Source organism: Spermophilus citellus (assembly GCF_964194105.1).
Source record: "Spermophilus citellus genome assembly, chromosome: 4".
Taxonomy (NCBI): Eukaryota; Metazoa; Chordata; class Mammalia; order Rodentia; family Sciuridae; genus Spermophilus; species Spermophilus citellus.
This window is the reverse complement of record NC_138185.1, coordinates 19239570-19311658: the sequence shown is the minus strand read 5'-3', so window position 1 is coordinate 19311658 and position 72089 is coordinate 19239570.

The following is a 72089-nucleotide window of genomic DNA, read 5'->3' as shown; positions in this document are numbered from 1 at the left end:
GCATTCATCTTTCAGGAAAATTATATGTGCTCTTTGTGTCTTCTCTCTCCTCCTTCCTTTTATTCATTTTAGAAATATTTTAGGGGGCATCCACTAAGGGTAAGGTGCCTTTCTGAGCGCTGCAGATTCAGTCATGAATAGGGTGGATCTGGCATCCACGCTCATGCTGCTTACGAACCCTGAGACACTAAACAGTCCCACTCTAGGGTCCCCATGCCTTTGGCAATGGTTGGCTTTGGAAGAAGAGAAAGGACCTCCTAATTTTGATGCTATATTTCTGCCTTCATACTCCAAAATTCTTTATTCCTTTACCTCTCTAGTTTTAAATTATTGCTAGCCTTTCTAATAGAATCCACTGGCTTGTGTGTGAGCAATGTCGATTAAATTAGGTGTTGTCACAATATTCAATAACTATAACTGCACAAACTTTCTGTTTCAGTGCTCACTTACTAGGTGGAATGTTCTCCTCAAGTCCCCCTTTTCTGTTTTGTTTTTTTGTTTTTGCATTATGCTTTGGAAGTCACTAAAGTTTTGCTGTCCAATATGGTAGGCACTAACCATATGAGGCTACTGAGCCATATTGGCCACACTTAAAATGTGGCCAATCCAAATTGAGAGGTATTTAAGTGGGAACTATGCACAAGGTTTCAAGAATTTTGAACAAAAAGGAATGCACAATATTTTATTAATGTCTTTATTTTGATGGCATATTTAAATAAAAATTTGTTGGACATACTTTGTGCAAAAAACATTATTCAAGTTCATTATACCTGTGTCTTTTTACTTCTTAAAAGGTAGCTGCCAGATAAATTTAAATTACATAATGGATCTCATTACATTTTCTTAGGCCAGCACTATACTTCTTCCTCATCACTCTCCAAGTTCATTAACACTTAAGGGGTCATTGTCAAGAATTTTGGCTAGTAATTCACTCCACTCTCTCCCTGGTAACTTTCAGATCCCAGACATGGTGATAGGTGCTGGGAACACAATAGCAAATTAAAACAAAACACACATGCCCGCTGCTCTTACCTGGCTTCTGTTCTACAAGAAACCTTAGAGGCATCCTGGTGATCATCCCTGACGCTGAACCCAACCCCAGCAGTGACTGGACTGCAGCATTTGAGACATATGCAACATGTTCACTGAACCACACTATTTATAGTCCAACCTGATCATATTATTTGTGATCCGAGTGTCTCCAACCAACATAATGCTTGGCAAAGTTTTTCAGAATCTGTGCTGCTTTGGAAATTAATGGATATTCTGAAAATAAGCAAGAAACTCATCTGTGGGGAACTCTAGGTTAAATCAAACACAGCATGCCTCTTTATGGCAGAGCTTGACAAAGGTTTTGCTCTTCTAATGCAGCTTTGTGAACCTTTCATCCTGTGATACCATGAAGTTTTGCTGAACATATTTAACCAAGGATTCTGATTCTGGTGGATTTTATTACTGTGGATAAAATTGTGCATGATAAGCTTTTGGAGATAATGTTCAGTTCATTTCTTTATTCTCTCTCATTTCAATTTGCCTTCCCCGCTGACTATTCAGACCCACCCTTGTGTTATTTATATCACCTAAGCAGGTGGCTATAAACCAAACATCTGCTTCACCACTTGGCTTCATCTAGATCTCACCAGTAGGGGGAGCTCGAGGGAGACTGGAAGAAGCTGCACAGGCTCCTTCCTGTTTCTTTCTGCTTCCTGTTCTCCCTGCTCCATCCTAAGTGATGCTTCCTTAGACTGACTACAATTGTTCTTTCCAGACTCAGCAACTGAATCCAGCTGGTAGCATTTTTCTATGACACTTGTAGAACCAGTGTCATAACTACCCTCGTATAGCCCTGGCCATCTCAAAGTATTCCTCCTCTAAGCATCCACATGTTCATCACTGAGATCTTGTTCCTTGGTTCCACAGCCCTAGGGATGATGGTTATTTCCTGCAGGTACAACTCTGGGTACCACAAGGTGTTTTATTTCTCTTCCCAGTTCTTCACACATAGTTCTTTTTTAAAAAAATATATTATTTTTTTTAATTTATATATGACAGTGGAATGCATTACAATTATTACATATATAGAGCACAATTTTTCATATCTCTGGTTGTATACAAAGTATATTCACACCAATTCATATCTTCATACATGTACTTTGGATAACAATGTCCATCACAATTCACCATCATTTCTAACCCCATGCCCCCTCCCATCCCTCTGACCTATCTAGAGTTTGTCTATTCATCCCATGGTCACCCTCCCTATCCCACTATGAATCAGCCTCCTTATATCAGAGAAAACATTTGGCATTTGGTTTGGGGGGATTGGCTAACTTCCCTTTAGATTATCTTCTCCATCCATTTACCTGCAAATGCCATGATTTTATTCTCTTTTATTTCTGAGTAATATTCCATTGTGTATATATGCTACATTTTTCTTTATCCATTCATCTACTGAAGGGCATCTAGGTTGGTTCCACAGTTATTGTTAATTGTGCTTCTATAAACATTGATGTGTCCCTGTAGTATGCTGTTTTTAATTTCTTTGGGTATAGACCAAGGAGAGGGATATCTGGGCCAAATAGTGGATCCATTCCCAGTTTTCCAAGGAATCTCCATACTGCTTTCTATATTGGCTGCACCAATTTGCAGTCCCACCAGCAGTGTATGAGTGTACCTTTCCCTCCACATCACATAGTTCTTTACATTAAATTTTCTGTTGATTATCTATTTATTTATATATGAATATATATGAATTTTTAAAATTTATATTGAGTGATTTCTGACTTCTGATTGGACTTCCTTCATCTTTCCTAATCCCTGGACCAACAACCTGAGGGTGAGTCAGAACGTGATTTCAAGGAAATCACACCAAGTAGTTCCAACATCAGCCCAGCCAGTTTCTGCTCCCAGCCCCCCAGGGGAACTCATCTCACTCCTCACATAGTTCCAGCCTAAGAGCATAAGCTTCCATGGAAACTGTCTATGCTTGAGCTGTGCCTTCCTCATCTGAGTGGCCATGAACCAATGATCTGAATTTGCTGCATTTGTTCTTCTCACTTGGAACCCTGGATCTACTGGCTTTGAAAATCATGGGGAGAGGCCTTGAGTATATGTCTATTTTCTGAATGTCCTTCTGAAGATAGAGCTGTGATTGTCCCTGGCTGGTTACCAGAAGAGCTAAATCCATCTGAAGCACTGAATTCTGCAAAGGTGAAGACAGTTTTATTCTCACAAACTGATTTGGGTTTTTTAATTTGTGTTTTTCTGCATTGGCATTTTTGTATTTGTGTGCATGTTCATGTGTGTAGCTCTATCTATGTCTATGTTTTCATGTGCACACACATTTCACTGTGTAGGTATCTGGGTATGTGTGTGATGTGCTTAAACTACCTGGGCCCAGGCCCACTATTTTCATCACTGTAGCCTGATACCTAGCAAAGGGTCTTTGGTAATGGGTGTTCACATGCATGTGTTGAATGAATGAACAGGTGCATGAAAGAATATTTGCTAGTGCTAACACATTAACATTAAACGAAAGAGAATGAGATCTGTTAAGTTCTTTATTGAAGGTAGATTCTCCCAGATCATCTCTGTTTCATAGAAAAATAATGCAAGCCAGCTATGTAAAATATAGAAAAATTAATTATAAGTATTTTTATTGAAACAATATATACAAAATATCATTGTTTCAATATAATCAATAGATTCATCATTAATATGGTCAATAGAAAACAATTACTAAGGCAATATTTACATTTTACTAAGTCTTTGAAATCCAGTGTATATTTTATACTCAGCATGTCTCAGGAGTGGCCACATTTCAAAGGCTCAATAGGTCCCTTGAAATCTGAATCTGATCCCATCCTAGAAACTTGTATCTTTTTCAGAAACTGGCTTCAACCATCCCTTTCCTAATACATTTCTTCAAGCCAGGGCATAAAGAAATAATAATACATAATAACAATAAATGAAAAACACACACACGTCATAAGAAAATAACAGGAAAGCGTGTGTTGCCCCTTCTTCTCTTTTATGCACCACAGTTTCAACCTCTGTATCTTACCTGCCATCATGTATTGTATATAGAAAAGTCAGAATTTTCTCCCCATTTTTTCTGGAGCCAGAGATACCCTGGGTTCACAATGCCTTCACCGCCCCCCATATCCATTGGTGGAGATCCATATAGCATTGGTGAAAAGTCTCACAGCTTTTCCTTCTCCCCTTGTCTTTTCTGTTATTAGGGAAAATGAAATTTCAGAGATGGCTCTGTTGGCTTTACACCATCTACCCATTATATATTCAGTGTCTTTTTAAATTCTCTAAACTAGAGTGATTCTTAGCAAACTGGGGAACCGATTGGGGAAAACTTTACATATTTTTCATTAACGTATACTGTTAATTATGCCAGTAAATTATGGATAATTTAATTTAATTTGGACTTAATGGCAACATTTTTCCTCACTAATGAAATGGTTATTTGTTATTAGGAAAATATTTATTGAAGTGGAATTGCGTGATCTCTCACATCACTATTAAACCTTGTTAAACCATTTTTAATTTCAATTTGGGTTTAATTAAGATTCATTAAGCATTTTATTAAATCTAAATTAAATTCTAATGGAAATGGGATTTTCCAAGGAAAAACAGTTGTGCCCTTTCTTCACTCTCCATTCTCTCAAAGTGACACAGTTACTGAAGGACCTGGAGTGACGTGAGATTACATTATTATGGGAATGAAAATGTTAACCTTGGTTCCAATTCCAGAACTGCCACCCACTCTTCATGAGACCCTGAACAAGTCATATCATTTTTGAGACCATCCGCTTATTTTTTTAACATAAGGATTGCAATATTAGAGTGATTGTAGAAACAGAAGAGTATGGATTAGTTACCAAATGCAACATATATTTACATCTCCTTTTGTTGTCTTGGGTATCTGAAACTCCATAGAAAATGGAATTAATTAATTCCTTGAAGAAAAAGAAGGGGAAAAAAAGGAAACTGTGACTTTAAAAAATGGCCACATACATGGTGTTGCCAATCTGAAGCCTGGATTCAAAAGAAGTAAGTGGGGGAATGACAGAGAATTCAATTCGAACTTCATGAACCTGACCTTGGCAAATACTGGGTCAAGAATACAGGAACTGAAGGTGCATCCAGGTTGCATATGATTAGATGGCCTCCTCTTGAGTTTGGAAGTAAGCTCACTGCGTGGACCTACTGGGACAGTTGGTGAGAGTCCCCGTGCTGTGTGGATAGAGCTTTCCTGACCCAACTCAGTGGAACTCAGAGGCCAACCCTGGTCCTATATAAAGTGCTTCAGATGGAAACTTCAGTATTCACTTGTCTCTTAAGGATCGCCTGTGTGCCCTGTCCTATGTTATGGTCACCAAGCTCAGATGAGAGTCACTCCTGGGAACTTCATGACCTAATTGTCGAGACATGTCCATGACACACTGTAAAGTCACAAGAGCTGCAGTGGGACCATGGATGATGGGCAATATGAAGAGGATTGTGCAATGAGATGACCATTAAATACTGTTCTGTGTGGTTGCCAGCTTGTCATTCTAGGGATATTGACTCCTTGGGTCGCCAAGCTGTCTCTAGCTGTGTTACCAGATGATCCAAGATACAATAAAAGTGCTGGGATGATTGACAGGCACAATTTCCTCTTTTGCCCTCCTCCTGCTTCCAGGAGCAGGCCAGGATCTCTGAAGTTTCTAGTACCTTTCTTTGTCTTCATTCCAGAAAGGGAGAAGAATAAGTGGCCCAGATGGAAAGCAGAAATGTAGACAGAGGACTGTGGAAGAAAAAAAAAAAACTTAAAATAACTGAACAACTTAAAGAAAACAAGTGTGGATTTATTGGAAACAACTGCCCCAAAAGAAGGAAAAAAAATACTCCCAGCTTAAGAAGAAAGAAGATGAGAAGACACAAAATCAAGGCAGATGAGAATCTCTGCAAGAAAAACAAGAAAGAAGGGCCCAGTCCTGCAGAAAATGTGTCAAGAGAACAAAAGTCTCCGTCTTCCCTCTACCCAGGAATGGGGCCATCTAAAAGCCACGCATCTGAGCACGTGTTGGTGTGAAAGATAAAACTTGTAACATAAGGAAGGGAAGTAGCAGAGAAGATAGAGAAGCTCTTTCCTGGTGCAAATTGGCTGGAAAATCAGGCCATCATTCCAAGAATTGGATGCTGAGTTTGTTGGGACAGTCCCCAAGTGTGGCTTGATGCCCTGGGCTCTACAGGCTGCCAAGACCAGTCTGGGAGGGTGTGTGGGGAGGCCTGGTTCCATCTCTAACCCTTACTGCCTACAACCCAGAGAAACTGTGTAATATCATTGTCTTCGTTTCTTTATATGAAACTGGACCTTAACTCTTAAGTTGGTTATGAGGAGTCAAAGAAAGTAATAAAAAAAAGCATTGCATTGTTTTTTAATTGAAATTAAAAATATTAGTTTCCTCTCTTCATTTCTTTCTTCCATTTTACTTCCCTTCTTCCTCCCAACTATCTTTCTTCCCTGGGTCTGGTGTTAAACGTTGTCCGGATCTTCCTTATTATGAGTATTGTTGGTGGTGGGGACACGGTTATTATTTTTGTTGTTTTTATGCAATTTTCTGCATTCTGCTTTTTCAAAAAACTACTTTCTTGAATTCCAAGAACACCCACCCTTTTCCCAAGGAAGCCCGCTGGGATGCAGAGCCTTGTCAAAGCCCTGCGTGGGTCCTGTACCTGTAGGTCATCTGAAGGATGATCTGGGTGCCACTGTTATCCTCCTGACCACAGTCCTTAGGGCTCTCCAGGAAGTTTCCAGAACTGAGGAGACTCACCTCTCCCCAGCTTTTTCCATTCTGCCTGGAGGGCTGCAGCTGGATTTTTTTTTTCTGTTTCTTTTTTTTTTTTTCCTATTTTAATTATTTTATTGTTGGTTGTTCATAACATTACATAGTTCTTAACATACCATATTTCACAGATTGATTCAAGTGGGTTATGAACTCCCATTTTTACCCCGTATACAGATTGCTGTGTCAATATACTATTTTGTCCTGTTTTTAAACCTAATCCATTAAAGCTAGAATAATGAGAAGAAAAATAATCAAAGGTAAAATTCCCACATGATCAAGTTGAATACATTTTTGTTTCTTGGTTGTGGGTGTTCTTGCTAATCAGCCTCCCCAAGTGAGATTAAATTTCATTGAGAATCTGGCTACTGATAACAAAGACCATCTTCTAGGAGCAAACCCATCTGAGCTGGCGTTTCCCCCGCGGTAGCCAACAGAATTAGGCAGTGGACTCAGAGACTATGGAGGGCCTCCTCCTGCCCACTTGTACACACATGTTCTCTTCAGCCCAGCTGAACCCCCTCGTGTCCCGCCTTTGACGATTAGCCCTGCTGAGGCCCCAGCTTTCATCTGCCTGGGTGGTATCAGGACTTGGGGGACATGTGGCCTCAGCCCTTGTGTGTGGGTGGCATGTGGCTCTGAGACTGTCTGCTGGAGTAAACAGGTTTTATAAAACAGACAATGATGAAGATAAAGATAACGACATAAAGACAAGTTGTGGGGGGGCATCTACTCCACTGTGCTAGATGGTGTCGAATTCTCATAACCTTGGTCGTCAGGGACCATTATCCCATTTACAGATAAGTAAAGAGGCCCAGGGGGCTGAATATCTTATCTACAGTTATACACCCCACAACATGGAAGAAACAAAACTGAGATTCCATTGATATTCTCTGTCTCTTTCTCAAAATATTTGGGTAGTATTTTTCCCCCTCACCATGTTAAGTGCTGGTCAAGTCCTCAAGAGAAGGGAGTGGAGAGGAATAGACAAAGGCAGTGAGAGGGGTAGATGTGCCCCGGTCCTGCCGGGGTTACGTCCTACAGTAGGGAGACCAGGAGATGATGCTCAGCTCTTTCACTGCCTAAGATTTTCCTGCCACCAATCTTCAAGCAGAGGTGTGAATTCAAGTCCCTACGCTCTTTCCAGGTCCACCATATGCTCTGAAGTCTTCCTCCTGGGTGTTTTCCTGTCGTACTCTCCCCGCTCTGAAAAGTCAGAGGTACTCAGCTTTCAGCTGTCATCCCTGCCGTGCTCATTTTAAAAAAAAATTCCAAGGTACAGGGACAAGTCCTCCTTCTACCCTCTGCTACCTGCTTTCCCCTTCCTCAGAATCCTCCCAAATCCTGATCGAGTCTAGAAAGATTGACAGCTTCCACTTCATTCCGTAGGGGAATTTAGAACTCTTTCATATATTTTAGACATGAGATTAAAGGCACAGTATTATCAAGACTCTGATAACACTCATCCCCCCAAATTATTTGTCAGTCCATTCACTAACTCATTGATTCATCCAACGAATATTTTTTTGGGTCATGAAGTGATTAAAAAATTTAGGACTCTAATCAGATTGACTGAATATATATTCTAGCCTTGTTACTTTATAAACTATGTAAAACTCAACTAAATTAATAAGCTCTTCAAGTTTTATGTCCTTTTTCTATAAAGTATAGTTAGAAACAAGTAAATTTTTTTAGGATTAAATGCATAGTGTGTACTTGCCACAATTGTCCAGCACGTATTTAGTGAATCCAGAGGCCCCTTGACCTCTGGAAGAAGTTGTGTGTGTGTGTGTGTGTGTGTGTGTGTGTGTGTGTGTGTGTGAAGGGAGCAAAGAGACACACTGGAATGTCTATGCGTTCCATCTCTGTGAGGCTCCTGCTAGTTATTTATATGGTTTCAAGGAAGTCTCCTAGTCTTTCTGAGCCTCAATTTCCTCATCTGATGGGATGAAATATCTATAAGTATATAAAATACTCAAAAATATTCTTTCACTAGTGCAATTTCCTATTAAAGTACTATTTCAGCTTCTTTGCCTCCTGTCTTACCCCTCGGGGCTGCAGATCCATGGATCTGTACTTGGGTTTTCAAAAAGCCACAAACAAGTTCTCTCAACTATAGTCAGGGTATTGTCCAAGGGCTGCATGTGTGTATGGTGTGTGTGTGTGTGTGTGTGTGTGTGTGTGTACAGTCATCAGTTACTCATTGACTTTTTTTTTTTAAGAAAAATGATGAGCTCGGAAAACCAAAATGTTGGCCACTTTTCCCTTCTGACACCTCATCTTTCTCTGGGATTAAGCTAAGCTGGTGACCAGGCCCTGGTGGGGAACAGGCCCAGACCCTGCATCATCTGTGCTAGAGAAATTATGAGAACAGGAGTGGCTCTGAGGCCAGCTTCCTCCAGACCTTCTATCCCCTCCAGGTGTCACCCAGGAAGTGGAAAATTAAAGACATGGTGTTATGTCTGAATGAGTCCTTGTAGAAAGTTCTATGGAGGACAAATGAATTGATTTGATTTTTTTACAAAAATAAACCTTTTACAATTTTGTCTCTGATTGACACACAAGAATGGTACATATTTAGGATATGCAGAGTGATGTTCAATATATTGTGTAATGATCGGGGCATTTAGCACAGTCATCATTTCACATGCTTATCATTACTTTGTGGTCAAAACATCAAAATCCTCTTTTCTAAGTATTTTAAAATATTCAATACCATATTATTCACTATAGTGTCCTTACTATGCAACTTCTTCCCTCTATCTAACGATGTTTGTCCAGGTTGACCAATCTCTTCCATCCCTCTCACCCTCCATTCCTGTGGTCACCACTCTACTACTCTTGACTTTTATTTTGAAATAACTTTCTACACAGGGAAAAGGCCTTGAGCTAATTGAGTGTACTGACACTTCCTTTTAGCTTCTCCTAATGTTAACGTGTTATAGAACCATGGCACATTTCTCAGAACTAAGAAACAAGCATCGATAATTACTATTAATTAATCTCCAAACTCTGAATGAATTCCAACATCCTTTTTTTGTTCTAGGATCCAATCTAGGACACCATGTTTCATTTAATCTGCTTGGTTTTTTTAAGGTGTCAGTATTGATCTTTTGATGTTAGAATGTTAGGCATAGTTCTGTGACTGTAACATAATACCCAAGATAAGCAACTTATAAGGAGGAAAGGTTTACTTTAGCTTACGGTTTGGGAGGTTTCAGTCTATAGTCAGCTAATCTTTTGTTTGGGGGCCTGTGTTTGAGGCAGCATATTACAGTGGGATCACACAGTGGAGGAGCTGCTTGTGTCATGGTAACCAGGAAACAAAAGAGAGACAGGAAGAGGCTGGAGTTCAGTCACTCACTTCAAGGGCAAGCCCCTAATGACCTACCTTCCTTCCGCTCGGCCCCACCTCTTCAAGGTGTCACCTGCTCCCAATAGTGCCATGGGCTGAGAACCAAGCCTTAAACACATGAGCCTTTGGCAGACATTAAAGTTCCCAACTTTATTTTATACTTCTACTAGAGTATAAAATTTGAGGCCATAGAATAGTTTATTTCTACCATCTTCATCTTGGCCATCCCCTATGGTCATAGCAGGGATGCTCAGATTCTACCTGGTATACTTATGAGAAGTCGTTTTGGCTTTTAGTCTTCAAATAAGTGGTTAAATGGTGGTTTTCTCTAGCCCAAGGAATGCATTAATTATGTGTCAGGCAGCCTGCTAAGTGCTTATAAAGATATCTAATTTAATTCTCTCAAGATTCTTTTGAAGTTGGTATTATTATTTTCTTGACATGAGGACTGGGTCTCCGTCTCGCTGAAGATAAAACATTTAGTAAACAGTAGGACCAGGGTTTGACTCAGTCTTCTGACTTTGAAGATAGATTTGCTGGATCTGATGTTTTCACTTAAGTATTCAGCTTTGCAGAGCTCTGTCCTAGCCCTCCTCCAGTTCCTTTTCTAGGTTGCAAAATGATTGTATTTATCTCTGTGTGTCTGGCAGGATTGTTATCATGACTGGTGAATGGTACTGTTCGTCAGAATTAGCTCAGGACTAAGTGTTTTGAGCCTAAAGAGAAAGACATCAGTAGCTCTGGCTGATGGATCTGAAATGGTAAGTAAATCCTGGAGGGGTCAAGAATGCTAGATTCAAAGGCACATCTGCATGACCTCTGCCCCTTACCAAGATATTACCTCCTGCAAGCCCAGATGTCTCTCTGGGAAGGAAAAAACTACAGACAGTCTCCAAGGAAAGATCAGAGTCAAGGTCAGGGAGACCCAAGAAGGACTAGCAATAGATCATGCAATCAGGCCCGAGACTTCTTTCATGAGCTCCCTAGAGGATGTGGGTGTGCACACAACTACACACAAATCCAATTCTAAGAGACAGAGGCAGGGCAGATACAAACATGAATTTCATACAGTTGCAAGTCCAGATGAACTCATTCGTTTACTCATTTATAGAACGAGTATTTATTGAGTACCTTTAACTTGTCAGGACTTGTGCCAACAGAGATTCTTGGTTTTGTTCTGCTTTACAAAGCTTAAACTAAACCCTCCATACATGCAACTACATGCAAGTCTCAGGAAACCCAACATAGTTCCAGATAATACTCCACGTTTTTCTGCATTTCTGTCAAAGGAAAAGAGAAGGTAGTTTCTAATGGACTCAATGGACCAGAGAGATCAGTTCAGAGAACTTTTCAGAAAAACCTTACCTGACAACAGGAAGAGAACAGGGTCCATTCTACTCTAGAGACCTAGAATTTTTTTAGGGAGGACCACAGTGGACATTGTCAGGGCAGGATAGAAACTTGTGCTCTTCCAGGTGTGAGTCACCGTCACTAAGATGGTACTAATCCTGAAGGACTGGACTGCAAATGGGATGATATTAAGGAGAAATTATTCAGCAACTGCTTCCTTCTTGGGAGAGAAATTTGAGTAGGGGCTGGTACAGGAGGTGGTTTATGCACTGTAAATTGTGTAAAAAAATTAAAATAGACTGGGGTTGTAGAATCATGGGAGGACATAGGAGATTCCATCTGCCTTTTTCCATTGAGTTGTGGTCAGTTAGGAGGAGCCAACCTGGTTCAGCTGGGCTCTGGGGTCAGAGGACTGGAATGATTGACTAGTGATGTCCAGATGGATTGTGGCTTCAGGATCAATTTTCTGTGAATTTCCTGATGTGGCTGTTGTTTCTTGATGATCCTGGGCATCCCTTGGAAACAAACAAACAAACAAACCAAAATACCTCTCTCTGACTTGTGTGGACCCTCTTGTGTTTTGCTCTGGCATATGACCAGTGAGATGGTTAACAGGCAAAACTGGCCAGAGGTATGGAATAAAGTGGTCTCTGCAGAGGTTCACCATGTAGGCTATTTCCCACACTCCAGCAACCTCGAAGGACATCACTAATTCACTCTTGAACTCTTCCTATTGAGCACATATTTAACTTCTTGATTATGGACTTCAAGATCATGAAGACACTGTGTATTGTTCAAGTACAGATGAAACATGACCGCCATGTTGAAGATAGAGATGGAGAGGGATAATGGGATGTTATTACACAGCAGAAGGTTTAATTCAGTTGCCTCTTTCTTAATTAGTTTAGCACAGATTTACTAATAATCTATGATATATCAAGCCTCCTGCTAGACATTGGGGATTATAAAGTAGAAATCCTACCAGATTGCCTCCTGGGAAACTGTCTCCTTTCCACATGAAATTTATGTTTAGGGATGGCTTAACCCTAACTCTAGCCTTGGTGGGCCATTGAAACCTGATTTAAGGATGCAAAAATTGTGACCTAGGCTGAAGTCAATATGAATATTGAATTTCGCTGGCCACATTGATTCACCAATAAGCTGTGGTGAGATATTCTCTGAGACTTTGGGGGAGGTTCTGACCTACCAGGCTGGAATTTCAATAATTGTAGGGTTACAACTGGACGAACAGTTAGCTTCCATGAGAAATGAATCTGAGAGTCAAGTCAAATCTGAGAAGCCAATACAAGAGATAAAAAGAAAAACTAGGTTCACTTAAGTATCAATGTATGCCCGAAGTGATCATTCTTTTAACTTTTAGGTATGTGAGTTCATTTCTTTTATAAACTATTTCAGCTTGCACTGGGTTTTATATTGCACTCAACCAAAAGGGTATAGTACTGACTGTGAGGGTCTCCCTCCATGGGGAGGAAGCAGGTACCCAAAGCCTGGGGGACCTAAGGAGTGAAGGAAGGATGAGGACTCTAATTTAGTGCTGGTCTCCAATGCTGGATAGTGCAAAGGGACTATGTCCCCCTTGTTATTCAAGTCTTCCTAGAAAAGGTCTGGTTAAATTTATGGTTCAAGCTCACTGCTACTTTCTTGTGTCCAGGGTACTAATAAGCCCATTAAAGACATTTCCATTTCTTAAAAGAATCCATTGTAAACAATGGATTTTTTTCTCTTTTGATTCTTAGAGTTTCTCTCTGATACCTTACACCCACCTTCTGTTCTTGAATATTGTCTACTTCTGACATTAATGCCTTTAACCTATCATAATTATTTTACATTCTCCATCAAATGATTACCAAACATTTTTAACATCTAAATGTGTTTCTGATGATTATTTCTCTCTTCAGATTGTGTCCTCTCTTGCCTTTTAGCATGCCTTGCAAATTTATACTGAAAACTAGACATGAAATATCGGATAACAGGAACTGTGGCCAATAGACCTTTAGTGTGAATTGGGCTTGGAGTTGGGCTCTGTTTAATGTTTTCCCATCTGTAGGTATCAGAAACTTCATTATCCTCTAGGGTCCATGATTTTGTGGCCCATGTTATGCTTAAAATCTCCTTAAAGTCTGTGCCGTGTAGATCTTTCAGATATTTCACTGTTATAATAAGGAAGCTCTCATCATAGGGTGGTGCGGTAATTGTGGGGGTGAGGGGTATTCTATGCTCTGATTAAGCTTCAGATTTTTAGTGGGTTTCTGTCTTTGAGCTGTGATGTTCAGAAGCATTTGTCCGTGTGTGTGTGTGTGTGTGTGTGTGTGTGTGTGTGTGTTTCCCATTTTAGGTAAGATCTGAAGGCTAGAGAATGGGCAGTTGGGAAATTTTTCTGCCCTCATGTTGGATAAGGCTCTGTAGCCTTTCCCTAGATGTGTACGCTTGTCTAATGAAGAATGCTCTGGCAGATTTTGAAATGGTCACTTTATCCTTCCAGAAACCGGAGGTCTTTCTCTTGCCTCTTTTCTGTGAGAAATTGTTAGGTTTCCCGGAGGTCAAGCCCTGAAGGAGGAGAGGCTTCCGGAAGACTATAGTTGGAAGGAGAGCTCACTGGCAGGCAAGCTGTGCCTTGTGCCGTCTCCAGAAATTTACCTGAACTACCACTGAAAAGTTGAGGTCAGTTCATGGCTCCAGCTGCGTGTGCTCCGGGCAATCCTGCTTTTCTGCTTACTTGTCTCATCACATTTCTGGGTGGTGGTTTGTCTTATGACCTCAGTTCTCTGATGAGCTCAATAACACCCACCGATCTTTGGTTCCTTCAGTTTTTTTTTCCTTAATGTATGATATGTCAAGATCATTGTATTGTCATGAGCAACTAATAATAATTAAAAAAAGGATAGGAGTGATGAATCGCAAGATCTTTACATGTCAAAGTTAGAAGCCAGACTAGGGTCAGCACTTAATTTGTAGCCTATTGCATTTTTTACATTTAAGGGGAGTTTCCTATAGGCAACATTTATTTCAGTCTTATTTTCATCCATTCTGATAAACTCAGACTTTTAATTGAGAAGTTTAAGTCATTTATATTTAATATGCTTCAGTTAAATATACCATCTTGCTCTTTCTATTTAATTTCTTTTTCTATTTTTCCTTTTTCCTGCTTTTTTGAATTCACTAAGTATTTCTATGATCTCACTTTATCATTTTTAAGTGTTATCTATGCTATTTTTGTAATTTTATTTTAATAGTTTCTTTAGAGGTTATACTTTGCACGCTTAACTTACCAGTCTGCTTTCAAGTGCTCAGTAACAAGGATGTATTCTTCTTACTGAAGTTAACAACAATAGGTAATTTTGTCATTTCGTAAACATCACAGACTGGACCTAGACAAAATAAGTTGTCTGCAATGTCACTATGCAATATAATCTTACAGAACCACTGTCTAATATGCACTGACCAAAATGTCATTATATGGCACATGACTGCACTATATATACAATTATAAAAACCTTAAAATATTATACTTCTATTTTATTTCTCTGGGCCCTTATGCTATTATGGCAATAAATTCAAATTTATAGATGTAAAACCATACATTGCATATTTTTTAGTTTGTTTAAATTCAAATGTATTTGAAGGGATTTAAATAATAAGAACAGAATCTTATTCATTTTACTCATGGAGCTGAAATTTCTTGTACTCATTAATTCCTTGTTTACATCACATGTGGTAGGCAGAATAATTGGTTCCCCTGGTCCCATGTCAGTGTCAAAATTACCAGAACCTGTGGACAGATTCTTATTTTCCCAAAGAACACAGCTTTGCCAATACCTGGATTTTGACCTAGGGAGGCCTGTGTCAGACTTATGATCTACAGAACCATAAGATAACAAATTGGCATTGTTTTAAGCTACCAAGTTTGTGATATCTTGTTACAGCAGCCATAGAAAACTAATAGATAATATATAATCAATGAGAATGATATCACCCCCCAAGGGGGTAAAATTTGTTCTCAGGCACCAACAAAATATTATTTTTTTATGTTTAAATACTACCTATTATATGTAGAGTACAAGTATTCCTGCAGTTCATAAACAGACATACAGTATATCTGTGGCATTAAACATTTATGAGGTGCTAATTAGGAAGAAAAGTCTAAAAAGACTCCTTAGGGGATGATAATGAGAAACAGTTGAAAAACACTAGTTTAGATGTATATTTCAATCTGTGCCATTTCCCTTCTGCCTGAAGTATTTCCTTTATTGTGTCTTGTAGTGTATGTAACTTTGCCATATGTAGGTCATGAATTCCTTCAATGTTTATGTTTCTGAAAAAAAATCTTTATTTTGTTTTTGTATTTGAAGGATGTTTTTGCTGGGTATAGAATTCCACATTGACAGATTTTCCCCCTGTCTATGACTTCAAAAGGTTATTCCACTATGTTTTTCTGTCTTATTTCTGACATGATATTTGCTCTTGTTTTTACATTTGATTTTCTGTTTTTAACATGTCCTTTTATTTTTTGGTCTATTTTTAAAGTTTCTCTTAATTATTGGTTTTGAGAAATTTAATTATACTGTGCTCTGATGTAGTACTCTTTGTGTTTCCCATTTGGGGTTTATACCACATCTCAGATCTGTATATTTATAGTTTAAGTCAAATTTGGAGAACTGTTGGCCTTTATGTGCTCAAACATATTTTTCTTTACCATATTTTCTCTCTTCTTTTGGGTATTCCTGTTTAGTGTATATTACATCTCTTGATATTTTCCTATGGATTACTAATTTTTTTTTCTTCTTTTTAGACTTTTTCCTAAAGTTATAATTTTAAAGTGTCTGCTAATTTTATTATCTGTGTCAATTCTGGGAAATTTTTATCAATTGTGTTTATTTTTTCTCAATATTTTACTTTTTATTATTTGCATTCCTTGTCATTCTTGACTTCATACCATATATTGTAAGGTTTTTATTCTCGCATATTGGGGTGTGTGTGTGTGTGTGTGTGTGTGTGTGTGCATGTGTGTGCATGTTCTTATTATTTTCTCTGGAGTAGGTTACTTGAAAACAGTCTTATCCTTTACAATCTTACTTTTAATATTTGTTATGATATGTGTGGGGAAAAATATTTGGGTGGGACCTGAGAAGTATTTATCTTAGGGCTAATTCTTCCCCAGTGCTGAGGCAAAACCCTGAGTAAAGACAATACTCAGGACTGACTGACTTCTTTGAGTACATTAGGAAGGAGTGTTATGATTGGTCAAGTGAGTCTATCATGGACAGTTGATGAGAGTGACAGCACTGTACCGTTTTTTGTACTCCATATTATGGAAATAAGGGTGAAAAAAGAACCAAGATCGACTACCCTGGAATTTACTCAAGAAGCTGGGCTACACCAGCCAGGTGAACAGCAGGGAACAATGTACTGAGATCATTACCCATGATTCAAGAACAGTAAAGCTAACAGGGGGCTAAATGACTTATGTAAGATCCGATTTAACTGCAAGAACCACTGCTTGAATCCCACCTAAGTTGATGTTGACCTCATTTTCAATTCATCAATGTAAGAGGAGAGATGAAAACAATGTGACAGATACTGAATTAAATATTTGGAATTTTACAGGAGTATTTCAGTATCTCCCAAGTAGATTATGTGAGTTTCTGTGTCAGCTACTCATTCTAGATGAGGAACAGACCTGAAAAAGGAGGCTGAGAGGATAAGGGATCAGCAGCTTGGGTGGGATAGGTGTGTTGGGACCAGAGAAATAGATGTTTAGAGACATTGAGGAGTTGCCTTGGGGCTGTTAGTGTTGTTTTTAACACACATCTGGGCTCTACAGGCAGCATCCTGAATGGTGAGCAGTATTTACTTTTAGCGTGGTCTAAGAGAGGTAACAGAGTATAAACAAGGCCCATTAGGCTAAGAAATTATCCACCCCCCCCTTTTTTTCCAAAAGATCATGGAGGGATGAAGTTATGCCTGGGCATATTATTATTTTGTTTGTCTATTTGCTCTCAGTCTAGAATCTCCTAGGTGAAAACATCCTTATCCCCATTCCATTTTTTGGTGAGATAATTGATGTCAGGCTCCCAACCCCCTGCAGTGGGATGGACAAACAACTGCAAAACCTGTCAGAACGCTTCCCTCAGAAGCAGAAAGGTAGAAAGACTCTATTTGGTTTATTGAGCTTTACAAGCTGTAAGAATATGTCAGGTGCTAACCATGAACATTTTTTCCTAGTCTCATAGGGAAGGCAATGATGCTGTCAAAGGGTCTTGAATGAGCCACACCTGGAAGACAATTATATTTAGGAATCTCAATGGAGGCGTTTCTAAATCCAACATGAAATTCCTTGCTTCATAGGCCAAATAATTCCATTATGTTCAATTTCCTCAGAAGCAGACCTTAACTTAAGGATTCAAGTGTTAAGTCTTTTTTTTTTTTTTTAGACATAAGACTAGGAAACAATAGCATGGGGGAAGAGAATGAGACATGAAAAGGAAACAGTCAACAAAAGCCTTGTTATTCAGAAAATGACCACTGTACCTAGAGCATAATCTCTTTGAAAAACTTTAAGAGCCAGTGTGAAAATACATCTCCATCTGAGAAAAGAGGGAGTGGGGTTATGTATACACTTGGTCCTTTAGATTATTGAGGTTTAAGCCCAGGAGACATTAATTCCTGGAAGTTCTGGCTTGCCTTCTGGGCCTCAAAATGGGCTCAGAAAGCAAGAGAAGTTGTAAGTAAGGCCAAGAAATGCAATGCTGGTGGGTGTAAGTTGGACAAGGGTGACCTGAGGTGAAAGATAGGAATGGAGTAAGGGAGGAGTTGGCTATAGCTTCACTGAGTCAATTTTCATCATGTCTAACAAAGATAGCTGGGAGAATTCAATGTCTCACCTGATCTCAGGCCTTTTCCATGCCCACATTAGAACTTTGCAAAATGGAAGCACCATCTCCCTTTCTTAAAGGTCCACCATCCCTGCCAAGAGACATAGGTAGAAGACTCTGATGATAAGAATGAGCATTTGGTAGCTCCTCCGCAGAGAAAGAGCAACTCTCAGGAGGTTCACGTGAAGTACCTCCTGTAGAAGTTCTCTCTATTGTTTACCTACTGACACCTTCTTTTCCATGGAAGTCTCTTATGGGGATTATGCCCTGTTTGATGGAATATGTTTATTTATCTTGAGTGAGAAACAGCTTCGGTGCTCTCACTTGCTCTCTCTCTCTCTCTCTCTCTCTCTCTCTCTCTCTCTCTCTCTATCTCTATCTCTCACACCTCAATTGTATTCCCCATCAGCCATTTTCCCTGTAGTAACTATCATTTGATATGAAGTTGGAGTTCTTTCAGCATCACTGCAAAGAACTTGGAGCTTCCAGACAAGTTCTTGCTTTAGAGGAAGCAGGAAGCAAAGTGCAAGGTGAAAGAGTGAAATTTGTGACTGTAGTTTTGACTTGCTTAGATTTTCCCGCATCCCTAATTATCTTCTTGAATATGGAGAAGGAGGGAGGGAGGGAAGAAAGGAAGAAAGGAAGGAAAGAAAGAAGGAAAGGGAGGAAGTCCATTGCGTATGCAATATGGTGGTACATAGTGATGCTGGCTGTGGGCAGGGACCATCTCTCCTTGTTCTCCAGTGACCCAGGGAAGAACATGGGGTCCTCCAGCAAGGATGGAACATTTCTACAGTCAAACTATAAACACTATCATCTCATTTTTTATTAGTTTCTTAAGACCTCCCAAATTTGAGAGTCAATTGGGGAAATGTAATTGTGGTCACATCCCCTACTCCATCCTGTCTCAGACCCTTCCAACACCGTCAACTCCATCGGAGCATGACAAATCCCATAAAATGTTGTGTACAGAATAAGAGTTGTGGATAAATTATTTGAAAGCTCTTTGATCTTTGGTCAGATAACCCAGCATGGTTTTAAAGCATCCTTTATATTCCAGGGACTATTTTAGATAGTTGTGAAAAATGGTGAACAGGAAAGGCAGGCCACGTTCTCTTGGAACTTGTATTCTGTTTCGATAGGCAGAAGAGCAATCACAGCGACATTAACTAAACAGCCATACAACATCTCTGCCCTTAGTTTCCTACATTAATTGTGAAATGCAGTCAGCCTACCTTATGCTGTAAGAGTCAGATGACCTAGAATGTGGTCAAGACTTCAGCTAATTTATCATTGCTTCCTGAGTGTCTCCTTGAGAGAGCCTGGATTCTCAAAGAAGATCCAGTTCAATGAATGTCCTCAGATCTCAACAAGCTCAAATCAACAGAGTTCTGCAAGTGTCTGGCCCAGCACAGAGTATACTTCCTGGTCTCTGGATAGACACCCCAACCCAGGTATACCTGGCCATCATTCTCCAGGATGTTCTCCAGGACTGGAGAACATTCATTAATGTTTGACTTGCACATGGGAGAAGGCAAAGGAGTCCTGAACCTCAGTCTTGCTTTTCAGCCCCAAACCCTTGCTGGTCTTGGCTTCCCACATCCCTTACCTTGAGGGCCGAGAAGCGCTGTCTGCAGTGCCCAGTGGTGTCTGGATGTGCCTCCCGATTCAGACATTACTATCCCTGCTTTTTCTGGTTTTCATTTCCTTTTCTTGTCTGCTAGGCTTTTGAAATACATATTGCAGCCACTTGTTGCCCTGTTTTCTAAGCTGCCTTGAACTGCTGCCAGGGGCTGTTGCCAGAGGAGTTAATGACTAAGTCACTCTCCTTTCAGCCTCTGGCAGAACTGGGAATTCACTTGGGGATGGGGTAGCAAAGGCCCAGCCATCCTGAACCAATCAGGAAACCACAATAAAGTGCCGACCAGGGAGTCAGTCACTCACCCTCAAAGCCCAGCGCTGAGCTCAGCTTGGAGGTGATGGCCAGGCCGGGGATGCTCTGCTTTGCTCCTGCAGAACCACATCAGAGGCAGGGACTCAGGCAGAAAGGCTGGGGCCATCAGAGGAGCCTTGGGGGGTGGATCCCTGGGTTAACAGGGAAGACGAACTTACTGTGTGTTTCTGAGCCAGGAGAGACCATTGCAACACCAGGATGAGAATCAAAGCAGGCAAACCCCGATAAAGCCAATTGCAAATGATGATGATAAATAAGGGCTAACATTTATTGAGAACTTTGTGTCAGGACTTATCCAAACACTTTTAAAAGATACTTCCTCATGCAATCGTTCCAGTGACCCTACCAGGTAGATTCAATTATTATTCCTCCTAAGAGGAAACTGAGGCATAGACTTAACTGGCAGAGGCCGGAGATTGTGCTACACATCTTCCTTTACCTGGGCCATTGCAATATCCACTAGTCCTCCTGCTTCCTAAGCACTTTTCCAAGATGGTCAGTGTTTGAATGAATTGAGCAGCTGTACTTGAGAGCTCAGGATAGAGTATTGGATAAAGCAATCAGGACATTTGGTTGATTCCAATGACTACAAAATCTCTAGCCACCCACTTTGACATGTTCTTGCTCTTTTGAGTCATACCTATCTTCCAAGTGTTTGCTACAGTTTCAAATGTTAGCTCCTTCATTAAATTTTTTCATTAATATCCAAAACATGGTCATCTCTTCCTCCTCTGAACTGAGGCAGTGAACAGTAAGTTTAGAAATTTTACCAAAGAGTATTTAAAATAGTTCATGGATTGTGGAAGTAAATTGGCAAAGAGAACATGGCAGGCAATTCCACAGACAGCCTCATGACACCCACCCCCTTCCATTCATGTCCTGTGTAACCCTCTCCCTGAGTGTGGGCAGAACTCTTGACTGGCTCCTAACTGATACAATATAGCAATATTGTTGATTAGTTTGCATAAGATTATGAATGTTGCTAGTGGACTTTGATGAAGCAACTGGTCACGTTGAAGAAGACTCTGGCAATTTACTGAGCATAGCCAACAGCCTGAGAGAACCTCAGGGACTCAGTCCCACGGCCCATTGATGTGATTTTGCCAATGACAGCAGGTTGGAAGCAGATCCTTCCACACTTCAGCCTTCAGATGAGACCTTGACCTTGGCTGAAGTTTTTGATTGTATTTTGAGACCCTGAAGCAGGAGACCCATCTAAACTGTGCCTCAAATTCTGACTCATAGAAATTGTGAGTGAGAAATTCTTGCAGTTTTAAGCCATTAAGTCTGAAGGTCATTTGTAATACAACAATACCTAGGCAGCAGGAAGATTCAGCAGACGAAGTCTTTTTCGAAGTATTAGAGATGATTGAAAAGTAGAACTAAATGAAGGAGTGAAATTAGAGGTTACATTCCAATTAAAGGAAATGGGTGAGCAATGGCTGTATGAAAGGTTCATATGTACAAGTTCCAGACAGACCTGCAGATGTGGTCAGGGAGCTGACAGATAGCCCTGCATCTTACAAAGCAGAGAAAATGGACAAGGTGAAGACGGAAGGAATTATAAGATAGTGAGCTGAAAGTACCTGTTAATATTTAGAAAGAGGTAAGAGGAAGATGGTACCAGATGGTGTAATCATTTTACAAAACCAGGTTCTCAGTTTATCTTGTGAAAATGAGGTAGGAAAAGGGTTTTAAAAAGTTATATATATGTGTAAATATATAATGTATACATTGTGTATATAAACTGCATGTATACATATGTGTGTGTGTGTATATATATATACACACACACATACACTTTTAATTGACACATAGTAATTGTACATATTTATGGAATATGGTATGTCATTTCAATACATGTGTACAGTGTATAATTATCAGATCAGGGAAATTGGCATATCCATTACTTCACACGTGTATCATTTCTTTGTACTGAGAACATTCAAAATTTTCTCTGTTGCCTATCTAGCTAATGAATTGCTGCCAACCATAGCCTTCCTGACGTGCTATAGAACATTAGAAGTTATTTGTCCTATGCAACCTGCAGGAAGAAGGTTTCTCAGAGTAGCAATACTATTGATGACAAAACGTCACCATTTTGCACAGATTGTCTCACTTAAGCCTTGGCCCCTCTCTATGAGAGGATCTACTTCCATCTACAGTTAACAGATAAGAGTTTAAATGTCCAGAAAGAGATTAAGTTACTTGTTGATTGTCATTTAGGTCAGAAGTAGCAGGATTCAGAAACAAACCCTAGAGTCATGCTGACGTTCCAGAACAGTTTTCAGCAGATGCCAGTATTATTTTACTGCTGTTTCAAGCATGCTTTGGGGACTGTCTCAGGGGACAAGGTGGTTCTAACCTCAGGAGGTGGAGGAGGTGAGTGTAGCCTAGGAGATAGAAGCAGGCAGAAGAAGAAAGCTCTTTTATTGAGAGAATATGGAGTACACTAGTGTAGGCAAGAGAAATGTTTCTGGAGGTGGAAAACAAACACCTGATGTGTCAAGGTAGGAACTTCTGGAACATCTGTGCAGAGGAAACTACAGGTTTCACAGAGACTTCAAAATAGGCAGCCCAGTGGGAATGCAAAGGAAGAGGATAATAATAGAATAATGTGGAATGAAGGTGGGTCTCCAGTTATGGGGTAGATCATCAAATAAGATGGTGAATGGGGACAGGCAGGCAAGGGACACAGGAAATCTGTCCAGTTCACTCCAAAAGCATTAATCATAGTGTTACCAGCTTGGTGGGAATCTTTCACAGTAACTTCTGGACAATATGCTGCCAGCTTTGGGAAAAAGAACAAAACTCAGATTTGTGCCTCTATCTTTATGAGCCAAGTAACTGACAGTGAGTTTTCAGAAGGAATTTAGAGTTTGGGTTCCTCTGTTAGTCACTCCTGCCAGTTTACTCAAACAGCAATTCCAAGTCACAAAGGTATAATGGCATGGTGGTTCGAGATGTGTACAGCTGGCGTGGGCTGACCTAAATGGGCATCAGGATTTCCTCACTTTCAGTGATGAGGTGATGGAGTGTTTGACTTTCTCATGAGGTGGGGTAGATGGGGAATAATCCAGGAGAAGTGGACAACAGCCCCCATGCATTACTGAGAGAACCACTGAGAGGGCAGCGACTCTGCTTGTTTTACTTTTTCCATCTCAATACCTGGTTCTGTATTTGGCACTTCCTAGGTACTGTGTAGAAACACGCAGAATGAATGCATGAGTCTGGGCATGAGTGTGAATGGTCTGAGGCTCAGTCTCTTTGTAGTCTAGTCTCAAAAAAGCAAACATTCTAAAGACCACCAGGAATTAGCACATACGCACTTCAGAGATGCAGAGTCTGAGACGTCCACACTCTTCGTATACTCCATCCTCTGTCCCAGCTTCACTCCCACTTGCAGAGGAAACCAACCTACTTTCCTTCTCCCCCCTCACAGAAGTGGGAGGCCAGCTCTAACGGCCTTGGCCCCAGTTTGCTTGTATAATTAATGTGGGATTTTTTCCTACTCTAGTAAAAAATGACCTTGTCAAACCAGAGACGACAAAATCTTGGTTACAGAGTGATTGTGGGCTCCCTGCTGGGATGGCATCCCGAGCCCTGCAAAGAGAAATCTAATAAAATCCATGTCAGGGGTTCCCTGGGTGCCAGGCCCCCTGCCGCCTGACCCCACGATCCCAATTTATTAGCCAAACCCAAGAAAGCAGACAAACCTCACTGGCTCCAGACAGGAGACTTCCAAGCAGGAGCTAATGTGGGGGCTGGGGCCAGGTTTCAACAAAAATGACAAGGGAAATGACAGGAGGTGCCAGCCTGGCCAGGGAGCCCGGGGAAGCCCTATTCAGAGCATCTTGCTGCTTTGACAGAGCCAGTTTTAACTTGGTGGAGGAATGTGTTAGAATGGCCCATTGGGAAAGGGCGTGGGTGTTCCCAGTTTGCACTGTTATTCGCTGGGCCGTGGACTGCAAGCCGGGCATGAACTGTGTCCCTGGGAGTCAGCAGGCATCTGTGGAGAAGAGCCAAGGAGTAATATTTGCACGGGAAGTTTTCATTTTGTAAATAGAGCACTTTTTCAAGTACAACGGAGTTGTAAACACTCAGTCACTATTTAGCCCTGCCTACAGCCCAGACCCCAACTTCCTGTGATGGGAAGTACTGATCAGCCTTGTCCACTATCTTCCTCCTTCCCCCTTCTTCTTTCTTTTTATTTTTTTTTTTTATTTTGTTTCATTCTAGGACTGGAGATTGAACTAGGGCCTTGTGTGTGCTAGGTAAGCACTCTACCACTGAGGTACACCCCCAGCCCTTTCTATTTTTTATTTTGAGACAGAGTCTCACTAAGTTACCAGGCTGGCCTTGAACTTGGGATCCTCCTTCCTTAGCTTTCCAGTAGCTGGCATAGCAGAAATGTGCACCACACCAGCTTAGAGAACTTTGGGGGGTTTTAGTACTGGGGATTTAACCCAAGGGTGCTCTACTACTCACAGAGCTACAACCCCAGCTGTTTTATATTTTTATTTTGAGATAAGTTCTTGCTTAGTTGCCCAAGCAGTCCTTGAACTTGTAATACTTACTCCTGCCTCAGCCTCCTAAGTAGCAGGAATTAAGAGCAAATACCACTGTTCCCAGGTGGCTTATCTCTTAAGAGCAGAATGACTTGTGACCAGTTACTTAACTTCTTCATCTTTAAAATGGGATAGCAATGTAATACTATCCTGAAAATGACAATATGAGAGAAGCTAAATAAGCCCATAAAAAGAATACCATTTCTCTACACCATCAAAAATTGACTAGAAAAAATAAAAAGATAGCAAGAGTCAATTCCAAGTAGCAAAGAGAACTGTGAAGTATCTAGGAATTAATTTAACTATATAAACTTATGGAGAAAACATTAAGACTCTACTCAAGGATAAAAAACAATGATCTGATGATTTGAGGACTAGCCCATGCGTATGAATGAGATGTCTTAATATTTAGAGTCATTGATCATCTTCATAGTAAACTATGAATTTAGTGCAGTGATATTCAAAATTCTGCTCAGACATTTTTTAAGTATCTAGAAATTAGAAAAATGTACTAAAATGTATATGGGAATATAAGAGTCTATAAATAAGTGAGTTTTCAAAAAGCAAAGAAGAGAGACATATCAAATGTTCAAATATATTATGAAGCCAGGTAAATTAAAATAATGTGATAATGGTTTCCAAAATGGATAGACACAGTATTGCAACTGAAGAGAACGCACTTAGGTAGGCATATGAACACCTGAGCAGATGAGGAATAATGAAGATGACAACAGAAATAGGCAAAATTTTATCCGCCAATTTGAACTGATAGTGCTGAGAATCCTGACTTATTCTATGGATTACCATGGAAATCCTTTCACTCTAAACAAAAGGGTGTCCAGATGGGTTAAAGACAAAAATTAAAAGGAAAAATTCTAAGGTTAATTATGCAAAGTACTGTCATTGTGACCTAGAAATGTGGAAGGATTTTGTAAATGAATCATCAAAAAGCACAAATCTCATGTCATCAAAATTGGGAATCCATGGCCAGGTGTGGTGGCATAAGGCTGTAATACTAGAGGCTTGGGAGGCCGAGGCAGGAGGATAACAAGTTCAAAGAAGTTCAAAGCCAGACTTAGCAACATAGAGAAGCCCTAAGCAACTTAGTGAGAACTTTCCTCAAAATAAATAATAATAATAATAATAATAATTAAAAGCTTCCTCACAGCAAAATAAAGAATAAATAACTTAAAGAGAGAGTCTACAGAACGGGAGAAAATATTTACCACATGCACCTCAGATACAGCATTAATCTTCAGGTTATATAAAGAACTCAAAAACACTCAGCACCGGGCTGGGGATGTGGCTCAAGCGGTAGCGCACTCGCCTGGCATGCGTGCGGCCCGGGTTCGATCCTCAGCACCACATACAAACAAGGATGTTGTGTCCGCCGAGAACTAAAAAATAAATATTAAAAATTCTCTCTCTCTCTCTCTCTCTCTCTCTCTCTCTCTCTCTCTCCTCTATCACTCTCTCTTAAAAAAAAAAAACACTCAGCACCAAAAAAAAACAAACAACAACAAAAAACCCAATCAATTAATGGACCCCAATCAATTAATGGACTAAGGAACTAAGCAGATACTTTACAGAAGAAGAAATATAAGTGTTCAACAAATATATGAAAAAATCTTTAATATCTCTACCAATAAGAGAAATGCAAATCAAAACTATTCTAAGATTTCATCTCACCCCAGTCAGAATGGCAATTATCAAGAATACAAGCAACAATAATGGAAAGTAGTATGGAGAGTCCTCAGAAAACTTGGAATGGAACGACCATTTGATCCAGTTATACCACTCCTTGACTATATCCAAAGTACTTAAAATCAGTGTATTACAGTGATGCAGCCACATCAATGTTTATAGCAGCTCAATTTACAACAGCCAAACTATGGAAACAACCTAGATGCCCTTCAACTGATGAATAGATAATGAAAATGTGGCATATAGACATAATGGAATATTACTCAGCTTTAAAGAAGAATGAAATTATGGTATTTGTGGTAAATGAATGGAGCTGGAGAATATTAAGCTAAGCAAAATAAGCCAATCCCCCCAAAACAAAAGATGAATGTTTTCTTTGATATGCGGATGATAATTCACAGTAAGGGGGGGCTAGGAAAAAATAGAGTTACTTAGGATTAGGCAGAGGGGAGTGAAGGGAGAGAAGGGATACGGGGGTAGGAAGGATAATAGAATGAATCAGACACTATTACTGTAAATACATGTATGATTACATGACTGGTGTGGTTCTACAACACGCACAATATGAAGAAGGAGCAATTATACTCCATCTATGTATGATGTGTCAAAATGCATTCTACTGTCATGTATAAGTAATTAGAAAAAAAAAAGGAGGGCTGGAGATATGTCTCAGCAGTTAAGTGCCCCTAGGTTCAATCCCTGATACCAGAAAAAAAAAAAAAAAAAAAAAAGAATCCCAGATCACAGTACAAGGCATGGTTAATAAACAATTAATGCACTGGGAGAAATTACTTGTAAGCTCTTTGCAAATTTTAAAATTGATGAAGGACCAATATCTGGAATGTATTTTAAAAATCCTAAAAGTCATCAAGAAATAGAATAAAGGCAAAAGACATACATAGATCGTACTCAGGCGAGGTAGCAGTAACTGACCAGAAATGTCTGAAGTGATTCCAAACTCCTTAGTAAACAGAGAAATATGAGTAAGAACAGCAGTGAGGTATTAGCTTACTCTAATAAATTGGCAAAAACAAGATAGTCAGGTAATTTGGGGAGGAATATGGGTAAAATATGAATCCTTTGTTTCTGTGAACTGTTATTTTGTATTTAAATTAATACAATCAATTGGGACAAAATCCCAGAGCTGCTTATTCTAATGATGCCTGAGTTTATCTCATGAAGCTGCAATCTCACCATCTTATGCATATATTTGAGAGAAAATGTAGCCCAAGTTCATAAGGGGACATATAGAAGGTGTTTATCAGAGTGTGCTCTAAGGAGGAGTTGTCAAATTATGGCCCATGGGCCACATCTGGCCACTCCCATGTATTTGTGTACTATCTGTGGCTGCTTTTTTGCTATGACAGCACAACTGAATACTTGTAACAAAGACCTTAGGGCCCACAAAGCCAAAACTCTTTGCTATCTGGCTTTTTATTAAAAAAAAAAAAAAGAGGTTACTGATTTCTATGATATAGACAACCTAAGAGTCCCATGGCTGGGGGAAAACCTAAGCAAAATATATATAATGGACATAAAATGTGAAATATTATCTTGCTGTCTCAAGGTGTGTGAGTTGTACACTTGCAAACATGGGAAGCTCTTAAAAAATAATAATTAAATATAAGGAAGGGGAAAACCGAACCAAGGGAGTATACAATACTAGAACTTCCGAGAAATTAATAACACCACTATACCAATACCACTATGTGTTTTGCAAAGCACAAGATCATGGTATCGTATCAAAGACATTCTGATTTCTAAAATGACAAGTGGGGGTATAGGAGGAAAGCACCACAAGAAGGTCTTTGCCTGAGTCTGATGATAGAAATGTGCTATGAAATAAGAAACATCTTTCACTAGTGCCCCTTTGCCTGAGATCCAAAAAAATGAATGTGGTCAGTGCTGAGTATTATCTTCAGCACATTATGAATTTTCAAAAAAGCATTCATGTCACGGTCACCATCACCAGCATCACCTTATTACAGTCCATTGAAGGTGAAATCCTAACCATGGGGCTAAAATCAATGAAGAGCAGGCTGAAGACAATTTTGCATTAGTGAGCCCAGAATAAGGGGCAGATGGTAACCCTCTTTAGAGGAGTCTGTTAGAGGTCAAAAAGAATTCAATGCCATAGTTAAAATTCATGAATTGATGGAGAGTGGAGAAAAGGGCTTGTTTACTGTGGTAGTCGTTATCTCCGCTTACCAAAGTATATCTCACTCTTTGCCTTCTAGACTACGTTTCCTAGCTCGCCTTTTGGCTAGTAGGTGCCATATGACCTCTGGCTAAGGAAGCATTAGTGCAAGGGATGGATGCTACCTGTGGGCTAGAGCAGCCCCTGCTCTTCTATATTCTGCAGAGCTCTCATTCCCATTGGCACAGAGACTAGCTGCATTTGAGATGATGGTTGCTCCTTCAGACCCTGGAGACTATTGTGACCAGAGCCCCCCCTGCAGTTCTGTAATGGATGTGTTGATTGAGGTCACTGAGATTTAGGGGGCTCCTTGTTACACCAACATAGCCTAAACTCCATCCTCACTGAAAGACCTGCACACCTAGAATTGAAAAGACACCCCCCCCCCAAAAAAAAAATGCCATGCAATCACAACTGTACCATGGGCAGAGTGCATGGATATCTAGATCAGAGAAGCCCCATCCAGTGATGAGGAGCCCACATCCCCACAAAGGCTCCTATCATTATCATTCACCTCTTATCTTTATTAAGAGCCCTCTGGAGGGCTGGGGATGTGGCTCAAGCGGTAGCGCGCTCGCCTGGCATGCGTGCGGCCCGGGTTCGATCCTCAGCACCACATACCAACAAAGATGTTGTGTCCGCCGAGAACTAAGAAATAAATATTAAAAAATTCTCTCTCTCTCTCTCTCCTCTCTCACTCTCTCTAAAAAAAAAAAAAAAAAAAAAAAAAAAAAAAAAAAAAAAAGAGCCCTCTGGAGCCCAATTCTTCCCACCTCTGTGGATTAGCTCTCCCTTATTCCCATTTCCCATAATAGTCCTTCAGAGAGGGAATATGACAGGCTTATAAGGGCCCCTAAATAGATGCACATTCTTCATCCACAGAGAATGAATTTGTTACTTTATGTGACAAAAGGTACTTTGCAGATGTGATTATGTTAGCCTCTTGAAATGGAGTATTGCCCTGCATTATTTGGATAGTCTCAATGTGATCACTAAGGGCAACAGGAGAGTCAGTCAGAGGAGATGCAGTAGCAGATGCAGAAGTTGGAATGATGTCATTGCTGGAAGAAGTCTTGAGCCAAGAAACCCGGGAAGCCTCCAGAAACTGAAAACTGCAATAGCAGATTCTCCTCTAGAGGCTCCCTGCCAATACTTGAATCTTACCTCTGAAAGATCATTTCAAGTTTTACCCTACAGAACTATAAGCTTGCTAAATTTGTGGTAATTGATTACAGCAGAAATAGAATAATTAATATAGTGAAATTAATTATATATATACATTTTGAAAAATATTGTACTTTTGCATTTTCTGTTTCCAAATGATTGGCTGTTTGCTACACCTGGCTTCTTTATTAGCATAGTTCCCCAACACTTTAAAAACCTGGTTGCACTGTCTAGTTGGTAAAAATTGGAATTCCTAGAACTTGCACTTTGTTGTCATTCTGGTTGTAGACTAATAAAGGAAATGTACAGTGAATTAGCTCTGCCTAGACCTAGACACCGTGCAGATCTAAGCAACAGAGATCCTTGAAGCAACTTGCTGCACTTGGTACCTACCAGAACCCTAAATAAATTCTTTTCATAGTTGATATTGCTACCATTTAGACTCATCTTCCAATTCTGTCATTGTTCACTTATTTATTTGAGGAGTTAAGTATAGATTTTACCAGTTCCTTCAGATCACTAAGTATGAATTAATTAATTCATGAATTATGGGCTTCGGTCAAAACTAATGGTACTTAATAGTCTATGTTTCAGCTATTAGCCAGGAGTCAAGAGTTTGACAAAACATCAGATTGAAGAAACAGAAGGGCCTTCCTTTTTAGTATCAAATCATATTAGTACCAGTTTTTTTCTTTATTGATTGGTTCTTTGCTAGGAACTGAGCAGTTACTGCCTTATTCAGTTCCCAAAACAGTCCTGTGAAGAAAGGAGTAATGTTACTTCTGTTTTAAAGATCATACAATGGCATTAAGAAATGGTTAAGCAACTTGCCCAGTTTTCACAGCTAGTGAATAAAGGAGCTGGCTTAACCCCGGCAGCTGACTGTGCAGACAGTGCCTTAGAATCATGCTTCAGCATCATCCTATAAAGATCTCTGCATGGTTCTCACGGGTCTGTGGCTTGGAGTTGTCTAATTCTAGGCCCAGAGGTCGTCCGGAGTGTGTGGACACTGTCCTTGGAAATGAAAGGACTTGTCAGCTCATTTTTGATGGATCACATTTCTTAGAATAAGCACGAAATATTTTCCATTTGCTGAGTGATTTTATCATGCCTCCTTGGGCTGGACCTTGAAGGGGAGAGAGGAAACAGGTTTCATGGTTAAAGCCTGAGAAATACCTCTCCAGCAGTCATGGGTGAGGGGTTGGTTCCGGGTGACCTCGGCCCCTGTTCATGCTCACCTGGCACAGGAAGCTCCCGGTGGTTTGGCCCCAAGTCTGAACAACAAGCTACTCATTTGCCCTCCTGAGTTGATGGTCTGGTGGAGAATTTATCTGAAGGAATTTGTTCCAAGAAAGGCCCCGCTGCATCTGACAGGAAAGGGGGAAAAGAGAAAGACACATGAGCCTCTGGCTTTCTGCCTCTTGTTTGGGAATCTGTTTGTTCTCTCTGGCCTGGAAGTGTGGAAATGAGTAACTGGTGACTCTCAAAGTCTGACTGAATGTTACAGCCCTGGGCAGACATGTAGGCCCCCTGAGAAGAGAAATGTCCCTTTGGTAGAAATCATAAATATCCCATCTTAAGAGCTTACATCAGTCATTAGGTACATGAGAAAAAATAGATATCATCATTAGTCATTAGGAAAATGTAAATCAAAACCACAATGAGATACCACTTGACACCTACTTAGATGGCCAGGATTAAAAAAAAACTAACAATAACAAGTGCTGGTGAGAATTAAAGAAGTTTGAGCCCTCATGTACTACTGATGGGAGTGCAAAATGATGCAGCTGTTTTGGAAAAGTCTGGTACATCCGTGGATTGTTACATAGAGTTTTGTTACACAATTCATCAATTCCAGTCCTAGAAATGTACTCAAGAAAACTGATATTGTCCTTTGTACTCTTGTAAGTCTTGATAATCAGTGTCTCCAGTTTCTTCTGCCCCCTTATTTATTTTATGCCATATTCTACTTATCGGTCTGTTTTCTGACTCTCTAATAAAATACCAGAGACTGGGTGATTTATAAAGAATTTAAATTTCTTTAGCTTAGGAAGTTGGGAAGTCCAAGAACATGGTGACAGCATATGCATAGCATCTGGTGAGGACCTTCTTGCCTCATTGTAACATAGCTGAAGGCATCACCTGGAGAGATGTGCCAGTTCAAATCTCTCTTCTTCCTCTTCCTCCTTCTCCTCTTCTTCTCCTTCTCCTTGTAAAGTTACGAATCCCTTCATGTTGGTCCACACTCATGTCCTCATCTAATTATAATTAACTTCCAAAGTCCCTTCTTCCAAATACCATCAAGCTATGAATTTGGTATGTGAATTTGAGGGAACACATTTAAATACTAACATTTCCTAATGGTAAATTTCTGCCTGAGAAGAACTACCAGCTGCCCATCCATCTCTTCCCACCGAGCTTCACACATTATTCTGCCTGCCTGGTCTCGGAAGGCTTTGGGTTTGAGATTGACTTCAGTTAGAGAGAAGCCTTTTGTGGGACTGCACAGAGGAAGATGGGAAATTAACTAAAATAAACATATATTTAGTTGCCAGATATCAGAGATGAGACACGAGCCTCCAGAGAGAATTAAGGTAATGGGGTAAAACCGGCAGGTGGAAGGTTGGTTGCACAATTCCAGGGAGTAGTAATGAGGGCAAAAGAAAACCAACTTTTGCACCATTAAAGAGGGAAGAGGCCAACCTCAAGAGCCCATCAAAAGCAGATCAGTGGAAGAAACCCTGAGGTCTAGGAGCAGCAGAGAATGAAGTCACCTTAGCTATTAGAACTGGAGACTTGAAACTCCTGGAGGCTTTTGGTTCCTTGAAAACCTGTGGGAAAAATTACAACTCTCTATGAAGTGTTTTCTCTGTTTGCAAGTATTACCTTCAACTGGAATGTTCACAGTAGCCAAAAGCCATTTCCAAGCAATCCGTCAGACATGTCTACATGGGTCTGAACTTTAATCATAGGCAAAACTAAAAATCCTGTCCCATGGGAATGCTGGGTTCCATAGTAATCACCTTGAAAGAATCCAGGAAGAGATGGAGGATGTCTTCTAACTCCACAGGCTGGTGTGTGTGGCTGACAGAACAGTTTCCGGTTGTTTTATTTCTTTAGACACTTGTTCTCTTTGATTAATACCAATGATCAAAAACTAGCTTATCCTTTATCATTAAAAAGTATTCTTAGAGTTTATTATACAATTAATTACACATTTGTGTGTACTGTGTGAATATTTTTAATTTCTTTGACAGATTTGAATATGCTTCTATTATGTTTGCTATTCACTTTGTATTTCCTTTGATCCCCACCTGTTTCCCTCTTTTTCATGGGGTGATCTAGATGATTTTACGCTGTTTGGTTTCTGTTTTCCTTTTACTCTATTTGGAAATTATATATTGCTTGTTAATTTAGTCGTTACCATTAACATTATTCACACGCATACTTTTCTAAACAAAGTTTAAGAGTTAGGAAAGCCTACCTTCTTTCTAACCTCAAAAGAATCTTAAAATTCTTTCACTTGAATCTTTTTACCTTTCATGATACTGATTCCAGCACCTTACTTCCACCATTAGCACCAATCCACTAAATAATGCCTCACTTTTACAATGACTACATTTTAAAGCAAATTTTCAAGGATCCACCACTATGTTTTCCAATTTTTTTCTTCTTAGGTCAATTTCACTTTTTCTTATGTCTTTAAAAAACACTTTTGATTTGTGCTAAACAGACTCATTATTTTTCATAATTATCTCAGCAATTCAGCAGTATATGGATAATTATCCCCCTTTTACATGAGAAAGAAAAGTACAGAAAGGAAAGAGATATGCTCAGGCAAACTCACAAAAATGGCTATTTTCAGATGCAGCCAGATGTTCTGGTCATTTTGGGGAGGTCAAAGGAGAAACAGAGTCAAATAGAAATATTCTGGGGTAATCAAGAAACACTTAGAGACTATAGAATACCTATAGGAAAACAAATGATTTGTTTAATAAACCATCCATTATTTCTAAATATTGCTTCTACAGAAAGTTTTCCAAGTCTCAGGATTAGATTTGGCCCATGGTTAATGTGGAGCAAGGAGGAGTATTATGATGACCAGCTTGGCCTTACTCTTCCCAAATATCTGAATCTAGGATACGGGGAAATGTGTGGGGGAGGGGGACATTCTCTTAAAACATATACATAGGTTTATATATATATTAAAGTTGTAGATGGGCACAATACATTTATTTTACTTATTTATTTTTATGTGGTGCTAAGGATTGAACCCAGTGCCTCACACATGCTGGGAAAGTGCTCGACCATTGAGCCACAGCCCCCTCCCTATACATATGTTTTTATTTTAAGTTTTCCAAAATCTATCTGAGACAGATCCTGAGTAAAACACATAACACCACCATTTGTTCAGGGCTGATCCATGATGGCTGGTGATTTTTTTTAAGCTCTTAACATGACTGCATGACCAATGTAATTCTGCAACCTGTACACTCAGAAAAATGAGAAATTATATCCCATCTGATTCAAATGTATGATATGTCAAGATCATTGTATTGTCATGTTTAACTAATTAAAACAAATTTAAAAATAAATAAAAATATTTATGGGTTAAAAAATTTACTAATAGAAAGAATGTATTGCACACAATTTATAAATGATATACAATACTTTTTATAATTCCAGTGTCCCCAAATGATTCTCAAAGATGGCTTTTATTGATTTTTGCCAAAGTTTTGTGTACATAGCTAATCTCTGATTGCAGTTGACGATGTAGTATTGTTTTGATTGGAGTATTTGTAGATATTTTCATTTTTGTTAACAAATAAGATGGAAGTAAAGAATTGAAAATACATTTTAGATTTCACTTGTTTGTCAACAGCATGAGAAATGTCATTGCTGAATTAGATAAGGTTTTCAAATACCAGAAAATATTTTCTCAATTTTTGTGCTATTCAAAATGTACCAGCTGTAAACATGATGTATTTTCAAGTTTAATGGCTATTATTAACATTTTCTCCATCCCTTTTAACTCTAGCCAACTATCCAAAAACAAACATATCTTTTTTTTGTTTTGTTTTTACTATAAATCAGCAATATTATTTGTGCTGCTTTGTATCATTTTAATTATGTTTGAGGTATAAATTAGGAGAGAAGGAAGTAACCACAGTCTAATCTATCCAGTGTTCTCCTTTCTCAGCCAATGGGAAGCATCATCACAACCTTAGGCCACTTGATTTCCAGGGAAAATAACTGACAACGTGATGACGTTAGTAAGGAAGGAACAGGAACGAGACTGCTAGCTCATTGCCTTCGGTCATTACCTTTGATGGTGCTTGTGACTGCTTGTGTCTTGAAGCCATTAATAATGAAAATAATTTTTCAAAATTCACCCAAGCTCAATGCTAAACAAGCAGTTCACAAACAAAACATCGACTGTTAGTCACATAACACTCAAGATAGTTCACTGAATGTGTCCACGGAGTCCACGCTTCTCAGCACCAGGGAGACTCACTCTCAAAATTAACACTTAGGCCATTTAAACTTTAGCTTGTTGGTGGTGGTGCATTTTGCAATTCAAATCCTCTCTAAAGCACCACTTGCAGTCATTATTAGAATGGTGACAAAGTGCTGAAAATACCCACATCTGCCTTCCCTCAACACCCTATTCTTTCTGGCTTACGCTTCAGCATGTCGACACCCTGGTTTTGTGGGCAGTGTTAGTAGACTGTCAACTCTGGTGACCACTTATCCTCAGGTGAGATCAAGCACAGATATTATCACTCTCAATAAACATGTTTTACCTAATTCAAGCAATTGTTGCATTAAGAAGTCACGGTATAAGCAACTACTGTCCTCAAACCCTAGAGTGGTGTGAGAATAGTGTGGTCATGAGGATTCCCATCACTGAGTCACCAAGCTGTATTTTTGTCCTAATGCTCTCCAGTTGTGTGACCTGGGTTCCATGATATGTCTCTCTGTGACTTGGTTTATTCTTCTCTAAAATGGAATTGTAATATCTTCCCCCTAATACCATTACAAAGGCTCAATGAATATATTTGAAGCTCTTACTGAATGTCAGTAAATCCTGATGATCACCAGTTTATAGTAGCTGAATGAGCTGGAGTCTGGGTTGGCACAGGAGGAATCAAGGGCATGGAAAATAATAGGTAGAGGTTTTCAATGTCAGAGATCCTGTCCCTTGAATTGTTTTGACTACAATGGACTTGCTCTCGTGATATTACTATTCCACCATCAGTATTACTAAGGACTGATTATATTAATATTTCCAAAAATCTTAACTTAATAAAAGAATCAACCAACCCAACTGAACTACTAAATTTATACAAAGAAATAAGTAAATGGGCTCCTCCTACTCATCCCACTCATCCAATTGTACTCCTCCAAATACTATATTGAAAAATCTGATGTTCCTCATTGTTCTGACTTTACAGACACATCCATGTCTTCATCTATATCTATGCATATCTATATCTGTCTTGTCAACATTTCCCAATATAAATTTTTCCAAGGATCATGCAAAATATGATGACCTAGCTTGCTTAACTGATAATATAGATATCTTAACCATCAGGGAGCACAAGTCTTACTCATTATTGCTAATGATTATATGTATTAGACTTATTTTAGTCATCTGAGTTTTTACCAGGCAATTTTTCACTTTCTGTGGTTTAGACACCTTTAAGCATTGGTCAACAAGACGGTTTCAAATATAATCAATTAAAAAAAATCCATTTCTTGAATTCAATGTATTGAGCAGTTCATCAAGGGGAGAAAATTAAGCAGCTTTGTTCTGTTTCTTGGTGTTCAGGCATCTCTTTCTTCCCAACAGGTGAGATGTTTCATCATCAACAGGTGAGTGGTTTGTTCTAATGTGCCATGTCAGCAGCTATGCTGGTCTTGGTAATGACCTTTGTGAATGTGGCACCTGAAATGGAGGCCCAAGTTGACTAGAATTTTAGGCTTTACATATTAAAAACTTTTTGAGAAATCAGTATAGCAGAGTTCTCTACTCTGTAAACCTCCAAATTCCTAAAAAAAAAAAATTGACTTCATGTTCTGATGTTTCTAGTCTTAATTGCTCTTTATTTTCACATGAACTTGAAAGACCCTGACCTTGCATTTGAAAGTGATACAATATGAACCTAGTACTCACAGTGGCCAACTCCCAGTGAGGGTTCCAGACCGTAAAGGGAATGTATGTACTACAGTGAATACATGTTGCCTTTGTAAATAGATGAGCAGCAATAACCAAAAGAGCTAAATACCAATGAATCATGAAGCAAAACGGAAGAGGAAGATTACATAGAAGAAGAAAGAGAAAGAGATGAATCTTCTAGCTTGGTGCCATCCAATATGGTGGCCCCTAGATACATGTGGCCATAAGCCCTGGCAAAGTCACTAGTCTTAATTGAAATCTGGTGTAAGTGTAAAATGCACAACAGATTCCAAAGACTTAGTATGGAAAAGGGATTTGGTATGTTTCATTGATAATTTTTACACTGATTTCATGTTGACATAATATGATTTTGTATATATCCGGCAAAGTCAACTATATTATTAACATTAATCTCACTCATTTCTTTTCACACTTTAAACGTAGCTATTATAACATTTAAAATTGCATGTGTCGTTTGTGCTATATTTCTATTGGACAGAGATACTCTTCGGCTTCTTTAAACGAATCGAAAAGGATGATTTCCTCATTACCGTAGGTGAATAGCATCTTCCATGGAATGAGGACAGTTTATACCTCATTTATTTTAACATGCTTACAAAATATTAACTTCCTAAACAGTTTCTTTCCTCACATCATCCTTAGGTAAACTTAAACCCTGCCCTGTTCTACACTCACAAATTATAAATTAGTGGATTTTACATGGAAGCAGGCTCACCCCTTTGAGCAGATGAGGTCAAATAGAAATTAATGTGACTAATCTGTAAACCTGTTTGATTTAGGAAAATAATTGCTTCTTGGCCTTTGGGTAAAATCAGATGTGATTTGGGAAAACCAAGGACCAATTTGACAATCTTTCTCTCTAAATACACAAAATGGAAAATTAGCAAAAAAAACAGCATAAGTGATTTAACACATCACTTGGAGAGGCCTCAAATTTTGATAGAAAGCTGTGACCACTGCTACCATTCTGGCACCTGAATGTGTATACAGGTGTTATGTTTTTTCCATCATTGATGCTTCTTCTGTATCTAAGAAATGTTGCATCACTGGGCGGGTCTCTCAAAGTTGTTTCCACACAGAGCTGCAGGAACAGAAACCATAAAGATAACAGGTAGATTGCAGTCAATACTTATTAACTTGCCTGCCACTGTACTCAGCTTTGTTGCATTTGAAGGTTGGAAAATATAAGCCTAGTATTTACAATAGCTAACTCCTAGTGAGAGAAAGAGACGAATCTTCTAGCTTGGTGTCATCCAATATGGTGGTCCCTAGACAGAGAATAAAGAGAATGCACATGCTATAATGAATATATATTGTCTTCGTAAACAAATGAGCACTAGCAACTTGAAGAGCTACCAATGACTCATGAAGAAAAAAGGAAAAGAACAGATAGAAGAAGGAAAAGGGATGAACTCTCTAGCATGGTGCTATCCAATGTGATAGCCACTAGACACCTGTCTCTGTCAGAGACATGTCGCTCATACCCCATTCTGTGGCTAGTTCTGTGAATTTTCTTCATGCCTACCCCTCTGTGCAAATGGCACATCCATAAAGTTCAGCTGTGCAGAGTTTGGGGAAGAAAGCCCATGGCTCAGTAACATCCGTTGCCTGCTGCAAACTGCTAAATTGCCGTGCTGAGGGCCAAGAGTGAGGATACCTGTTACAGTAAGACCACTTAACAAGAGAAGGCATGCCAAAGACACAGCTCTTTGTCAGAAACCATTACCAGAGTTAAAACAATAGTGACAGTAGAGAGGAATGTTCCAGAGTACCAAAGATGGGATGTTATCGTATAGCCTTGTTGTTAAACCCTCAGGAAAATAATACAAAATGTTCCAGAAAATATAAATATTTTGTCCCTGGGAGTCAGAGGCAGACATAAGGAAAGGGCAGAGTGGAACAGTTCTTAAATAAGAAGGGTGGTTGGTGGCAACAAGCAGAAATATCAACAATGACGTTGACAGCAAACACTGCTCTAGTGAGTACTTATTTTGCATCAGATCCTATAGGTACTTGGCCTTTATTGACTTGTGTACTCTTTGTAACCACCTACTCTTGTTCTCACTATTTTATGGACAAGGGTGCTACACATGGTTAAGTTGTCCCGTATCACCCAGCCAGGATGTAGGTAAATCCAGAATATAAACCAAAGCCTGTCTAACTGCAAAGCCTCTCAATTTTCCAACGTGCCGAGAAAGCCAGGTTGTGAATACATTCTGTCTTCTTCTCATTTGCAAAGCTGAGAATTTTGTGAGCATTGCTATAAATCACATTTGACCGAGCCATGGCTGACGAACAGTTGGTTGGACTTTTTAACTGCAGATCAGTGGTTCTCAACTGAATCCCTGAGGTCATTTGGCAATGTATGCAGAAATTATTGACTACTGCTATTGGAGTATGGGCATAGGTATCAAGTGAGTGGAGGGTGGAGAAGCTGCTAAACATCCTATAATGTTTGGGACAGCCCTTCCCACCAGAGAGAATTATACAGACCCAAATATCTGTAGTGTAGAGATTGGGAAATGCTCTGGTCTAGAGGAAAGGCATAAACATCTATTGCATCCTGCTCCATCTAAACTATTCCTGAGTTTGACTGGCCATTCATTCACTGAACATCTATTAGGTACTGACAAAAATGAAATAGCATCACATTAGGTTCTGTGTACATGTATTATTAAAACATCAAATGATGTGACTCAATGTTTGTCAAAGTATAGTTCAAATTCTCAAGCCACAGATATAAGTGGCATGTAATGGAAGAAATTTCAATCAAGTAGTTGACACACTTTTTTGATCATGCAGCATACAGGGCTAGCAAGTATATGTTTTAAGAAAAAAGAGATTAAAGAATGTTTATATATAAGTTATGAAATTTTTATTTGAAGTTAAATCCATACTTATTCTGAATCTTATCATTGTCACATTCTGTTTTTTGTTTAAATGAGTTTTCTGAAAAGTTCTAAGAGCTTTTCTATAATGTTTAGGGGTATGTTTTAAGTGTATCTGTAAAGAATATTGACCTGCAAACTTCAACTCATTTGTTGGTTATTGAAAATTATATTTGTTGGAGTGTTTGTTGTAGAGAATCACACGTTTTCACTTACAGTTTAAACAATGTCTGTCACATGAATGCAGGGTGCTCATCTATCTTGTATTTATTAGCTCATTGACTAAGACTTCTCTAAGCTTGTTGTCATTAACCAGGCCTGTCTGTGAGAACAGAGGTGGTAAGCTAGCAATATTTTTCAAAAGTCTTTCTCTTCACATTGATTTATGCAAGCAAAAATTCAAAAGTACCCTGAAGAGATTAATTTAGTGAGACATTTCACAATCTTCCGCAGCTCTAGGAATTTAATGTTAAAAAAAAAATCTGATGCTATTCTTAACCTTGGGAGCTAATTGCTGGACACGGGAGATAAACATCAAAATAATCAAATAAGTATTAAAACCATAACTGTCACCATGACAATGCAAGAGCAGCACAATCTGTGTTCTGAAGGGGAGGATGGCCTGGTCAGTGGGGTTGGGGAAAGCCTCTCGAAGGAAGTAGCATCAGCGCTGAAAAATCACCAAAGTGCAGATGTTTTTTGTTTGTTTTGTTTGTTTTCAGGCAGAGGGAAGAACATGTACAAAGGCCTGGGGCAGGAGACGGTTTGGTGGGTGGCATGTCTGAAGCCAAGGGGTTGCAGATGAGTATGGGGTGGGGGGAAGTCAGGACAGCAGGCAGGTGCTGTGTATCACAGGAGCTGGCAGGACACCTGGCCACGTCCGCTGAGTTTTTATCTAGTGCTCCATGTGGAATAACTACTATGCCAAAATAAAGAGGGCGAAGTAAGAATGTGTGCCTTTTGAGAAGCTTACTCTGGTTACTGAGTGGCACATGGGTCATTCGTGCCATAGACACACTTAGGAGATAATTCTCTCAACTGGTCTAGAGGCAGTGACATGCTGATGGGGAATACGATGGTGGTGATGGCAACGAAGAAGAGTTGGTGGATTCAAGGGATTTTAGAGGTCAAATCCACAAGGCTTGAGATATAATGGATGGGCTTCCATGGGGACAGATGAGGAACATGGGCGGGCTGAGCACTTGTTACTGAATTTGGGGGTCTGTTTCATACACTAGGGACAGGAAATATGGCTGATCTAAACTATTCCTCAGCTTGACTGGCCACTTCACGATGAGAGAAGTTGAGAGACACTTCGCGATGCACTGTCTTCAATGTAGAGAAAAAGGAGAAAAAACATTACATCTCCATATGAAGGCAAACATTATTGCCAACTACCTAATATGACCTTTAGCCCATATTGAACAACTATCAGCCGTAAAACAGGAGGGACATTCTGGGACATCTGCATGGTTAACTGGAGGAATTCAAGTCCTGCCAGATCCTAATCACAATGCAAACCTTTATACCCTATTTCCTTCTGTGTCAATAATGACATTTGAGACAGGAAGGAGAAATCTACTGAAAAGCAAGATCCCCCTCAGCAAGCACCCTGGTCAGCCCTTGCTGGGCTGCCTGTCTTGGCTGTTAATTTGCACAGTAACAGCTCCTGGACTGACTGTGATAGATCTGCTGCCAAGAGCAGCCATTTAAAATTTACTTGCATTTCTGCTTTCAGGACATGACATATCTCAGGGCCAAGAAAGAGAATGCATAGGTGCAGAAACTATCTGGAGAAAGGATAGTGGTTACAGCCAAGAAGAGAAGTAGGAACAGCTAGCAGGGAGGAAAGAAATGGGAGACAGGTTTGAAGGGTGCAAGTTCTCAACTTGAGCCCAAGCAAAGAGCAGCCACTCTCCGGGGGCAGCGGCGTGGGTCTCTAAACGATCTTTGGCATCTGAGCTTAGTTCAAAGCCCAGCTCTGCAAGAACCAAGCTTCAGGCAAGTTGCTTCTCCTCTTGGAAACTTAATTTTTTTTGAACGTATAGAAACCATATTATCTCTTTTGGATGCCTGGGAGGGTGAAGCAATTTTGCCACAAGTATTAAGGAACCCTTGGCTAGGCTCCAGGTCTGTTTGGCAAACACCTAATTTCAAGGAATAAAGGGTCCCAATGAGAGCCACATACGGGCTTTTTTCTCATCCCTCCTCCCCGACTTTCTTGTACCCAAATAGCATGAACCCATGAAAGTCCAACCTTGGGTCCAATGAATTATCTGATTTAGTCAGTTTCTCCATTGACTCAAGGCAAAGTAGCTGAGGGAGACATTTCGAAGAACCTCATGTGTAACACACGCTCCTGCCTCTGAATCAGCTGGTGAGGTTATGGCGTATTAGTCACATGTGCACTGAGCTGTTAGGGGATTTTAAACGACATCACTCCCCTTGTTATTTCATCTGTTAAAATTAGGTCTTTGCCTGAAATTGCTTAGTGACAATACTCCCGGACTTTCTTCCAAAAGCCATAAAGATGGCCTCTTGAATTTAGAAAAATGCTGAAATTGTTGGAAAGTTTTATTAAGCCGTGTAGAATTTAAAACAGCAGCTTACAGCAAAAGCACTTAAGAAGTAAACAGCATCTCAGGATGTTTTCCAGTTCCTTCGTGAAGCAATAACTCAAAATCTTGTCACATTTGGAAAAGGAATCAGGCCCAGTGTCCAAACATCCTAAGTGTCTTTAAGGAAAATAGTTGTCCCTCTGGAACAGTGGGTCCAACCCTAAATCACATGGTTACTTACTGAGTTGTATTGTAGTATCTTAAATCTGAGAAACACCTTACAGTCATCTCTTAGTCTTTTCCCCAAGTCAGTGAAAAGATCTTTTACTCTATAAAAAAGGAGCACTTCAAAATTTCCCTTGTAAAATTCTTAGAGACTAACTGCATCCCATTGCAAGCATCTCTAGTCTGTATTTCATTTCATTCCTTACTTCCATCTATGTATATCCTGCCCCAGAACCCCAAGGTTAGAGAATTTTCATGGAGGTTTCATCATGCAGGCCTGATTGATTTTTAAACTCAGTCTCTAGGCCCCTGGCCCTCCCTGATGCTCATCGTTTTAAAGTCATAATCATGGCTCCGTCTTTCTGGTGGCCAGCTCCCACCTAGGAACCCACCAAGAGTCTCCACATTAGAATAGAAGATTCTCCTATTGCAGGGGAGTTAGGAGCTCTGTGTCAGGAACTGGGATCAGATATTAGAACAAAAGGCACTCCTAGCACCCCTGTCACCCAGGAAATTAACCAGGGCTTTAGAAGCTCTGATCTAGGAGTTGGGATGAGGCCAACTACATATTTCTTCTTTTATCAAAAATCACTTTCATATTATTGGATGGACAAACAAACGTATGGACAGGTGGCTAGAGTGGCCCACAGGCTAATCCCTTCTCATGTCAACACAGAACAACTAACTTGACTTAAGAATTGTCACCCTAAATATTTTCCTTAAGGTTAGGGAAATGATGAGTTTGCTTAACCCAAACTTAATGTCCTTTCTAGAAAATTCCTGTTTTCTCTTACTTCTAGAAATTACATCCTGTTCCCCGAACCCTTAAAACAGCTCTGCTGTTTGCAGAACTGTTTGTCTCTTTTTAATGACTAGTTCTTCTGCAAACAGAGGATTTCCAGATGACCTTTAGCTAGGTTCTCCACACCTTTGCTTTTCTATGTATGCATGCACATGTATGTACATTATCAATCACCTGTCTATAAATACACACACACATGGTTCCACGCTTGATATCCCCTCACCCATTTTCTTACATAAATATCAACTCAATGATCAAAATCAGGGAATTAATATTGCTTCAATACTACTATATAACCATATAACCTGCAGGCCTCATTCAAAATTCTCGAGTTGTCCTCTAGATCTAGGGATCCACATCTAGGATCTAACCCAAGATCACACATTGCATTTACCTGTCACATCCCTCGAGACTCCTTTGTTCTCCTTGAATCTGAAACAGTCCCCCCCCCATTCATTTCCTTTCATCATCTTAACACATTCCAAGAGTAGAGATCAGTTATTTAATAGAATGTCCCTTAATTCGGGTTTGTCTGAGGTTTTCTCATAATTAGATTCAGACTGTGCAACTTTGGCAGGGAAACCACTGGAATCATGTTGTGTCCTTCTCGATGCATCCTATCATGAGGCACATGATGTTCATTCGCCCCATTCTTTTGTTATGCTAACTTTAATTGCTACATTAGTGTGGTGTTTGCCAGGTTTCTCCACTGTGAAGTAACTATTTTTCTTTTTGCAATTAATTAGTATTTTGTAGAGAGATACTTTGAGACCATGCAAATATCTTGTTTCTCAGAGTACTTTCACCCACTCACTTTAGCATTCATTGATGATCCTTGCCTGAAACAATTATTATTCTTGTGGTTGCCAACGGGTGGTTTTCTAACTCCATCTTTCCTTCTATATTTATTAGTTGGAATTCTGACACATCATCTTTTCCATCTGTGTCCTCATTGCCTAGGTCATTCTGGTCCAAAGAAGATATTTTGGGTGAGTTGTTTTACTTCGTTCCTTACTTTGTGTTATCATTAAAACGTTAGAAGCCAAGACATTGTTCTAAAGAAGAAAACGTGCAGACATCCTAGAATGTGCTGTTCAATAAACTGTAAGTGAATTTCAATTTAAATAGGTCTTTAAAACATTAGCATAGGCAAAGTTATTTTGCAAAAAAAAATTTTCAAAATAAATAAACTGTGGTCCCAAAGCCTCTTTCAGAAACGGAGTCAAAGCTTTAGCATGAAGTGATGTCTGCCATCCAGTGGGAAGGTGTCATCTCCCTCAGCAGCAGAGGATTTAGTCACATCTGGCACCATCCCTTGCTTCAGGGTCAGCAAATGACCCAGACAAAAATGTAACTCTGTAATGGCACAGTTGGGGAGGGGTAGGGAAAGTTCACTAACAGTTCCCTTTTATTCTCTGTTAACTCTTTGCTTTTTTTTCTCCATTGTTCTTTGTCCATAATACCCAATCTACTTGAGATCTATTTGCTACCTCTATGTTCCTTTAACTCCCAGGATATGGACAGAGAGTCACACTTAAATACACCTGGTAGAATGAGGAGTTCAATAAAACCATGTCCTGCAGACAGATACCTTCTTTGTTGTCCTCCCTCTCTGTTCTCAAGCTCCTTGGGCAGTGATTCTTTGTCCTAAACTTGACCTTAGCTGCTGGTCAGTTTCCCCCATGACTCAGCCAAAACACTACCCAAGCCTTTACCTTCACTCCTTCAGGGTTTGCATCTGGGCAAGTGGTTCTCTTTCCTGGCCAGCCTCTGATCTTGCTTCCTGGAATCCTTTCACTGCCACATCTGTCAGCTTGAGGTCTCTGACCCCATCTGGCTTCTCTTCTGGGCCACTGGCCCTCTCCCAAGGACAGCCAGATCTCCCAAGTTAATGGTCTAGGGTCACATTGCTTCCCTGTCTATCCTGAATTAATAGGGGGGAAAAATCCATCTCCCTTTTGGTTCTCCAAAATTCTCAAAAAGAATTTCCACTAAGAAATGAAAGGTTAAAAAAATAGTTTAAAGAGACCCCAAGTTTCACACCAAATTTAATTTTGAGCACAAGTTTTATTAAGTGGTCCAAATAAGACTACTAGAATTCAAAGTGCTAACCATTACACCATTCATCAGCTTTTTCTTTTAGGGAAAACCTGATGTGCAATGGCATCTGATTTGAGTTCTGAGTATTTTCTGGTTCCATTTTAGAGGAAAGGGGCCAAGATATAGTCCTACCATTTTAAAGGACTCTTAATTCAATGAAGGCCAGAGCTATGCCTATGGTGTTCATAAACAAATCTAGAGTGCTCGCCAAGTCTGCAACAGACTAGGTGGTAACAGTGACATGCACTTGAATTTCCTCAGAACAATCTTCCAAAAAACTTTGGTAAATCCCCGAATTTCCAGAAAGTAGGCACCAGAACTATAGCTTCCTAAGTGGAGAACTAGATGACAAAGTCATACACAAATGGACAACTCTAACTCAGCATTTAAAACTTATGTTTATTAATTGCACAGATCCACACGGGTCCACACTGGTCAGGGTAAAATGCCTGGTGTCTACTGCTATGTTCTTTCCTTTATTTATGCATAAATGCCTGTGACCTGAGATCACCAAAAGGTTAAGGGAAAACAAGTAGAAACATGGAAACAGGCATAATATGGTGGATGGTTGTCTTGGGTAAGCTTGCTAATGACCACATCATTTTGCATGAAAGAAATCACGTCTTTAATTACGATCTGATTTCCATGTTCATTGTGTATGCTCCCTTCTATTTAGACAAAAAATTAGAGTCAGGGATTAGACTTACTAACACTGACAAAAGTGATGCAATGGCTGAAGTGTCCTCCTCTGTAAGACATGGGTGCTACTTACCACCTCAGGTTGTTGTTAAGTTTGAGTGAAAGAGAAAAGATCTCACATGAAGCCAGCCTGGCCCTTTGCAGAATGCCTCATTGTATTCTTTCCTCCTCTGTCTTTCCATCTCAGAGTGGGCAGACTCCTAGTAACACCCATCAGTCTCTACACCCTAATACTGGAATCTATGAGCTATCACTCCATGACTGGGCTATGGTCTATGGCGCAGTCGATTTTAAGATAGAAAGATTATCTGGGCAGGCCTAATCGAATTATACAAACCCCTTTGAAAACAGAGAATTTCCTCCAGCTGGCAGCAGAGGAGGATGGCTGAAAATGTCAGAGAGATTTTCATCCTCAGGGTTTCATGCTGACTTTGAAGATATGAAGAGAATGAGAAGCTGAGTGGTCTCCATCTGGGGAGGAAAGGGGGACCTCAGCTCAAAAACCACGAGACCTGTTTTTTTTCTAGCAACTTGAATGTACTTTTCGAAGTAGATTCTTGGTTCCTCCAGTTAAACTTTTCCATTGACTTTTGAGCATTGAGAGACATTGAACAGAGAATCCAGTAAAGCCCATGTGGACATCCAAACTTACAGAACAGTGCGAGAAAATCAGTCTTGTTTCAGGCTATTAAACTTGTGGTAATTTGTTATGCTGCAATAGAGAACAAATAAACATTCCTCCCTTCCTTCCTCCTTTTTCCAATAATAAATGCTTATTCTTGGCAAAGTATTTCTGGGTACTGCTTCAGCCACTCTATAAAAAAATCAGGGCATTTAATTCCCAAACATCACTAAAATGTTTTAATATCTTCATTTAGTCAAGGATGAGCATAGGGTTTATAAAGTTCAGAAACTCTCTGGACTCTAACTCAAAGACTTCTGCAGCAACATGCTCTCCCCATTTTACCTTCTTTCTTATAGAATTTAGATTTTTCTCTGCCCAGATGGATGAGGGGGGGCAAAAGTTCCTGGGAATAGAAACAGTGAGGACATTACTCCAGAGACTTCCATGGAGATCCTGCTGAGTGACCTCCTTGTCCATGGCTGGGAATGTCATGTAAAGACTTTTGAAAAACCATATCATTGTTCTCCTTAGTTCCCCAGAACTGCATTTGGCAGAGTTGGTCAGAAAGTCTTGGATCTACATTGAGCATGTAAGAAGAGATTGTGATAACAATGATAACAACTGATATTTCCTAAATATTTATTTTGTTGCAGGAATTCTTACTCTTCCAATCAACCCTCTCCCTTGCCCAGAGTGCTACAATACCAAGCCTTACTGGAACCTGAGGCAGAAGGAAAAATGCATATTCTGACTTTAATGGAAACAACAATATTTTCAAAATCTACTTCCTTGCTTATCTTATTTGAATTGTCAAGTTGATTATTTCTCTTCACCCAGTGACAGTTTTAAATAATTATTGATGAACCTAAGCTGAAGTAAAAGGATCATATTTTGATAAGAAGTAAATGGATCATAAATTTTATTTTAAGTATAAAATACTTAGGCTGAAAATAATGTCCATTTTAACTCATTTACATTTCATTTAAAAATATTTTCCTAACTACCTTAAATGTTGTGCAAAAAAAAAAATAATCACTAGTAAAATTCATAAAAACATGTTTAGGAGCATAAAGATAATATAATAGATCAATGGTTTTAATTTAAAATTTTGATATTTTCTCATCATGGATTTTTTTTGCATTAAATGATTTCTAAAAAGATTTTGCATTAATTATTATTTTACATTGATTTCTGAGTTTCTGGAAACCTCCTTAAATTTTGTAGCTGAGTGCCTCATTTTGCCTTCCCTTAGTCCTGGACTTTGTTCAGAGCAAATACCCAGCATCTCTCAAGAGGCCTAGACTCTCAACTTTTCTGTTCATTGAAGAAAGCCCTGATACAAACTATACTTTATTCACCAGCCATGTATCAGCCATTTCAAAAGTCTCAAAGTGTCTCATTTGGTGTGGGGGGGTAACTTTAGTCTAAACTTGACTACTTTAGAAAAACACAGAACTTTATAAAGCTCTGGTTTGGAAAAAAAAGATCTTGCAAATATCATAGTTGTACAAATACAGCAGGAATTCTAACATTGGTCACTGATGCACTCACCCTAATATTGGGAGACATCTAGAAGATGACTGGGGACCAGTTTACATACAGAGCAAAGGAGTCTTCTGGGAAAGAGAGAATGGAGGGGTGCTGTTTTTCACATTGAAAAAATGCTAACAACTTGGCCAACCATGTCTTTATTGTTTTGATAATAATAGGAATAATAATAATACAAACACATTCCAAATCATAAAGCTCACTACTCTACTTTTTACTTTTATTTCCTTTTATTGTATTACATTTATGTTTTTATTTTATTTTATTTTTTAAAAAAAGAAAGAATAAAGAGAAGTTTTACTGTATAAATGATGTATCTATTCCAAGTGTAGGTCAAATAGTGTCCTCAACCCATTTGTGTATGAATATAGCCTTCATAACAGTTCAAATGGGAAAACAATGGGATGGGGTGGGGATGGGAATTGAATCATCACACAGTGCTTTGTAGTATCTGCTTGCCAGACAGAAAAGATCCTGCAGAAACATAGCAATCAGTGTCATGTTCGGGTTTCAAATGGCAATTTAATTTCAGGAAGACAAAACAAGCCTTCACACTGAATTAATGTTGATAATTCCAGTGTAATGGCTATTGTTGCTTTGTTGCTATCCAAGTTGCAAATATGTTTTGTGCTACAGTGTGTAGAACTATGAAGACAAATAGTTAATATAGAGCTTTATGTTTCTACACATCGAAGTTACATCATAAAAGAAATAATTCATATCCACACTGGACCTACATGTGATTATTTTTCTTTATAAAGGCCATTATGTTATCCAGTTGTAAAATCCTGGGATTCCTAGTTATCTGGAGAATCTTGGTAAAGCCAAAGCAAGCACTGCTTACTACCCTTCATAGAGCATCTCCTATCTTTGATGCAAAAGGTACTTGGAAGACTTAATCCTCCTTGCCACCTTCACCCATAACTCCAGCCTTTGTTTAATAACAAAGCTGGTCTGAGCAGCCTCTGTAGTCTGTTCACAGAGTGTTACAGCAAAGTTGGAAATGCTCTTGCTTCCTTCTCACATCAAACGGCCTAATGAGATTGTTAGCAACATCGTGAGAACCTGTTATCGTTGTTACTTCTTTGCAAAAAGGTGTGCATGTGTGGGTGGGCACCATGTGTGTGGACAAGGTGCAGAATTGTCACTGCTTCTACACTTCCAAATTCTGGGAACTGTGAATTTGGCTGGACAGGGTCTGGGCTTCCAGCCAGTTGCTAAGCTGTCCAGGTAGATGACACACTAATGAGGGGAATTGCAAACCAATTAGCACTTGGGCTGGATGGGCTGATGCGTCTTAGAGACTTCTTCATTGTGTGTTTCACAATCAGAACCAGCCCAAATGCACCCTCCTATTCCCTTCACCACCATCTTTGGGTTATCCAATCTATCCTGGAAAGGGGTGCTTTGGTCTAGGAATATTTTTAATTTTCCAAGGGAGCTTTCAATTCTAAAATCATGGCCTTCCTTTAGAAGGTGACAGTTATCTCCTGAGGGATGATCATCTTACTCTGGGGTAGGTGAACAAAGCCATATCTTCCACAGTGACAAGAAACCAATGCAAAGCGAGCTTACATTTTCTTAGTACATAACACCCTCTGACAGGGAATAAAATGTTGAAAAGGGGGTCAAGGGATCATGTCCTTGAGTTCTTGTTACTAGCATCTATGATAGAAATGAATCTTGAACGTTAATCACTTCTGGGTGCCTGATTCTAGACATTTCCCTGTGAGAAGGGGTGTGCTTGTGTATGTGACACAGGGCTACAATCTCATACCCAGCATGTCAGGGATTCCATCCTAACTCAAGCCTGATCTCTCCCACACATAAGGAAAGGTAGTTTTAAAAGACCTTTTTGAGAACAGACTTCTCATGGAGCTCAGAACACGCCTTAGCTCCTGGTTGATGTGCAATTTGTTCTAGTTAGGTTTCCCTTGTTCCAGAAGAAAGAGACAAGTGAACATAATGTATATAACTCAGATGTCAATTCCCACACACCTTTGTATAAAGGGCCACAGTAGTTCTATTCTTAACTAGCCCAGCAAATCCAGTGGTCATGTCCAATATCAAGAGTCAAGGAAATAGACTACATCCTTGAATTAGCATGATTGGGGTCCAGACTTTGGGGACACAGGAAACTCTTGGGATGAAATGATTCCAGCTGTGGTTTATTTCAGGTACCAGATCCAACTAATTGGATTGAAGTGACCCTGTGTACTACTGCATTGAGAAAGGTTGTGAGGCATCTTCCAAATCATCCGTAAGAAAGGCAGGGAACTGTTTATCCAAATTGTCATGGAGGCAGGGAAATAATGGAAATAATAAATTGGAAATAAATAAATTGGAAATAATGATATAAGTGATCTTGCCTTGAGGGCAAGAGAAAATTAATATTCTAAAAGATTGACTTATGGGTGAGACTGAATTATGAGCTCTCAATCTTCCCTACATCTACAAACATACTCTGGTCTCAAGGATGCAGTCCATTTCCATGACCCTTGATTTTAGACATGACCATTGGATTTGCTTTAACCAATGGCATGTGAGTAAGTAGAAATGATAGTGGGCTGATTCAGAGATTAGGATTCAAGAGGCCTCACCTATTTCCATTTGCTCTATTGTGTCTCTGGCACCATCATGATTAAACAGGCCCTAGCTAGCCCATAGTCCTAGGAGGATGTTGAGAGGTAGGAGAGAGGCCAGCTGAACTCCAGCCACGACGTAGAAGTGGGATCTTGGTGGTGGTTTGTTACACAACAATAGGTAACAGTCTAGTTCACAAAGGAATACCTTGTTTACACAATAAAAGTGTGATCCTGAATGCAGAAGATTGTCATTTTCCAGATCGAGCACCAGGAGTCGTATGTCTGAGTTCCAGGGCAAGTGGATTGCAAGCTAACACTGCCAATAAAATGGCAAGAGGTGTTTCATTAATAAATCATAATAAAGGCTCAGAACTTGCTAATGCCAGGCAAGGCAGGTTTTTTAGCCCATGCTGCAGAATGGAGTACTTATGGGATTGGGCGTAAGGGTGTGGTGGTTTTAAAATATGTCTGTAAATTCTTGACACTTCAACCACCAAGAGGTGGAATATAGTTCCCTTCTCCTTGGTCATGTGGCAGCCTCAGGAGCTGGAAGTGACTTCTCTCTAACAACTATTGTATGGTGCATTGACACCATGGCTTCCAAGGCTAGGTCATTAGAGGTGATATGGCCTTCTCTCTTGAACACAGGCTCCCACAGCCTTGGAGCCCGGACACCAGGCCATATACTGGTAGCCAAATAAGGTTTTCTTGTCCCACCCTCAGCTAAGACTCCAACCATGTGTCAACATCAATTGTCAGAGATGGGCTTGAATGAGTTTCCACGTGATTCCGCTCCTCCATCTTTGACATCACATGGAATGAGATGATCTTTCTACTGGGTCCTGCTCAAACTGTAGACTTGGGAGCAAATTAAACGTCATCATCATTGCTAGGCAACATGACTAACATGACTTGTGGGCTACTGTGTTATGTTGCCCCAGGTAACCAGAGCAAAGGTATTTTCTTTTGGGGGATACTATTTGTCTAGGAAAGAGATAGACCTGCACAGACTAGCAAATTCTATGACCAGACAAAAAAATCACTTTCCAAAGGCTTGATTGGCAGTGTCCCCCTGAGCAGATGTACTCATATGTTCACCGTGGCTTGAGGGCCCCAGCAATAGCAGAAAAAAAAAAAAAAAACATAAAGAATGCTGTGGAGTGATGGAGAAGTCCTTGTTTGCAAGAATTCAAAAACCCCCAAACGCCCGAGGAAACAGGAAAGTAGGGCCAGTCTGTCTGTGCTCGGGGCTGGGGCAGAGCCTATGTGTGTGAGCTGCTTTGCCTCCAAGGACTGCCATGGCCTGAAAAGCCGACCGTGCACATTTGTAACCACACTGGTTCCCCAAGCCCCACATACATCATCTGTTTCAGTGCTAACATTAACACCTGTGAGGTAAGTATTACGACTCCCAGCTCTCACAGCCCATAAATGACAACTCTGCCAGGAAATAGGGCCCTGCTTTTTTCCCCTGCCCCAGAAAAATGAAACCTTACTCTAAGTGAAAGGTTAGAGGAAGCTTCTCAAATGAAGCCACGGTGGATTCTGAACCTCCTTCTAAACCTCTCCTGGTTTAGCAGTTCTGTGAATTCCGAGTTCTGCTTAGTGAAATCTCATTAATCCCATCTCCTTGAATGAAGAATTGGAGGTAAGAACCATGTAGAGCTGTCTTTCCTTAATTGAGTGGCAACACTTGGTTTGGCCCATTGATCTGAAGGTTTTGTGTGAAGACCTTTCTTTAAAACGATCTCTAAGGTACATGTTGCTTTCTAGACCCAAATTATACTGTGTCCATGTACAACTCTACCACAATATATCCCATTTATTCCTGCAATTATAATGTGCTAATTAAAATAATGATAATAATGATTTTAAAAATCATCATCCTAGAAGAGCAATCAGTAGTATAGAGCAAGCAGATCAGAGAGACAGGGAAGGAGGGAAAAGGAAGGTGCTGGGGAATGGGATCGAACAAAGAATGCTCTGTGCATGTTCAAATACATCATAATAAATGCCACTATTATGTGTAATGGTTATGCACCAATAAAAATGAGAAAATGATCTCTAAGGCAGACATGTTATCAATGAAGACCATGTTCTCCTAAGCCTCAGGTTTGCAGGTTTGCTGGTTTTACATGGGGATCTTCCCTACCCCCTTAAATAGCAGGCTGCCCACAGGTGCCTAAGGTTAACCCAGCTTGGTTCTATGGCTCTTGGGTAGTGGGCACTAGTTCTAGATTTGAGGATACCGATTCCTCTTCACTGACCTTACTTACCTTAGAACCATGCTGAGAGCCAGGTTGATATCACGCTTGATTCTCTCAGATTTTTCCTCCAGTTTTCAGAGGTTCCTACTCACCATATTCTTGTGGTATTAACCATAGGTGTAGGCCTCAACTATCTGTCAGGCATCATGGGTCAATCAAAATAAGGACACAACTGACCCCAGTTCAGCCTCCCCATTCCCTGGAGAGCTCCTCAAGATGGTCTCTAACTAGGATTGCTCACCAGATAATCACTGTCTTACAGATAAATATGGAGCTTCTGTGGAGACTGAATTTGCAGCCAGCAATGTGCACCTCCAGTTCATCTTCCCAATCCTTCCTTAGTGGAAATGGAGACATTGGAAACTGATAATACAACATGCTGAGGAGCCTGGAGGGAGGTCCCTTCCTGAGCCATTTGGAGTGAGAGTAGCAGGGCAGTTTGCCAACACATCTATCAACTTCTGAAATGCACATACACACTCTGCTCCAGCAATTAGGATTTCAGGAATTTATCTTAAATCTGAGTGTAACAACATATATACAAGGAGGTTTATTATAGCTTCGCTTGCAATGACAATCTATCAGACTCAACCTGAAGTCCCATCAAGGGGAACTGGTTGAATCATTTGTTTCAACACTATACAGGAAAAAACCCAATCTCTAGAGAGAAGGAGGTAAACTTTAATAACTTCATAAGTAAAAACAATCAGGAGAACAAGTGCATGGATATAACAAAGCCATGATTCTGAAGAAAAAGGCAAATGGCGTACATACATACAAGTCAGCCTGGCAGTGAAAATTTCAGAAAGATAAAACCGAAGTAATTACAATGGTTACATCTAATAATCTGCTCTAGAAAGAAAATTTCACTTTCATGATACTCGTTCCTGTAATTTGAAGTTTGAATTTATTTATTTCAGTTTTTTGGAAACATATACATGCATCCTTTTTTTTTAAAGTAAGAAATTAAAAGCTAAACACAGTATTGAAGAAGAAAAGTTCAGAGTTGCTGATGTGTCAAGTTTGAAAGCACAGTATTTTTCAAAACAAGACCACAGGAAGATCAAGCAATGCCTGCACTTGGGAAAGCAAACAGCCCACCATTTCAGGGAATATTTCTTGAAGGAAGTGGGTGGGTCTTATCTGAGGACTTGAGGGTTGAGGGATTTTGCCACCAAATTGTTCTTTCTATCCTAAAGTGAATGTGGTTCCAGGGTTAACTGCATTTGATGCCTTATCAATTTTCCCTTTGATACAACAGAGATGATAACCTACAACACCATTTCTTTGTGTCAGCTGGGGATAGCCAATGTCAAACCGACCCATCATGGGGTGGCCTGCTGGCCAGCACTTGCATTTTTACCAGGTTCTATCTGTCCTTCTTCTCTTTTTCCTCTTCCATTTCTTTTTCCTCCTTCTTCTCTGCCTTTTCCTTTACCTTCCTCCTCCTTCCTCTTCAAACTATTATTGCAATTTTAGTGCCCAGATTTTCGCTAAGAGAAAATTTAGGTATAGACAAAGAGGAGAATACAGCTGCCAAGATCCACACATCTCTCCTCTCTCCAACACCCCGTCTGCTGTGACCTCTGACTTACTCATCCCATCTAGTTGGAAAAACTCAGTTTTTTATAGAAGTCGGAGTAAAAACTGTCTTGAATAGTTGAGTGCTACTACCAAGACATATTTGGAAAATAGTTTTTATTGCTGTTTCATGCAATATTATTTCAAATTACATAGAACACAGACAATTAAACTGCTAATACTAACTGCTGAAAAATATGTCAATACAATCCATTGAGATAAAGACAGCAATTGTTAGATTTGCAAAGAGGTGATTGTTTTTAAAACAGAAGAAATATGAGGTAGGGATGACCACCTGATAGAGCCAGAATGCTTGGGTTTGGACCTTTGGACTTCTAATTATTGGCTGTGCGAATGTGGACCATTAACACTTTTCTGTGCTTCATTCCCCCATATGTAATGCAGGAATTATTCTAATGGTAGTGATAGCTCACAGCTTTGTTGCATAATTAAATCAAGTACCTGAAAGGCTTAGACCAGGCCCAGTGCACAGTAAGCATTATGCAAACACGAGCTCTCGCCATTACCTTTAATCAGATGCTCTTCTTTGGGTTTAATGCTCTGTTTAAAGGTGAATATGCATGAAATATTGGAAATGTATTAAGATTCTTTGGAGTTCTATAATCTGTTTTGGCTTTGGAGGAATTGAATCACTTTTATGATATGGAAATCAATTATTGAGCTTCTACACATTTGAATTCTACATATATTTTCTCAGGAACACACTGAACAAGACATTAGAAGCCTTTCTGCCCAGGTATCTTAGCAGATTTTTAGACTTAATTTACATAAGTCCACAAAGCCCTCGAAGGCCACTGTATAGATAGGTTCAGACGCCAGAAGGCTCCCACCGCACCCCTCGCTAACCAATATCCTCCATTAGGAGACTCGGAGCTCTAACCCTGTAATTAGCTTTGCCTGTTCTAAAACGTCATCTAAATGAACTCATTTAGTCTGTTGTCTCTGTCTGACTCCCTTTGCTCAGCAAGTCTGTGACATTTGTCTGTGCTGCAATGTGTACGCGTATCCATGGAAAGATAGACCACAATTCTTTGACCTATTCTTTGGTGGAGCTTTGGGTGTCTTCCAGTTTGGGGCTTTGGGGATTAAACATTTTTGAACATTTTTTTGTGTGTGTTTTGGTGAACATGGCACCCCTCTCTTGAGGAGTAAGATCACTGGATAACATGCAGCACAGGCTTTTGTTTAAGTGAGCACATGCAGCCTCTCAGTTAACTTGCCCCATTCCTGTCCCAGACCAGAGATGAGCTTTCCTTCTGCTCTGTGGGTGAGTTCATGGAGCAAAGACCCCTCAGCCCCCCAGGAAGCACTGTACCTGCAGAGGGAGGAGGACCAAAAAGACACATCTGGGGTGGCGATACTCAGACCCCAGGCTCCTAGCCTACAGTTTCTATGGAGGAAGATTTCCTCTGGCAGCCCCACCCCCTGCCCCCCTTCAGGGATGCCTTGGATGCCTCAGGCCCTTTGGGTGCACCTCTCCCTCCTGGCAAGGTCAGGTCCTACATTTCTGAGTTTGGCAGACAGAATCATTTGAGAATTGATGACAACAAAATATTCTTTAGGCAGAGAATTCCCTGATTATTGGAGAACACGTGGCTGCTAGATGGGCTTATCCCTCTTGGCTCCTTAGGAACAGGGGTGAGAAGAGTCTCCCATGCCTCTTAAACCCCAGGGTCTCTTTCTTGCCAGAGAAGGGGCCCCAAAAATGTTTGGTGAGTGAGAGGGAAGGGATTGCTCCCACTTTTAAGCATCTCCTCGGCATTGCCTGAGACCCACACAGGACACTGCTTCATGACCTTTGTCCTCTTTCCCCCACTCAGTCCTCAGGCCTTTCTTCCCTCCACCTGCCTGTCCCTTGGAATTTGGGACTAGACTTGAGATAATAGTGGTGAAAGCACCAGCTCAGGGGCCAGGGCCAAAGTACCTACCTTTGAAACCTGTGTTGTCCTCTCTAGCTATGGGATCTTCATCACACAGCTTCTGTGCACCCGGGTTTTCTTGTCTGTACATCCATGTTCATAGTCTTCATTTTGTATTTCTAACTGGTGACATTGCAGGCCCCCTTTGAACACTTTGAATGGCTTTTGCAACCCTGACCTTTAAAAAGGCGGTACTAGCTGGGAGTAGATGTACATGCCTGTAATCCCAGCTACTCAGGAGGCTAAGGCAGGAGGATTGCAAGTTAAGGCCAACCTCAACACTAAGCAAGGTCTGGTCTCAAAATGAAAAATACAATGGGTTGGGGATGTAGCCAGTGGTAGAACATCCTCTGGGTTCAATCCCTACCCCCCAAAAAATCTGAAAGAAAGGAAGAAAGGAAGGAAGGAAGGAAGAAACCTATACTAATTCAAGGTACCCGTGAGCCACATCATGCCAGCACTGGTAAGTAGCACATAAGACAAACATACAAAACGTACTTGTCCATTAGGTAGAGAAATTAGAATGCATTTTAATTTGTATTAATTTTATTACAAAAGAGATTAAACACATTTTCATGATCTTACTGTTTATTATTTCTCAGTTTGGGGTACATGTCTATGTAGATCCGTTTTATAATTGGTTTATATTATTTCTCATAGAATTGAAGACATAGAACATTTGCGGTTTTTACATATGTGGCTGATATCTTCTCCATGAAATGCATTTTTATCTCATAAGTTCAGCTGCTTATTTTAAGAGAGCTTAAATACTCATGCCTCAGTTTTGGTCATTACGTTTTCCAGCTTTTGTGACATGCTTAACTATATCTTTTTCATAGGTCAGGAGGAATATTGTTTTTATGTGTTCTCTTTTTTAAAGATTTAAGCCATATTAATTTATGTTGTTTAAGATGAAAGATAAGAAGCTAGCTTGTTTTTCTCTGCGTAGTCACTTGTTCTTTGAACAGTGATGCGTCTGGCTGCCATGGGGCCCCCCCCTCTTCCTCCCTCCAGCCACTCTCTTCCCTTCACCTTGGGCTCTGCTTCAGGGGCTTTTGACCACAACTAGGACCTTCCCTGCTGGTTCTGTGTATTATGCCATTGCTCACAATGCCCCCTCACCCGTGCTTGGAGGGACCTCCCTCTACTCTTCACCAGGTAAAGCAAATATTTGTAAGATCCAGGAAAGTGCCACCTCTACCTTGGACTATCTAATTCTCCAGAGTGTAACCTCCTCTTTGGGGTGCTCACAGAGGTCCGTATTTCTATTAAGCTGGGGTTCAGCAATCAACAGTGGACTCAAGCTCTTCCCTGGAGTCGTCCCTCCACATTTTACCTCTGCATCCACGGCTCCTTTGGCATCCTGCTGGTGCTAGAGTAAAGTCCTTTCAGTGAAAAGTTGACTGTCCTCTCAACAAACCCATATGGCTCTAGAGGTAGGTTATAGTGGGGACATTTCTTGGTTTTCTTCCCGGTAATCATTACTGACTTCTCCAGCAATGTGCTAATTTCCAAGAGCAGGGTTCACCTTCCATGATACCTCACTGTGCATTGGAGGTGAGATTGATGGGCAGCCCAGAGTCTCTGATTGGTTTAGGACAAACCAGTCTATTCTGCCCAGCCACAGAGAAGATTTCAGGGCTGGTCACTGAACGCAACCAGCATCCTTGGCCTGAGGGGATGTTTTCTGGGAGTACAAGCAAAAGATGTCTTTAGTGAAAGAAGCCACGTCCCACCCTTACCCAACTCACACGGGGCATGAAGGAGGGAGGATATACACCTCAGACGCTATTTGCAATCTTCATCAGGTCCAGAGAAGAGCTTTAAAAGAAAAAAAACTGTTGCCCTCAGTTAATAAAATGAGCCAAGAAACATCAAAGAGAAACCCAGCCAATATATATTTAAATCCTGGATCATACAGCACCTAAAGGGGGTGCCCTTGGGCTGTTTAGTTACATGGATAAGCCACTCTTATGATTTATTTAAGCTAGTTTGAGTTGAGATGTCCTCCCTCCCTCCCTGTCTTCCTTTCTTCCTTCCTTTCTCTCTCCTTTTCTTCCTAAGATTTAAGTCTTGCTGTGTTCCCCAAACTGGCCTACAACTCCTAAGCTCAAGCAATCCTTCACATCATCCTCCCCAGCAGCCTGTCTCACCACACCCTGTTTAGAGCTGAGGTTTTCCTTGGTTGTAACTATCACAGTTCCAATGCATTTGAAGCTACTGGGTGGCTAAAATCACAATGAGGTATCTAAGGGAGGTGGGCATGTTATAAACAAAGAATAGAACCCAGAAGCAAAAAATCGTACATTAATGCCACAAAGGCTGAAGCCTCAGCAAACCATGAAAATATATATAAATGGCTTTCCAGATGCCAGATCAATATTTGCAAAGTGGTGATTTCCCATGCATTTTATTGGTTACTTTGAAGTCTATAAAGTTCCTTGCCCAATTCCTAGCACAGAGTAGCCTTCCCAAAGCAATAATTTCCAGATCCCACTTTCACCCTGTCCTCTTCAGTCATAACCGTCAACAATTCATGTCAGAGTAATGAAATAACAACTTAAAAGCAGGAGTTACTGTCATCCATGTGAGAGAATTCGTGAAGTTTAAGGAGGCGTCAGGTGAAAAAATATAAAAAGTTGAATCATGCCCCAGCAAAAGCCAAAAGTGAAATAAATCAAGGGATTATTTTCGGAGAAACAGGAGTAGTCATAGCTCTGGGAGATAAAACTTAGTGCCAGAGGAAGTATGTTCATATCTTGCCAGAATAGAATCTAGTATGGGGTAAACCAATACCAGGCACAGGGGAGATGGTGGTAGAAAGTCAGATATTGTACTTGGCCTTGTGGACCTTATATTAACTTGGTGAAAGCAATCAGTAAAAACATGGTAATTTAACTGATAATGGGCTATGTGCTTAGCAATATTTTGGTCGGGTCATGGAGGGTCTCTCAGCATTGAAGTTGTCCTTTGAGGTATAAAGTATAAGAAGGGTGGAGGCAGGTCTAGAGAGGAAGAACCCAGCCACCCTGTCCAGGATGCAAGATACCTTCTGCTCTGCAATGGAGGGAAGAGAAAGCAAAGTGCCACAGGCCTCCCGGGAGGGCAAACACAGCAGTTTACAACTTCCAAGAGCCTGGGATGTGGTTATGGTCAGAAGCCTGCTGAGGATCAAAGGTGGGCGCCCCCAAGGTGGGGGTGTGGCTGGGAATGACTAATGCCTTTCAACCTGGGCCAGCAGTGACCACAGGGAGGGCTGAGGCCTCTGACACTGGCATGACCCAGGCCTGTAAATGCTGACTTTCCTGTACAGTGTGATTCCCACAGAGCTGGCTCTTTCATCAGGAGTGAGCATTATTAGTGACCAGATGCAGGAGGAAGAGGTTACATATTTAGGGAATAAAAATAAAGAAAAAAAGTGGTATAAAAAGAGGGCTGGACACATCCTGGTGCCTGGGACCTGGGGTCAAGGATGTGGTGCTCTCAGGCAGGGTGGCATCAGGTCAAAACACGGGCACTGGAACCTCATCTCCACTGTGTTCCTCTGTTCCTGAAGGGGAAGCAGCTGGGTTCTTGGGGCGGGCAGTTGGGGTGGGGACTGCTTCTTTGTGTGGGCCTTCCCTGCTTCTTCTACAAGGTGCAGATTATGTTTGGGGGGTTACCACTTCAGTCTGAGCATGATAGTACTCCTCAAAGAATCACATATCTTTTCCATTTGACCAATATTTTTCAAGTAGTGACCACATTCCAGGAACCGGAGCACACAGGTGGACACTACATGGAGTGATCATATGATGTATCATCTCATCTGGGACTTTTAAGGGTCATATGAGGTAGAATGAATACTATACCCAATGGAACACGGAGACAATGAGCTAGGTAAACTGGGATGAATACCTGCCCACTCTGAAAGAAGCCTTCATTAACTGACTTCTTAATGAGTGCTAAGAATGGGACAAGCTTGCTATGGTTTGGGTCTACAAAGGTCCCCTAAAGAATTCCCAGTAGACAATGCAGGAATGTTCAGAGGTGAGGTGAGTAGATTAAGAGAGTTGTAATTGTATCAATGGATTAATCTACTTAATGGATTCATAATTTGAATGGGCTAGTGGATGATAACTATGGGCACATAGGGCACAGCTGGAGGAGGTAGTTTACTGGGACTGTGGCCTTAGACTGTGTCTGTGCTGGGCCCTTCCTTCCTCTCTGCTTCCTGGTTGCCATGAGCTGAGCATCCTTCCTCTGCCACACCCTTCCACCATGATGTTCTGCTTCACCTCAGCTCACAGCAATGGAGTCAGCCAGTCATGGACTGAGACCTGTGAAACTGTGATCGCAAATGTTGTTCTTGTCAGGTTTTTGATCATGGTGACAAAAAGCTCACTGACACAAGAGGTGAGCAAGAGTTAGAACTGAAGAGTCAAAAACATCGGAGGGGCTCGGTATGGAAGCCATTCAGAACTCTGGTGAGAGAGTAGGCTCAGATTTAGAGAGTCCTTGATTCAAATCCCACCACAACTGTTTACCCTGAGAAGTTTTTTTCATCTTTCTGAGCGTCAGTTTTCTCATGCTAAACATGTTTCTAATAGATTTGTGTCACTTGTTCCTTTGATGCTCCAGCCTGGCATATATTTCTATTTAATAAGGAAAACACATGTGCATACACACACACACACACACACACACACACACACACACACACACACATACACATGCCTCTTTAGATCATCTTCCCCCAGAGAAGATTATCCTGACCCATTTTTCAGCTAGGAAGCTGAGAGGAGAAAGTCAAGAGAGACCTCTAGTCATTGGCTTGAAAATACAGAGCTCAACTCAGTCTTTCCAGGGAATCACTCTGGATTTCTTCTCCAGGAAGTGACAGATGGGAGCAACTTAGTAATCTGAAAGCCTGGGGAAAGAACACACATTCTAAGATGTTCCTGGTGCTTGTTTGGAATTACGGAGAATTGCTCATTTCAGCGTTCAGTGGATTGTGCCCCGCTGATCTGTTCTAGGAGGTTCTACAGGAGTCCTGAGATTAACTCAGAGACTGAGACCGGATCCCAAGGATTCACATCCCAATTCAGACCTTAGTCACAGTTCAGACTTTACGTTTGCTTTTCAGCCTTTCCAAACCCATAAAACCAATCCCTGCCTGGTTTCCTATCTCTAATACTTAGCACAGTTCAACATACTTCCTCAGAATGGAACAAATGTGACAAGGAGATCATGCAGGGGGACAATCGATTTTGTAGATGAGGAAGAGCTAAACAGAAAAGGCATGATCTACAGGTCAGGCTTGGAGAAGGAGTTTGTGTGGAGGATTTAAGGAAGACTGGAAAGGGAAGACATTGTTGGACACATAAGAACAGTTTGAACACAGGTAGAGAGACAAGTGTTTTTTTTTTTTTTTTTCAGCAAGTGGACCAGTGTCTGTAGGTATGTACCATCTGAGAATAGGCTGGGAGAAAGGAGTTGCCTCAATTTGTTCTCTTGCAGATTAGTTTAGTGTCTTTCTTGGTCACAGATTATGTAATCAACTCTAAGTTGATCCCCAATGATTTTGTCTACCCATTAAGTTATCCCTATATGCTTCCATTTCCCACTGATTAGACCTGACCTGTGACACCAGTAGGATGCTGTGAGTTCCAAGGCTAGATTGTGAAACATAGCTCCACTTTTCTCTCTGGGCTCACTAGCTATAGGGGAGTCAGCTGTGACACCACAAGGAAGCCCAAGAACACTCTGGAGCTGCCCAGCAGTGAGGAACTGAGGTCTTCTGTGGACAACCAGCACTAAGCTGCCAGGCAGGAGAGATACCTTGGGAGTGGATTTTCCAGACCAGTCAAGCCCTCACCCAAACACACACCTCCCTAAGAAACCAGTTGCTTCTTTATAAACCTGAAACCACCTAGCTGAGTTGCTCCTGTACTCCCGACTCATGGCCACTGTGTGAAAGTAATCTTTATTTTGAACTCTAAATCTTTGGGTCTCTTTGCTTGGAGCTTCCACAGAATGGGATCCTCAACACAAACCATGTGGCCTCAATAAATAGACTTCCCATGTCATAGTAGAGGGAAGTGTGACATTAGGCTAACTGGAAGCTAGCTGTTGGTCAATGTGGCTTTGTACCTTTGCTTTCCCTGCGTAGATACCACATTCTCCTCTGTGCTTCCCACTTCCTTTGTAAGGTTGAAAGTTTCCAATTTTCTGTAACTTGGGTTGGCTTATGTTTTGTGGTGACAATACTACCTGTAACCTCATATGACATTATGGATCCAGAGTCAATCTAAACCTTAGACCATATTTTGTGAGGCTTAATTCATATTTTCAAAAGAGAAGGTGATCGGTCTCATTGATGTGAGGTGCCAGCCCATAAGATTTTCAAGAATGACAAAGAAGCAGATTCACCCAGCAAAAAGACGGCTGTGTTGGCCCACTTGTTTAGCATGGCCTGGGAGAGTCATTTCCCAAGCAAGGATTATGGATCTGGCAAGCACTCCAAATATGCCATGTCTCATATATGTGGCTCTAACCAAAAGCTTCCCAGGAAACCTGATGCAAGATAGAGATCACAGCTCTCTCCATTTTTATTAACTCTCTAGATGTAAAGCTCTCTCTTCTGAAAAAGTAGAGACGTGAAGCATCCCTCTCAGAATGACAAAACCTTTGGCAGTTAGGCATTAGGATTCATGGGATAAGCCTCCTGTTTCCACAAAAGCAATTTCAAACTCTCAAAAGCAATTATACATCATATTATATCATCAGAATAAAATAAATACAAATCTAGAATTAACATGAAGTTTTAAACAACCCCTGACGGCCTGTACATTGCATTAGGGAAGATTTTGGTAAAGTCCCAGTCTGCCATGCTCCCCTCAACCTCATGACAGCAGTGTCTTAGATTCAACCCACATTGGGGCATATGTTGCATAAAACTCTTTGTATCCGTTGGAAGTAAGGAGGTTTGGAAACAAGGAACAAGAAAAACAGCAACAATAGGAAAAATGGATGAAAGAGTAATGACTACAAAGGGGAAATGGTTTAGAGAAAAGTAAAGGTGGGAACATTCTGTTTTCCCCTTACAACTCCTATAAAAGGACGTGACTGGGGCTTTATTAGGAGTATTGTACAAACTGAATCATGTGTCCAGGAAGGTGGGAGGAGAGCTCCCGACGGTGGTATTGACCAATGGAGAGGACAGTGGAAGGTATGGAAAAGGTGTAGGTTGAATTGTGCCATCCCCAAATTCATGTGTTGAAATCCTAATCCCCATAGCTCAGAATGTGATCATATTTGGAACTAGGATCTTCGCAGATGTGGTGCATCCCCAAGCCGAGGAAGATGACCAGCAGACCAGCAGAGGCCATGGGGAGGTGTGGCGGGTTCTCCCTCAGCCTTCAGAAGGGACTCAGTTGCCTGAAGAAAATGGGCTTTGCGACTCAGTTGTTTGAAGAAAATGAACTTTGGGGAACGTGACGAGATGCCCCATATTGGTGGAGGGTGTTTTACAGTGATTCAAAGTGTGGCTTTAACAAAAGACCAGGAGAATTAATTAGAAGATATAGTTGGCAGCAACTTATCATGGAGATGGTGAAAAGAGAAGGATGGAGACATTGGAACTGCCCGAGGGCTACCCTGCCTTTCGTCTGGTGCACAAATAGTCAAGGCTTTTTGCCGAATCGATCACCAAGCATTGGCTAATTCAGTACAAATAAGCAAGTCTTGGGACCCCTGAATGATCCAGCACCACTCTCCACCATGCAGCTGGTTGCCGGGGTTTTCTGGTTGCTCCCTGATGCCCAGTTGAAGGATGACCACTAAGGCAAATTACTATCATTTCAAAGGTCACTCCTAGAAAGGAGGGCCCTTGTCCCTAGCCCTTGGTTTTTCCTTGCCTCGCTTACTTCTAACCTACCTGGCTCATCAGGTGCAGCTCAGGAAACACAGGTAGCAAACTTTACTTTAAACTGATTTTATCTAGTTTGGAACTTACATCAAGTGAAACGTGGGCCGAGAAGTCAGGAATGATAAACAGAAGGTGGAGAAATCATGACCAGCCTCTGGGACCCTGACCTTGCCTCGTGCCTGCTGTCAGCCCTTCTTTCTTAAACATATTTGCTTTTTCTACAAATCACCTTGTGGATTGTGGTGGGAGCCAGAGGGGGGCAGCCTTGTAGCAAAGTGCCCAGAGGCTGCATTAACTTTTTCCTCTGACAGCTTAGATGGCAGCTAATTTATACACTACCTCCTATTAGTTTGGGGGAAAAAATATAGCTAACGATAAGGAAGAGAATGCATCTATTTCTTTAGCTTAAACATGCCTGCTTCAGTGGTGAGCAGTTGATCTCGAAGCTTGCTGTTTTCAGGCTATAAAAGCTGTTTATTTCACTCTATAAAAGAACATTTGAACTTATATAGCTATTTAAGTTTAAATGTTTAGGGGGAAAGAAAAATGCAAGGGAAATTAGCAAAGCAAGGCTGAAACCTGATCTCTCTGGCTGCAGGGTTTGCATAGAAACTTCCTTTTTTGGGAATCCCCCCTGCCTGCCCCCAACACACCCAGAGCAACCCCAGCTCAGGAAATGTACTGAGCTGCCTGTGATTCCAACATGAGCTGTCATCTGGGCAAATCTTTCAGAGTCAATCACTTCTCCTGAGTCGGCGTGATTCACATTCACCAGGGACCCCCTTGGCTCTTAAGAAGCTGAGACTGCCCAGAGGAGATGACAGACTTTAACAAATCGGTGTTATTTTCTCCTAAAAACTGTGAGTTTATATGAGGGCTCTGGGTAGAAATGTGCTTCCCTCCCTGGGCATGGTGGAGCTGATGTTCTGTTGGCTCTGAGATTGACAGGTCCTGGGGTTTGGGCAGATGAGCTACTTTCTCATGGGGAGTGCTCAGGCCCCAGTAGTCAGCCACAGGGACTCCGGTCTTTGACATCTTACTGGCAGAATTAGAGAGTTCCTCCCAGACAGGCTCACCACACAAATTTGCCCAGTTACAGCCCTGATTTATATACGCTATGCTTTAGACATACTTTTTGAATGGTACCCCTTTCAATCTCCAGAATGTCTTGGTTTAGATCATATGTTACATGGCCAATCTATTCCTAGAAGTCTGTTCCTGCATTTTAGGCCACATTTGTTCCCAACATGAGGAAATATGGAAGTTTGGGGGATACAGAGAGGTTCGAGATATGAGTTCTCTTGGGTTGAGTATCCACAATTACAATTGGACACCTGCAGAGGAATGGGGAAATAACTAAAGAGAAGCAACCAAAATAGGTGTTCCAGCAAGCCCTGAACGCTAGCAGCTGAATTCTACGAAGGACACTCTGACGAGAAATGCCCAAGAATTGTTTCACCTGCCGGAGAGCAAAGTGACATTCTGAGAAAGAGCTACAAGCAAAATGTTACAGACACCAGTGTGTGTGCTGAGGAAAATGAAGAGAAAAGACCCAGAATATACAAGCAAGCACTGATATTGTCTGCCACAGGAGGGGAAGGTAGAATAGAGAAAGAAAGCACAGTGTTGGGAAGGACCCAAATGCTTCCTGATCTTTCTGAGTTGAATTGACATGTACATTGGTCCAATAGGCTCATTAACATAAGAAGGAATTAGTTTAAGTCCAATTGTTTAATGTATGTCTTTCGTGCCAAAGGATGCTCTCCAGGAGCACTGGGCAGCCTTGGTTTTGAATATAGTAAGAGAAGATTTGTTAAATGAGTCAATAAATGAATGCTTTCCTGTACATAATTGCTCAGACTTTTCCATCTTCTTTAGGAGTTCGACCTGATCTCCAGCTGTGTACAAGGAGACATGAAGGAACTTTTCACAGTATCCCATCACTAAGGAATCCAAATCCAGGTCTGACTCACTCCTAGGCTCAGCTTCTGGGAGAGTCATTCTGTAAAGGGGGAATATTGTAGAAAAAGGCCCTCCCACTTCCACAGCCTTTTCCTACCTCAGCCAGTTGTAGGAAGGACCCCAAATACTGCCTAACCCTGGTTCTTAACTGCTCCACGCTCCTTGTTCTCTCTCCAATTAACCTTCCTGTTTCAAGGTGTCAGACTCGATCCTACTCTAATTGTTTGAAGGTTTAGCATGTATTTTGGATTTTTATTTATTTAAATCCACAGGCAAGTGAAAAATCCCCTACATTTTTAGGGGTGAGTGCCTGTATTTCCCTTGTATAATTCTGCTTAACAAGGAAGTGAAGAAATTCAGACTTTGTGACAGACATCAAGTCTTTTTCCTTCTTCATTCTTCAAAATCTGGGGTGGGATGGGGTAGCAGTGCTGAGAGACTCCAGTGTTGTGCTAGCAAATGCTCAAAAACCAGCTGTCTTGGGACAAATAATAAAACAAAAGTACTTTGATTTGCAGCATATCCCATTTCCATGGAGTAAATATTCCCACTCACTACAGACAATTTTAAACAATCACTGTTGAGTCACATGTAGGTGTGCAGAGTAGTATGACATTTTATAGTATTTCCACTGTGTGGACACAATCAGCACCAATATTAGTTCCTTATAGACCCTGATAAGCATCAATGATAGTTAATAATTAGTGAATTGTTAACTGGTAAATTTTGAACATTGCTATATATTTATCACATTTTTAGGCACAATTTCTTGAAATGAAAGTTTATTCATTCAATTTTTATGAATGGCTGTGTCTAACAACTAGCAATCAAGATTCCTGTAGGTTTAACTGTGCAACCGGGTGCTAGCACATCATTTTGGAGACTTTTTCTCCAGTAACTCCTTTATTTGGTAGCCTCTACTCATATCTTTGTCCTAAGTGCAAAAGAGGGAGGTGGTCATGTGACCTTGGCCGATGGGAGGTGGTTCATGATTCTGGCTGGACAACTAGAGTGAATCAACCGACTTCCTGTTGCTATTGAAGTCTGAGACCCTCAGGTGGGAGGTCCTCTGTTGTCTAACACCCTTGCCCCTGGTTAATTTTGTGGCTCAGTGTCTCTGGAAGCTGACTCCTGAGAATTGCATTGCTCAGGGTCTTTTTGACCTCCTGCTTCCAAGTGAACTCAGCCAACGGGAGGCACCATCGAGTGACATGAATTCAGGCAGAAGAGGAGAGGATTGGGAGTATGTATATACACAATTCCTTCTCCCTACCTCACTGCAGATCTGGCAGTACCTGTATATGTCCATAGCACCCTGCCCTGGGCTTCCACTATAGCTACTTCCTGGGTGCTTCACCAACCCTCAGTCCATACCTCAGTAAATAGTTCCTTCATTAAATTTTTTCCAGCTAAAGCCTTTCGAGTATGCCTTTCACTAAACTTAACACTCTACAGGATAAACCAAGTGCATTTATCTGGTTATCTGCCCAGCTGTACTGGTCTTAAGGAAACCTTGGAGTCTAATTATTCAAATAAGGGAACATGTTTCTCTTTGATGTTCTCATTATGCTTACCCATAACATCCCTATTATTATCTCTGCCCAGAAGAGGGGACAGAAATAAATGTGTTTAAGAAATAGGGCTTTCTTAAAACTCACAAGAAGCTTTAGCCACCCAGGTGGGCACAACATCAACTCACCTTGGCTGTTGGCTGAACCTGGCCCACACTTTAAGAGTCAAGTCTCAGCTTGAATGTCAGGCACAGCCTGTCCTCTGGGACTTGTAATGAAACCAGACACCTGCTGTGCCCCTTTTATAGCCTCTCTCCTGTCTGTCTGTCACAGCAGTTCTCTCTGAAGCCCATGTCCTTGTCTTGCTCTTATGCATCGCTTTCTCTGGCCTGACATCCTTCCTGGCCTGGTATCCCAACCCCATGCATGGATTCAGTCATCAGGACTTCTGGAAGCCCACGTTAGATTTCTACAAATTGAGTGTGTATAATTCACCAGGCACACACTTGATTCATATTAGCACCATACTAAGCATTCACACACACCATCCCTTCTACCCTGGTAACAACCCGTGAGACTGGTGCCATCATTACCCCACCTCTCCAACTGTACCAGCCACTTAAGTAGATCATTTGTCTCTTTGTAGTCAGATACATTCTGTTCCCTGCTCTCCACGTTCTACTGTATTTCAAGCTCCCTTGACTGCAAATTTCTGGCTAGATATGGACAATTGAAGAACTTGGCAAGATATAGAAAACAAGGACACACCAGGGGTGATTTTTCTGCTTCTCTCCACGGGGAGTGACATCTCTGGCTGCCATGGTACTTTTTTATGGCTCCACTTCTCACTAGACAGCTTGTCTCCCAATGGCCCCAGCAGGGTTGCCAGGGTTCCAACTTCCAAGGGCTCCTGGGCTCCTTCAGAAAGATTTCTTTCTTCTGTCCCTCCAGACCTAGGTGAGGTGTGGTTCACTTTCTATAGTTGCTAACCTCTGGGTTGCCTCAGGTCCTCTCTGCTCTTTCAGATCTTCTTCTTTTTTGAAACTGGTTCTGCACATTAAGTTCCCTCGTTTGAAGTAACCCATATGCAATCTGCATTTCTGGCTGCACCCTGACGGATAGGCTCCTTGTTCTCTAAACCCACACTTCTATTGGTTGGGTGTGTTTAATTGATAACTATTTGTTCTCTTTACAGTTTAAATCAGTATTAACAAGCTGTAACTTTGAAAATTAATAACAATTTGTTCCCTTTCATTTGTCTATTGTCTGCCTTCTCAAGAGTGTGTAAGCTCTGTGAAGGCAGGAATTTGCATATTTGATTCATTGTTGAATTTCTAGCATTCTGGTAGAAGGGTGGCTTCATGAGCATCAATATGGAGTACATGAATGAAAATATTAATGCATCTTCCCTTTATATGGCAGGATTCTTGAACTTCCAGAGAATTAATTTTCAGATCTAACTACTAACCAGGGCCCAGCCACCCTGGTGCCAATTGCTTTTATCCATGGACTTCAGAATCACTGTGTTGATTCCCCATGGCAGCCGCTGCCCTGTTGCATCTAAAATCTCCCTCTCCCACTGCCCCATTCAGCAGCCCTCCTGTGGGTCTGCTGTCCCCATATTACTACTGCATCCACCTTTTATATACCAGGCTGTTTGTCCTTCCAGCCACAGATTCATAGTTTCCAATACCTCTCCCATTCCTTGGGCGGGTCAATTTTATTCCAACCCTGGTACTTGATCCTATAAAACCGAATCCCAATATTTCCTAACAATGTGCTTTCTAATGCTGGTGAAACTGAGGTATTTAGACACAGGCCTAAAGCAGGTGGCTCATCCAAAGAGCTATTTTTTTTCTTTTCAGAATTTCCCAAAAAGAGAGCCCTGGGTTCAACCCAGGGATCTGATTGTGGCTCAGCCAGGCTTGACCACCATGCTGTCTGCTATCACAATGGCTGCAGCGAGGGACATTGCTGGGAACATGTGGAAATGAAAAAAAACAAAGCAAGAGTTTTAGGTGAATGCCAGGAATGAGGCTGATTCTCCAATATTGGGCTCCTCTGGAGCAGAAGGGAGGGACTTCCTGTGCCCAGAATTGTTGACTGACCGTGTCCTGGAGACTGCTTCCTGTCCCCGTGCTCCCTCCTTGCCTCCTCAGCACTCTGTATGGCAGAGTTCCTGACAGTAACCAGGCAACTCCGGACTCTGGCCTGAGCTCCTGAGTAGGGTTGCCAGATAAAACACAGAAGACCCAGCAAAATTTGAATTTCAGATAAACAATCTATATGCATATATTTATACTGAAAAAGAATTTCTTGTTCATCTGAAATTCAAATTTTGCTGGACAACCTGTAGTTTTGATTGCTACATCTGGCAGCCCTATCCGCTACAGCTGTCTGATGCTACTAGGTAGCATGAAACACTCACCGAGGTTGTGTTCCTTTCTAAGAGGACATTTTGAACTTCTGCTTCCGTGAGCCGCTCACAGAGCCAGAGATGATGAAGAGGTCCCTCTTTAATAAACATGGTCTTCTGCAAGGATTGGCACCGATAGACTCGATTTTATATACATTTGTTTAGTACCCCATGGCTGGCTATGGTCTGGCCCCCAAAATTCACCCTAAAAATGAGGATGGAAAGGGCTCAGTGCTAGGGGATGAGTTTGGGGAGAAGCTCTGCCTATTTCAGAAAACCAACATCAATTCAGTGAAGCCAGCTCAATTATTTTCTTTGGTTTTGTTTATTAGACATTTAGTAACTTTATCTCCGGATATATATTACTCCACTTTACATCTCTCATAAATATGTATCAAACGTGGCCCCTTTTCACAAGTGACAGGCTTATTTTCTGTTCTTGGGGAAGCTCTCTATTTGTCATTTATTTATTCATTCAACAAATCTTTTTTTGAGAGTATGATGTGCCTCATGCTGTTCTAGGTGTTGGAGCTATTGAAGCAAAACCAAACAAAGTGAATCGCAGCCTAATGGAGTTTGTGCTATGGAGAAAATAACAAAAGAAGGAAGGTTTAGTGGGTGCCTCTGGGGAGCTAATAGGATTGCAGTTTTAAAATATTGATTAAGAAAGACCTCTTTGAAAAAGGTGACATTTAAGCAGCAATTTGAAGAACCTTTATTTAAGCTTTAGAATTATATAGCAGGTTTGTTTAACCGCTGGTCATTCATTTAAAAATATATACTCAACTAAAAGGCAGTACTTTATACCAAGCCTATCATTTATCAGTATATCAAATTTGTAGGAAGATATTGGAAATTATGCACTTACTGTAGATATCTACCCTTCAATCTCAAACCGCCCAGCTCGGGAATATACAGAGCATCACCATTATTTCTGACTCATATTTGTTTCCATAGCACTTACAATGTAAGCTCTGGAGTAGGACTGGGTGATTTTGAATCCTTTCCCTACAACTTAATAATAATAATATGTGCAAAAAGTTGTTATAACATTCTGTGCCTCTGTTTCCTAATATTGAAATAACAAAGTAAGTCTCCTCAGAGTATTGTTGTGAAGATTAAATAAGACAATACATAGTTCCCATCACTAAAAAGTTCTTAATGGTGGACCAAGAAGGTGGTTCTCCAGAAAAAAAATTAAAAAATAAAATAAAAACCTGATATGTATGGCACTTGCCAATTTCC